This window comes from Cetorhinus maximus, unplaced genomic scaffold (genome assembly GCF_964194155.1).
Source record: "Cetorhinus maximus unplaced genomic scaffold, sCetMax3.hap1.1 HAP1_SCAFFOLD_453, whole genome shotgun sequence".
Classification (NCBI taxonomy): Eukaryota; Metazoa; Chordata; class Chondrichthyes; order Lamniformes; family Cetorhinidae; genus Cetorhinus; species Cetorhinus maximus.
In genome coordinates, this window is record NW_027596397.1 from 8,172 (window position 1) to 80,260 (window position 72,089).

Sequence of the window (72,089 nt, forward strand, 5' to 3'; positions counted from 1 at the left end):
CCAAGGAATACAGTCCCAACTTCTCCAACCTTACTTCATAACTCAACTTCCTCGCCCCTGGAACCGAACTCGTAAACCTCTTCTGCACTCTCTCCAATGCCTTCACTACCTTCCTAAAATGCAAGTCAAAATGCAATCCATCAGAGTCAGCATGGCTTTATGAAGACTAAATCGTGTTTGACTAATTTACTAGAGTTATTTGAAGATGTGACAAGCAAAGTGGATATTTGGGATCCTGTACATTTAGTATATCTGGACTTCCAGAAGGCATTTGATAAGGTGCCGCACAAACGAATGATACACAAGATAAGATCACACGGAGCTAAGGGTAATATATTTGCTTGGATAGAGCTTTGGCTAACCAACAGAAAGCAGAGAGTCAGGATAAATGGGTCTTTTGTGGATGGCAAGCTGTATCTAGTGGGGTGCCACAGGGTTCGATCCTTGGGCCTCAACTATTTACTTGGATTCAGGAGTAGAAGGTACCATAGCTAAATTTGCAGATAACACCAAAATAGGTGGGAAAGTAAGTTACAATGAAGAAATAAGAAATTTACAAATGGATATGCACAGGTTAGGTGAATGGGCCAAAATTTGGCACATGGAGTTTAACGTGGATAAGTGAGGTTATCCATTTTGGTCAGAAGAATAAAAAGGCGACCAATTATTTAAATGGAGAGAAATTTCAGAAATCCTTCAGCGCAGAGGGATCTGGGTGTCCTTGCACATGAATCGCTGAAAGCTAGTATGCAGGTACAGCAGGTAACAATGAAGGCAAATGGAATCGCTTCTCGGCCTTTTGGCTAAGATCAAGTGTAGTCGTAAAGTGATTGCTATAACCAGTCGAGCCCCATATGATGGGGTACGTAACACCGTTCGGGTGACGGTAAAGGACAGCGAAGGAGGAGCACCCTTGGATCGGGCCTTCTTCATTATGCGGATCCTGTTGAAGGCATGTGGATTTGAAGCGGAGGAGATCTACTCCCTACATGACTTCCCCAGCGCTGGATGATTCGATGTGACTTTCAAGCATGTGGCAGCTTGCGTCAAGTTCCTGAAGGTGTTCGAGGAGAACAGAGACCAGCCGGAGATGAAGATCGTGACGGTGGAGCCGTTCTTTGCTCTGCCTTTGCAACGGGACCGTGTGGTGACGGTGCGTCTCTCTAACCCCTACGACCCTGTCGCCGACGTGTTCACCTTCCTCACCAGATACGTCGACAAGGTTGGGAGCTCCAGCAAGGATAGAGACGCCTTAAGGATTTGGCATTGCAAACGCCAGGTTAAGGTCATGCTCAAGACCGACGGTAAGGGAACCATCTTCCACCCTCCTTCCAGCTTCGCTATCGGGAGAAGCCGTGGCTACTTTGTCTACGCAGGGCAATCCAAACTATGTCGCTCATGCGGCGAGTCTGATCATGTGGCGGCCAACTGCAGCGCCGCCCTCTGCAAGAACTGCAAACAGGAAGGGCACCAGACAAAGGACTGCAAACAGACTAAGTGCGGCAACCTATGTGGCGAGGCAGCTCACCTCTACAGGACCTGCCCCAAACGCTGCCTCAATTATGCACAGGCAGCCAAAGCCAACGAGGGGGAAGCAGAAGAAATGCTTCGTGTCACCACTACCAAGGACACTTGCAACACTCCAACCACCGTGGCCCCCAGTGAGAACAATGGGACAAAGGAGGACACAGAGAGAGACAAGGTGGAGGAAATTATTGAGGCAGCAGACAGCCGATCAACAGCACTGCCCCCTGAGCCTCCCACTCCTCAGGAGAGCGAATCAATGGAGGAGGAAGCAGCGGAAAATCAGCAGGGGGAGTGGCAGCTGGTGAAGAGAGCCAAAAGGAAGAAGGGGCTAAGAAGGGACCAAGCCACTTCCCAGACAATTGGCAAGAGGCGTCTCCCATCCGAAACAGATGACAAGGGCAGCTACTCTTCGGACGAAGAAGTACCTGGGCGACACCTGCAGAAGAAGTGGCAAAGCTCTAGGGAGTTGGAGGATGAGACACCCGAGCTCCAGAACATTGGCGACAATGAGGAGACCAGCGCACCCCAACTTTGCCCACAACCCGAAGGGGCCAGTGCATCCCAGCCCCAGGAATCTGGGTGCAGTGAGGCGCTCAGAGCACCCCAGCTCCGGGAAGCCGGGAGCAGCAACGCCCCTGAGGGGGAGAGGATTGGAGAAGCTTCTCCAACAGAGGACATTTCAAATCCCATTCTCTGCACGAACCCCCAGATACCACCTGAGCAGAACATTGCCAATGGGGAGGTTCAGGACAGTTTCCTCAGCCCATCCAAAGTGAGGCAATTATTAAACACTATGGGTATGCAGCAGCAGACCAAAGGCCTGAGACTCTCAGAGGCAACAGGGTTGGTAAGAGACTAAATGCTTTAAAATGAGTGTAAAGATGGTATCCATAAAGTGCATAGCATTAAATCTACTACGCGATGTGTGGCGAACTTGGACTACCTTGCCAAGGTCAAAGCTGACCTGTTGTTTCTGCAGGAGTGTGCGATACCGCACCTCAGCTACTACAGACAATGGTCACGGTGGTCATATGGGCCATCGATCTGGTCGGACGGAAACGACTCTCGTTCCTCCGGCCTTGGTATGCTGCTGCGGGGAGGCAACTTCACCGTCTCCGGGGTTGAGGAGGTGGTGGGCGGTGCCTCCTCGTAGCAAAAGTAATGTACAAGAATGCTCCACTCCGGTTAATTAACGTGTATGCCCCGGCACAAAAGACCGCCCGGCTGGCGGTTTTTCAGCAGCTCCCACTGCTGCTGGTGACGTCCAGGCTGGTCATTGTGGGCGGTGACTTCAACTGCATCATCAATGTGGCTGAACGATCTGTCAGGGCCGACAGCAGATTGGACGCTACGTCTAGATCCCTGATGGAAACAGTTAAGGATGCCAAGCTGCGTGACGTCTTCAGCATCCCTGCAGATGGAGCGCAGCGTAGATACACCTGGTCGCGGCCAGACGGGTCCATCCGTTCCAGGATAGACTTCCTGTTTGTGTCCTGCGCATTCGCAGTCAGATCCACTGACGACAAGCCGGTGTTCTTCTCTGACCACTGCTTCCTACTGGCTGACTGTCACTTAGAGGAAGACCAGATGGTGGGCAGGGGGGCATGGAAGCTATTCGTGCAACTGCTGACCCCAGAAAACATTGAGGAGCTCAAGAGGGATTACAAAGGTTGGAGAACCGTGAAACCCCTCTTTGAGTCCCTGACACACTGGTGGGAAGCGATCAAGGGAAACACCAAGAGGCTTTTCATCCTCAAAAGCATCCAGAAAGCTAGAAAGGGACAGAGGGAAATGTTCCGACTCCAGAAAAACATGCAGAATCTGCTCCGGCTGCAGTCGGTGGGGGTCGATGTCAGGGAAGAACTCCAAGAGGTGAAGAGCCAGCAAGCCTAGCCCTTTGCCTCCAAGAATATCTTCCATTCCAGAGCCCGCTCCGTAGAGCAGGATGAGACGTGCTCAAGTTTCTTCTTCGAAAAGGTACAAAGAGAGAGCTCTGTGATCAGCAGCCTGAATGAAGAAGACGGATCAGTAAAGTCAGCGCAGTCCGACATTTTGATGATCAGCAAATCCTTTTATGCCGGATTTTATGACGTGAAGCCGACGGACAGCACGGCCTCCCAGTCCTCCTTGTCCTCTATCACGGAGGTCTTAGGCGACAGTACACGGGAGAGGCTGGACAAACCGCGAACTCCTGACGATCTGACTTAGGCCCTTGAGTCCTTCGTGAAGAGTAAATCTCCCCAGAAGCGACAGCTTGCCGGTGGAGTTATATTCGCCTCTGTGGGACTGGATGGGCCCAGACCTACTAGAAGTGTACGAGAGTATGCTCCTGGCCGGCAGCATGTCAGAATCCATGAGGAAAGGCATCATCACCCTCATCTACAAGCACAAGGAAGAAAGGGAGGAAATTAGAAATTGGCGACCCATTTCACTGTTGAATGTGGACTATAAGGTTCTGTCCAAGGTCATCGCCAATCGGGTCAAATCCGCTCTGGAATTGGTGATACACCCTGACCAGACCTTCACTGTGCCGGGCAGGAAGATCTCTGAAAGCCTCGCGCTCCTCAGGGATACGATTGCCTATGTGCAGGACAGGGGTGTGGATACCTGCCTCATCAGCCTGGATTAGGAGAAAGCCTTTCACAGAATATCGCACACCTACATGGTGGATGTGCTCTCAAACTGGGGTTTGGGGAGGGAATTCGCAATTGGATCCAGTTGGATCCTACTCTACACTAACATCAGTATCGCAGTCTCAATCAATGGGTGGGAATCAGATAGCTTTCCGATTAAATCTGGAGTCAGGCAGAGCTGTCCTCTCTCGCCTGTTCTTTGCGGAGTCCATCAGGAAGGATCCGGGCATTAGAGGAGTTACGATCCCAGGCAGTGGAGGCACTCAGATCAAAGCCTCCCTGTACATGGATGATGTCGCCGTCTTCTGTTCTGATCCGCTGTCGGTGTGCAGACTGATCCACATCTGCGACCAGTTCGAACTGGACTCGGGAGCCAAGGTAAATCGTGGGAAGAGCGAGGTCATGTTCTTTGGGAACTGGGCTGACCGATTCTTTGTCCCCTTCACCGTCAGGGCTGACGGCCTGAAGGTGCTGGGGATATGGTTCAGAGGGACCGGGGTATGCGTTAGAAACTGGAAGGATCCAGTGTCTATGGTGAAAAGAAAACTGGGCATCTGGGAGCGACGCTTCCTCTCCATTGCGGGTAGGAACCTGGTCATCAGGTGTGAGGCACTCTCGCAGTTGCTGTACATGGCGCAGGTCTGGCCCATTCCAGAATGCTGCGCGATGGCGATCACCAGAGCCATCTTTCGCTTTATCTGGAGGTCGAAAATGGATCGTGCCTGCAGGGACGCGCTGTATAAGCCTCTAGATAAAGGGGGAATAAACGTGCCCAACATCGCCCTCATACTGACGGCCACCTTTGTGTGCGGCTGTATCAAGCTGTGCGTAGACCCTCGGTATGCAAACACCAGGTGTCACTACGTGCTGAGGTTCTACTTGTCACCGGTGTTGCGAAGGATGGGTCGGGCAACGCTGCCGCGGAAAAATCCAAGTAGTTGGACCGTGCCGTACCACCTGTCCCTCGTGGAAAAATTTATGCAGAAAAACACCTTTGAACACAAGTCCATCAGGCAGTGGTCAGCACGCAACGTCCTAGAGGCCCTGAGGGAAAAGGAGAGGGTGGACCCTGTGGGATGGTTCCCAGAGCAGACTGTCAAAGTTATTTGGCAGAATGCCTCATCGCCAGAACTTTCCAACAAGCACCAAGACGTAGCTTGGCTGGTGGTGAGAAAGGCCCTCCCCGTCAGATCTTTCCTACACGCCAGGGCTCTCACCCCCTCTGCACGTTGCCCTCGAGGTGGCTGTGGTGGGGAAGAGACCGTTGTTCACCTCCTTGTGGATTGTGCCTTTGCAAAGAAAGTCTGAAGAGAGATGCAGTGGTTGCTGTCGAGGTTCATCCCGAGCAGTTCTGTGACACAGGACTCTGTGCTCTACGGGCTGTTCCCAGGCACACACACCAAGACAAACATCAACTGCAGCTGGAGGATCATCAACTCGGTGAAAGAGGCGCTTTGGTCTGCCCGAAACTTGTTGGTCTTCCAGCACAAAGAGTTGTCCCCGACAGATTCTTGTGGACTGACACAATCCAAAGTCCAGGACTACGTGCTGAGGGACGCACTAAAGCTTGGGGTAGCTGCCGCAAAGGCGCAATGCGGTAGGGTCGCTGTCTAAGACCTTTCTGCCACAGCGCACCGAGAGACTGGGAACTGTTTAGAGCCCCTCGGGCTGTACAGCTCAAAATGAAAGGCTGTAAATGATTGTAATATTATTTGTACTGATGCACCTGGTGATACATTTTGTAAAAGTTTAACCTGGATTGTACCCTTGTAATAGTGTTTTTGAAATGGTTTGGAATGTGATTGAAGATATTTTATGAATAAAGTATATTTTTGCAAAAAAAAAAAAAAATCTGTTCTTATCAGTTTAATATCTGATACGTCCCTTATCTGGGGACCATATATTACATTGATTTTTGGAGCAGGGTGATGGAATAGGGGCTTTCTCCGTCCACTCCACGCATCGACCAGGTATTGCAGTATCTCTGGGAATGGTGCACCACCCCTTTCCAGGGGATTTTCAATGCTAAAAATAGTTTTCTTACAAACATCTGCTTGCTTTACTTTTCAACATGCACATGTTTCAAAACCCAACTTTCTTTCTTTCTCACTACCCGCACCAGCTACACACATAAATCACGCACGCTCACCCAACGCTCACAGACAGCACTCTCATCTCACAAACACTCTACCTCACACATACAAAAACATCTTTCACTTGCAAATACACCTCTCAAACACACTGTCAGCTGCACCTTTCGCCTCACAACATTTTCAAACAGCTCTCTGCTGCCGCTCCCGCCCGCTGCTGCTGCTGCTGCTACAGCAACACTCAAAACTCACACCTCAAAGCTCACACACTTTACACAGCTACTCGGAAACGTCTACATCCACATTCACACAATCCTTACACTGCACAAGGAGCCCATTCCGCCCGTCGTGACTGCACCAGCTCTCCCAATGAACATTTCACTTCGTGCCATTCTCCTGCCTTCTCCACGTGACCCAGCACATGCTTTCTTTTCAAATAATCATCTCATTCCCTCTTCAATTGAACCTGCCTCCGCCACGCTATCAGGCGGTGCATTCCAGACCCTGACCACTCGTTGCTCCTATCACTTTTGCTCCTTCTGCTACTTACTTTAAACCTCTGCCCGCTCCTTCTCGATCCTTTCATCGGTGCAAACAGTTTCTCCCTATCTACTCTCTCCAGATCCCTCATGATTTTCAATAGCTCTATCAAGTCTCCTCTCAGACTTCTTTTCCCCAAGGAATACAGTCCCAACTTCACCAATCTTAATTCATAACACAACTTCCTCGCCCCTGGAACCAAACTCGTAAACCTCTTCTGCACTCTCTCCAATGCCTTCACTACCTTCCTAAAATACAAGTCAAAATGAAATCCATCAGAGTCAGCATGGCTTTATGAAGACTAAATCGTGTTTGACTAAATTGCTAGAGTTCTTTGAAGATGTGACAAGCAAAGTGGATAATGGCGATCCTGTAGATGTAGTATGTAGGACTTCCAGAAGGCATTTGATAAGGTGCCGCACAAAAGATTAATACTCAAGATAAGATCACACGGAGCTAAGGGTAATATATTAGCTTGGATAGAGCTTTGGCTAACCAACAGAAAGCACAGAGTCAGGATAAATGGGTCTTTTGTGGATGGCAAGCTGTAACTAGTGGGGTGCCACAGGGTTCGGTCCTTGGGCCCCAACTATTTACTTGGATTCAGGAGTAGAAGGTACCATAGCTAAATTTGCAGATGACACCAAAATAGGTGGGAAAGTAAGTTGCAGTGAAGAAATGAGAAATTTACAAATGGATATGGACAGGTTAGGTGAATGGGCCAAAATTTGGCAGATGGAGTTTAACGTGGATAAGTGAGGTTATCCAGTTCAGCTCCAACAGGCAATGGTCACGATGGTGGTCCCATGGGCCATCGATCTGGTCGGGCGGAAATGACGCTCGTTCCTCCGGCCTGGGTATTCTGCTGCGGGGAGTCAACTTCACCATCTCCGAGGTTAAGGCGGTGGTGGGCAGGCGATTCCTCATAGATGACATAATGTACAAGAACGCTCCACTCCGGTTAATTAACGTGTATGGCCCGGCACAATGGGCTGAGCGGCTGGAGGTTTTTCAGCAGCTCCCACTGCTGCTGGCGACCTCCAGGCCGGTCATTCTGGGCGGTGACTTCAACTGCATCATCGATGCGGCTGGTCGATCCAGCAGGGCCGACTGCAGATTGGAGGCTATGTCCAGATCCCTGATGGAAACAGTTAAGGATGCCAAGCTGCAAGACGTCTTCAGCAACCCTGCAGACGGAGAGCAGCGTAGATACACCTGGTCGTGGCCAGACGGGTCCATTCGTTCCAGGATAGACTTCCTGTTTGAGTCCCGTGCATTCACAGTCAGATCCACCGACGTCAAACCGGTGTTCTTCTCTGACCACTGCCTCCTACTGGCAGACTGCCACTTGGAGAAGGACCTGAGGGTGGGCAGGGGGGCATGGAAGCTAAATGTGCAACTGCTGACCCCAGAGAACATTGAGGAGCTCAAGAGGGATTACAAAGGTTCGAGAACCGTGAAACCCCTCTTTGAGTCCCTGACACACGGGTGGGAAGCGATCAAGGGAAACATCAAGAGGTTTTTCATCCTCAAAGGCACCCGGAAAGCTAGAAAGGAACAGAGGGAAATTTCCCGACTCCAGAAAAACATGCAGAATCTGCTCCGGCTGCAGTCGATGGGGGTCGATGTGAAGGAGGAGCTCCAAGAGGTGAAGAGCCAGCAAGCCTCGCACTTTGCCTCGGAGGCCTCCAAGATCATCTTCCGTTCCAGAGTCCACTCCGAGGAGCAGGATGAGACGTGCTCACGTTCCTTCTTCCAAAAGGTACACAGAGAGAGCTCTGTGATCAGCAGCCTGAAGGAAGAAGATGCCTCAGTAAAGTCATCACGGTCCGACATTTTGAGGATCAGCAAATCCTTTTATGCCCTATTGTATGACGTGAAGCCCATGGACAGCACGGCCTCCCAGTCCTTCCTGTCCTCTATCACGGAGGTCTTAGACCACAGTACGCGGGAGAGCCTGGACATACCGCTAACTCCTGATGAACTGACTAAGGCCCTTGAGTCCTTCGAGAAGAGTAAAACTCCCGGAAGCGACGGCTTGCCGGCGGAGTTGTATTCGGCTCTGTGGGACTTGATCGGCCCAGACCTGCTAGGAGTGTACGAGAGTATGCTCCTGGCCGGTAGTATGTCAGAATCCATGAGGAAAGGCATCATCACCCTCATCTACAAGCACAAGGGGGCAAGGGAGGAAATTAGAAATTGGCGACCCATTTCACTGTTGGATGTTGACTATAAGATTCTGTCCATGGTCATCGCCAATCGGGTCAAATCCGCTCTGGAATTGGTGATTCACCCTGACCAGACCTGCACTGTGCCAGGCAGGAAGATCTCTGACAGCCTCGCGCTGCTCAGGGATACGATTGCCTATGTACAGGACAGGGGTGTGGATACCTGCCTCATCAGCTTGGATCAGGAGAAGGCCTTTGACAGAATATCGCACACCTACATGGTGGATGTGCTCTCCAAAATGGGGTTTGGGGAGGGAATTCGAAATTGGATCCAACTGCTCTACATTAACATCAGTAGCGGAGTCTCAATCAATGGGTGGGAAACAGATAGCTTTCCGATTAAATCTGGAGTCAGGCAGGGCTGTCCTCTCTCGCCTGTTCTTTTCGTGTGTTGCATAGAACCCTTTGCCGAGTCCATCAGGAAGGATCCGGGCATAAGAGGAGTGACGATCCCAGGCAGTGGAGGCACTCAGGTAAAAGTCTCCCTGTACATGGACGACGTCGCAGTCTTCTGCTCGGATCCGCTGTCGGTGCGCAGACTGATCCACATCTGCGACCAGTTCGATCTGGCCTCGGGAGCCAAGGTAAATCGTGGGAAGAGCGAGGCCATGTTCTTTGGGAACTGGGCGGACCGATCCTTTGTCCCCTTCACTGTCAGGGCTGACGGCCTGAAGGTGCTGGGGATATGGTTCGGAGGGACCAGGGCATGCGTTAGAAACTGGAAGGAGCGGTGGCTATGGTGAAAAGGAAACTGGGCATGTGGGAGCGACGCTCTCTCTCCATTGCGGGTAAGAACCTGGTCATCAGGTGTGAGGCACTCTCGCTGTTGCTGTACGTGGCGCAGGTCTGGCCCATTCCAGACTCCTGCGCGATGGCGATCACTCGAGCCATCTTCCGCTTTATCTGGAGGTCGAAAATGGATCGTGTCCGCAGGGACGCGATGTACAAGCCTCTAGGTAAAGGGGGAAAAAACGTGCCCAACATCGCCCACATACTGATGGCCACCTTTGTGTGTGGCTGCATCAAGCGGTGCGTAGACCCTCAGTACGCAAACACCAAATGTCACTGCGTGCTGAGGTTCTACCTGAACCCGGTGTTGCGAAGGATGGGTCTGGCCACGCTGCCGCGGAACGCTCCAAGTAGTTGGACTGTGCCGTACCACCTGTCCCTCGTGGAAAAATTTATGCAGAAAAACACCTTTGACCACAAGTCCATCAGGCAGTGGTCAGCACGTAACGTCCTAGAGGCCCTGAGGGAAAAGGAGAGGGTGGACCCTGTGGGATGGTTCCTCTAGCAGACTGTCAAAGTCATTTGGCAGAATGCCTCATCGCCAGAACTTTCCAACAAGCACCAAGACGTAGCTTGGCTGGTGGTGAGAAAGGCCCTCCCTGTCAGATCCTTCCTACACGCCAGGCCTCTCACCCCCTCTGCACGTTGCCCTCGAGGTGGCTGTGGTGGGGAAGAGACCGTTGTTCACCTCCTTGTGGATAGTGCCTTTGCAAAGAAAGTCTGGAGAGAGATGCAGTGGTTGCTGTCGAGGTTCATCCCGAGCAGTTCTGTGACACAGGACTCTGTGCTCTACGGGCTGTTCCCAGGGACACACACCGAGACAAACATCAACTGCAGCTGGAGGATCATCAACTCGGTGAAAGACGCGCTTTGGTCTGCCCGAAACTTGTTGGTCTTCCAGCACAAAGAGTTGTCCCCGACCGATTGTTGCGGACTGGCACAATCCAAAGACCAGGACTACGTGCTGAGGGACGCACTAAAGCTTGGGGCAGCTGCCGCAAAGGTGCAATGGGGAAGGGTCGCTGTCTAAGACCATTCTGCCACAGCGCACCGAGAGACTGGAAACTGTTTAGAGCCCCTCACGCTTTGCAGCTCAAAATTCAAGGCTGTAAATGATTGTAATATTGTTTGTACTGATGCACCTGGTGATACATTATGTAAAAGTTTAACCGGATTGTACCCTTGTAATGGTGTTTTTGAAATGGTTTGGAATGTAATTGAAGATATTTTATGAATAAAGTATATTTTTGCAAAAAAAAAAAAAAATCTGTTCTTATCAGTTTAATATCTGATACGTCCCTTATCTGGGGACCATATATTAAATTGATTTTTGGAGCAGGGAGATGGAATAGGGGCTTGCTCCGTCCACTCCACGCATCGACCCGGTATTGCAGTATATCTTGGAATGGTGCACCATCCCTTTCCAGGGGATTTTCAATGCTAAAAATAGTTTTCATACAAACATCTGCTTTCTTTACTTTTCAACATGCGCATGTTTCAAAACCCAACTTTCTTTCTTTCTCACTCACCCGCACCAGCTACACACAAAAAACACGCACGCTCACCCAACGCTCACAGACAGCACTCTCATTTCACAAACACTCTACCTCACTCATACAAAAACATCTTTCACTTGCAAAAACACCTCTCAAACACTCTCTCAGCTGCACCTTTCGCCTCACAAGATTTTCAACCAGCTCTCTGCTTCCGCTCCCGCCCGCTGCTGCTGCTGCTGATACAGCAACAATCAAAACTCACACCTCAAAGCTCACACACTTTACACAGCTACTCGGAAACGTCTACATCCACATTCACACAATCCTTACACTGCACAAGGAGCCCATTCCGCCCCTCGTGACTGCACCAGCTCTCCCAATGAACATATCACTTCGTGCCATGCTCCTGCCTTCTCCACGTGACCCAGCACATGCTTTCTTTTCAAAAAATCATCTCATTCCCTCTTCAATTGAACCTGCCTCCGCCACGCTATCAGGCGGTGCATTCCAGACCCTGACCACTCGTTGCTCCTATCACTTTTGCTCCTTCTGCTACTTACTTTAAACCTGTGCCCGCTCCTTCTCAATCCTTTCATCGGTGCAAACAGTTTCTCCCTATCTACTCTCTCCAGATCCCTCATGATTTTCAATAGCTCTATCAAGTCTCCTCTCAGACTTCTTTTCCCCAAGGAATACAGTCCCAACTTCACCAATCTTAATTCATAACTCAACTTCCTCGCCCCTGGAACCAAACTCGTAAACCTCTTCTGCACTCTCTCCAATGCCTTCACTACCTTCCTAAAATACAAGTCAAAATGAAATCCATCAGAGTCAGCATGGCTTTATGAAGACTAAATCGTGTTTGACTAAATTGCTAGAGTTCTTTGAAGATGTGACAAGCAAAGTGGATAATGGCGATCCTGTAGATGTAGTATGTAGGACTTCCAGAAGGCATTTGATAAGGTGCCGCACAAAAGATTAATACACAAGATAAGATCACACGGAGCTAAGGGTAATATATTTGCTTGGATAGAGCTTTGGCTAACCAACAGAAAGCAGAGAGTCAGGATAAATGGGTCTTTTGTGGATGGCAAGCTCTAACTAGTGGGGTGCCACAGGGTTCGGTCCTTGGGCCCCAACTATTTACTTGGATTCAGGAGTAGAAGGTACCATAGCTAAATTTGCAGATGACACCAAAATAGGTGGGAAAGTAAGTTGCAGTGAAGAAATGAGAAATTTACAAATGGATATGGACAGGTTAGGTGAATGGGCCAAAATTTGGCAGATGGAGTTTAACGTGGATAAGTGAGGTTATCCAGTTCAGCTCCAACAGGCAATGGTCACCATGGTGGTCCCATGGTCCATCGATCTGGTCGGGCGGAAATGACGCTCGTTCCTCCGGCCTGGGTATTCTGCTGCGGGGAGGCAACTTCACCATCTCCGAGGTTAAGGCGGTGGTGGGCAGGCGATTCCTCATAGATGACATAATGTACAAGAACGCTCCACTCCGGTTAATTAACGTGTATGGCCCGGCACAATGGGCTGAGCGGCTGGAGGTTTTTCAGCAGCTCCCACTGCCGCTGGCGACCTCCAGGCCGGTCATTCTGGGCGGTGACTTCAGCTGCATCATCGATGCGGCTGGTCGATCCAGCAGGGCCGACTGCAGATTGGAGGCTATGTCCAGATCCCTGATGGAAACAGTTAAGGATGCCAAGCTGCACGACGTCTTCAGCAACCCTGCAGACGGAGAGCAGCGTAGATACACCTGGTCGTGGCCAGACGGGTCCATTCGTTCCAGGATAGACTTCCTGTTTGAGTCCCGTGCATTCACAGTCAGATCCACCGACGTCAAGCCGGTGTTCTTCTCTGACCACTGCCTCCTACTGGCGGACTGCCACTTGGAGAAGGACCTGAGGGTGGGCAGGGGGGCATGGAAGCTAAATGTGCAACTGCTGACCCCAGAGAAGATTGAGGAGCTCAAGAGGGATTACAAAGGTTGGAAAACCGTGAAACCCCTCTTGGAGTCCCTGACACACTGGTGGGAAGCGATCAAGGGAAACATCAAGAGGTTTTTCATCCTCAAAGGCACCCGGAAAGCTAGAAAGGAACAGAGGGAAATTTACCGACTCCAGAAAAACATGCAGAATCTGCTCCGGCTGCAGTCGATGGGGGTCGATGTCAAGGAGGAGCTCCAAGAGGTGAAGAGCCAGCAAGCCTCGCTCTTTGCCTCGGAGGCCTCCAAGATCATCTTCCGTTCCAGAGTCCACTCCGAGGAGCAGGATGAGACGTGCTCACGTTCCTTCTTCCAAAAGGTACACAGAGAGAGCTCTGTGATCAGCAGCCTGAAGGAAGAAGATGCCTCAGTAAAGTCAGCACGGTCCGACATTTTGAGGATCAGCAAATCCTTTTATGCCCTATTGTATGACGTGAAGCCGATGGACAGCACGGCCTCCCAGTCCTTCCTGTCCTTTCTCACGGAGGTCTTAGACCACAGTACGCGGGAGAGCCTGGACATACCGCTAACTCCTGATGAACTGACTAAGGCCCTTGAGTCCTTCGAGAAGAGTAAAACTCGCGGAAGCGACGGCTTGCCGGCGGAGTTGTATTCGGCTCTGTGGGACTTGATCGGCCCTTCCTGCTAGGAGTGTACGAGAGTATGCTCCTGGCCGGTAGTATGTCAGAATCCATGAGGAAAGGCATCATCACCCTCATCTACAAGCACAAGGGGGCAAGGGAGGAAATTAGAAATTGGCGACCCATTTCACTGTTGGATGTTGACTATAAGATTCTGTCCATGGTCATCGCCAATCGGGTCAAATCCGCTGTGGAATTGGTGATTCACCCTGACCAGACCTGCACTGTGCCAGGCTGGAAGATCTCTGACAGCCTCGCGCTGCTCAGGGATACGATTGCCTATGTACAGGACAGGGGTGTGGATACCTGCCTCATCAGCTTGGATCAGGAGAAGGCCTTTGACAGAATATCGCACACCTACATGGTGGATGTGCTCTCAAAAATGGGGTTTGGGGAGGGAATTCTAAATTGGATCCAACTGCTCTACACTAAACAAAATAAAAACAGAATTACCTGGAAAAACTCAGCAAGTCTGGCAGCATCGGCGGAGAAGAAATCAGTCAACGTTTCGAGCCCTCATGGCCCTTCAGCAGAACTGAAGCATAGTTTCAACAAGGGAGAAATATAAATTGGTTTAAGGTGGGTGGGGGGGAAGAGACACATTGAGGGTGTGGTGTGAGCAGATAATCAAAAGATGTCAGAGACAAAAGGGTCAAAGAGGTGTTGAAGGTGGTGGTCTTTGTCTGAGAAAAGTGCTAATTAAGAATGCAAGACAGGATATTCAAAGTACAGCTCTAGTGGGGGTGGGGTGGAAAGACTAAAGGTTTTAGTTTTAGATTTAAAAATAATGGAAATAGGTGGGGAAAGAAGAATCTATATAGATTATTGAAAAAAAAAAAGGCGGGTGGGGGGGGGGAAAGAAACGGGGTGGGGATGGGGGGAGGGGGAGTTTAAGATCTAAAGTTGTTGAATTCAATATTCAGCCCAGAAGGCTGTAAAGTGCCTAGTCGGAAGATGAGGTGCTGTTCCTCCAGTTTGCGTTGGGCTTCACTGGAACAATGCAGCAAGCCAAGGACAGACATGTGGGCAAGAGAACAGGGTGGAGTGTTAAAATGGCAAGCGACAGGGAGGTTTGGGTCTTTCTTGCGGACAGACCGCAGGTGTTCCGCAAAACGGTCGCCCAGTTTGCGTTTGGTCTCTCCAATGTAGAGGAGACCGCATTGGGAGCAACGAATGCAGTAGACTAAGTTAGGGGAAATGCAAGTGAAATGCTGCTTCACTTGAAAGGAGTGTTTGGGCCCTTGGACGGTGAGGAGAGAGGAAGTGAAGGGGCAGGTGTTGCATCTTCTGCGTGGGCATGGGGAGGTGCCATAAGTGGGGGTTGAGGAGTAGGGGGTGATGGAGGAGTGGACCAGGGTGTCCCGGAGGGAACGATCCCTACGGAATGCTGTCAAGGGGGGTGAAGGGAAGATGTGTTTGGTGGTGGCATCATGCTGGAGTTGGCGGAAATGGCGGAGGATGATCCTTTGAATGCGGAGGCTGGTGGGGTGATAAGTGAGGACAAGGGGGACCCTATCATGTTTCTGGGAAGGAGGAGAAGGCGTGAGGGAGGATGCGCGGGATATGGGCCGGACACGGTTGAGGGCCCTGTCAACGACCGTGGATGGAAAACCTCGGTTAAGGAAGAAGGAGGACATGTCCGAGGAGCTGTTTTTGAAGGTAGCGTCATCAGAACAGATGCGACGGAGGCGAAGGAACTGAGAGAATGGGATGGAGTCTTTACAGGAAGCGGGGTGTGAGGAGCTGTAGTCGAGGTAGCTGTGGGAGTCGGTAGGCTTGTAATGGATATTGGTGGACAGTCTATCATCAGAAATTGAGACAGAGAGGTCAAGGAAGGGAAGAGAAGTGTCAGAGATGGACCATGTGAAGATGATGGAGGGGTGGAGATTGGAAGCAAAATTAATAAATTTTTCCAGGTCCCGACGAGAGCATGAAGCAGCACCGAAGTAATCATCGATGTACCGGAGAAAGAGTTGTGGGAGGGGGCCGGAGTAGGACTGGAACAAGGAATGTTCCACATACCCCATAAAGAGACAGGCATAGCTGGGGCCCATGCGGGTACCCATAGCCACACCTTTTATTTGGAGGAAGTGAGAGGAGTTAAAGGAGAAATTGTTCAGTGTGAGAACAAGTTCAGCCAGACGGAGGAGAGTAGTGGTGGATGGGGATTGTTGGGGCCTCTGTTCAAGGAAGAAGCTAAGGGCCCTCAGACCATCCTGGTGGGGGATGGAGGTGTAGAGGGATTGGACATCCATGGTGAAGAGGAAGCGGTTGGGGCCAGGGAACTGGAAATTGTTGATGTGACGTAAGGTGTCAGAGGAATCACGGATGTAGGTGGGAAGGGACTGGACAAGGGGAGAGAGAAGGGAGTCAAGATAATGAGAAATGAGTTCCGTGGGGCAGGAACAGGCTGACACGATCGGTCTGCCAGGACAGTTCTGTTTGTGGATTTTGGGTAGGAGGTAGAAGCGGGCCGTCCGAGGTTGGGCGACTATCAAGTTGGAAGCTGTGGGAGGAAGATCTCCAGAGGAGATGAGGTCAGTGACAGTCCTGGAAACAATGGCTTGATGTTCTGTGGTGGGGTCATGGTCCAGGGAGAGGTAGGAGGAAACGTCTGCGAGTTGACGCTCAGCCTCCGCGAGGTAGAGGTCAATGCGCCAGACAACAACAGTACCACCCTTGTCAGCGGGTTTGATGACAATGTTGGGGTTGGACCTGAGAGAACGGAGTGCAGTGAGTTCAGAGAGAGACAGATTAGAATGGGTGAGAGGAGCAGAGAAATTGAGACGGCTAATGTCACGCCGACAGTTCTCAATGAAAAGATCAAGAGAAGGTAAGAAACAGAGGGAGGGGTCCAAGTGGAGGGAGAATATTGGAGGTGGGTAAAAGGATCCGTTGAACGGGGAGAGGACTCCTGCCCAAAGAAGTGAGCACGGAGACGAAGACGGCGGAAGAAGAGTTCAGCATCATGCCGAGCCCGAAATTCATTGAGATGAGGGCGTAAGGGTATGAAACTAAGTCCTTTGCTGAGCACTGAACGTTCAGCATCGGAGAGGGGAAGGTCAGGGGGTATAGTGAATACGCGGCTGGGGCTGGGATTGGAAGATGGGGTGAGGACGGAGGGACAAGCAGGGGTGGAGGGTCCCCGATGGGTGTTGGAGTCGATGAGTTGTTGGAGCTTGCGTTCCTTAGCACTTGAGAGAAAGAGAAAAAGTTTCTTGTTGAGGCGACGGATGAGGCGAAGAATAAAATGAAACTGGGGGCACGCGCAGCTTTGAAAAAGGGTGCGGCGGTGCTGCTGGAGGGAGAGGTCAAGTGTGTTCATAGTGTGTTCAAGTGTCCGTCGCATTCTGAGATCCACACTCAGTGCCATGCGCCGCCATATGAACACACTTGACCTCTCCCTCCAGCAGCACCGCCGCACCCTTTTTCAAAGCTGCGCGTGCCCCCAGTTTCATTTTATTCTTCGCCTCATCCGTCGCCTCAACAAGAAACTTTTTCTCTTTCTCTCAAGTGCTAAGGAACGCAAGCTCCAACAACTCATCGACTCCAACACCCATCGGGGACCCTCCACCCCTGCTTGTCCCTCCGTCCTCACCCCATCTTCCAATCCCAGCCCCAGCCGCGTATTCACTATACCCCCTGACCTTCCCCTCTCCGATGCTGAACGTTCAGTGCTCAGCAAAGGACTTAGTTTCATACCCTTACGCCCTCATCTCAATGAATTTCGGGCTCGGCATGATGCTGAACTCTTCTTCCGCCGTCTTCGTCTCCGTGCTCACTTCTTTGGGCAGGAGTCCTCTCCCCGTTCAACGGATCCTTTTACCCACCTCCTATATTCTCCCTCCACTTGGACCCCTCCCTCTGGATTCTTACCTTCTCTTGATCTTTTCATTGAGAACTGTCGGCGTGACATTAGCCGTCTCAATTTCTCTGCTCCTCTCACCCATTCTAATCTGTCTCTCTCTGAACTCACTGCACTCCGTTCTCTCAGGTCCAACCCCAACATTGTCATCAAACCCGCTGACAAGGGTGGTACTGTTGTTGTCTGGCGCATTGACCTCTACCTCGCGGAGGCTGAGCGTCAACTCGCAGACGTTTCCTCCTACCTCTCCCTGGACCATGACCCCACCACAGAACATCAAGCCATTGTTTCCAGGACTGTCACTGACCTCATCTCCTCTGGAGATCTTCCTCCCACAGCTTCCAACTTGATAGTCGCCCAACCTCGGACGGCCTGCTTCTACCTCCTACCCAAAATCCACAAACAGAACTGTCCTGGCAGACCGATCGCGTCAGCCTGTTCCTGCCCCACGGAACTCATTTCTCATTATCTTGACTCCCTTCTCTCTCCCCTTGTCCAGTCCCTTCCCACCTACATCCGTGATTCCTCTGACACCTTACGTCACATCAACAATTTCCAGTTCCCTGGCCCCAACCGCTTCCTCTTCACCATGGATGTCCAATCCCTCTACACCTCCATCCCCCACCAGGATGGTCTGAGGGCCCTTAGCTTCTTCCTTGAACAGAGGCCCCAACAATCCCCATCCACCACTACTCTCCTCTGTCTGGCTGAACTTGTTCTCACACTGAACAATTTCTCCTTTAACTCCTCTCACTTCCTCCAAATAAAAGGTGTGGCTATGGGTACCCGCATGGGCCCCAGCTATGCCTGTCTCTTTATGGGGTATGTGGAACATTCCATGTTCCAGTCCTACTCCGGCCCCCTCCCACAACTCTTTCTCCGGTACATCGATGATTACTTCGGTGCTGCTTCATGCTCTCGTCGGGACCTGGAAAAATTTATTAATTTTGCTTCCAATCTCCACCCCTCCATCATCTTCACATGGTCCATCTCTGACACTTCTCTTCCCTTCCTTGACCTCTCTGTCTCAATTTCTGATGATAGACTGTCCACCAATATCCATTACAAGCCTACCGACTCCCACAGCTACCTCGACTACAGCTCCTCACACCCCGCTTCCTGTAAAGACTCCATCCCATTCTCTCAGTTCCTTCGCCTCCGTCGCATCTGTTCTGATGACGCTACCTTCAAAAACAGCTCCTCGGACATGTCCTCCTTCTTCCTTAACCGAGGTTTTCCATCCACGGTCGTTGACAGGGCCCTCAACCGTGTCCGGCCCATATCCCGCGCATCCTCCCTCACGCCTTCTCCTCCTTCCCAGAAACATGATAGGGTCCCCCTTGTCCTCACTTATCACCCCACCAGCCTCCGCATTCAAAGGATCATCCTCCGCCATTTCCGCCAACTCCAGCATGATGCCACCACCAAACACATCTTCCCTTCACCCCCCTTGACAGCATTCCGTAGGGATCGTTCCCTCCGGGACACCCTGGTCCACTCCTCCATCACCCCCTACTCCTCAACCCCCACTTATGGCACCTCCCCATGCCCACGCAGAAGATGCAACACCTGCCCCTTCACTTCCTCTCTCCTCACCGTCCAAGGGCCCAAACACTCCTTTCAAGTGAAGCAGCATTTCACTTGCATTTCCCCTAACTTAGTCTACTGCATTCGTTGCTCCCAATGCGGTCTCCTCTACATTGGAGAGACCAAACGCAAACTGGGCGACCGTTTTGCGGAACACCTGCGGTCTGTCCGCAAGAAAGACCCAAACCTCCCTGTCGCTTGCCATTTTAACACTCCACCCTGTTCTCTTGCCCACATGTCTGTCCTTGGCTTGCTGCATTGTTCCAGTGAAGCCCAACGCAAACTGGAGGAACAGCACCTCATCTTCCGACTAGGCACTTTACAGCCTTCTGGGCTGAATATTGAATTCAACAACTTTAGATCTTAAACTCCCCCTCCCCCCATCCCCACCCCGTTTCTTTCCCCCCCCCCACCCGCCTTTTTTTTTTTCAATAATCTATATAGATTCTTCTTTCCCCACCTATTTCCATTATTTTTAAATCTAAAACTAAAACCTTTAGTCTTTCCACCCCACCCCCACTAGAGCTGTACTTTGAATATCCTGTCTTGCATTCTTAATTAGCACTTTTCTCAGACAAAGACCACCACCTTCAACACCTCTTTGACCCTTTTGTCTCTGACATCTTTTGATTATCTGCTCACACCACACCCTCAATGTGTCTCTTCCCCCCCACCCACCTTAAACCAATTTATATTTCTCCCTTGTTGAAACTATGCTTCAGTTCTGCTGAAGGGCCATGAGGGCTCGAAACGTTGACTGATTTCTTCTCCGCCGATGCTGCCAGACTTGCTGAGTTTTTCCAGGTAATTCTGTTTTTATTTTGTTTTGGATTTCCAGCATCCGCAGTAGCTTTTAGCTTTTTGTTTTTATTTTTGCTCTACACTAACATCAGTAGCGCAGTCTCAATAAATGGGTGGGAAACAGATAGCTTTCCGATTAAATCTGGAGTCAGGGAGGGCTGTCCTCTCTCGCCTGTTCTTTTCGTGTGTTGCATAGAACCCTTTGCCGAGTCCATCAGGAAGGATCCGGGCATAAGAGGAGTGACGATCCCAGGCAGTGGAGGCACTCAGGTAAAAGTCTCCCTGTACATGGACGACGTCGCAGTCTTCTGCTCGGATCCGCTGTCGGTGCGCAGACTGATCCACATCTGCGACCAGTTCGAACTGGCCTCGGGAGCCAAGGTAAATCGTGGGAAGAGCGAGGCCATGTACTTTGGGAACTGGGCGGACCGATCCTTTGTCCCCTTCACTGTCAGGGCTGAGGGCCTGAAGGTGCTGGGGATATGGTTCGGAGGGACCAGGGCATGCGTTATAAACTGGAAGGAGCGGTGGCTATGGTGAAAAGGAAACTGGGCATGTGGGAGCGACGCTCTCTCTCCATTGCGGGTAAGAACCTGGTCATCAGGTGTGAGGCACTCTCGCTGTTGCTGTACGTGGCGCAGGTCTGGCCCATTCCAGACTCCTGCGCGATGGCGATCACTCGAGCCATCTTCCGCTTTATCTGGAGGTCGAAAATGGATCGTGTCCGCAGGGACGCGATGTACAAGCCTCTAGGTAAAGGGGGAAAAAACGTGCCCAACATCGCCCACATACTGATGGCCACCTTTGTGTGTGGCTGCATCAAGCGGTGCGTAGACCCTCAGTACGCAAACACCAAGTGTCACTGCGTGCTGAGGTTCTACCTGAACCCGGTGTTGCGAAGGATGGGTCTGGCCACGCTGCCGCGGAACGCTCCAAGTAGTTGGACCGTGCCGTACCACCTGTCCCTCGTGGAAAAATTTATGCAGAAAAACACCTTTGACCACAAGTCCTTCAGGCAGTGGTCAGCACGTAACGTCCTAGAGGCCCTGAGGGAAAAGGAGAGGGTGGACCCTGTGGGATGGTTCCTCTAGCAGACTGTCAAAGTCATTTGGCAGAATGCCTCATCGCCAGAACTTTCCAACAAGCACCAAGACGTAGCTTGGCTGGTGGTGAGAAAGGCCCTCCCCGTCAGATCCTTCCTACACGCCAGGCCTCTCACCCCCTCTGCACCTTGCCCTCAAGGTGGCTGTGGTGGGGAAGAGACCGTTGTTCACCTCCTTGTGGATAGTGCCTTTGCAAAGAATGTCTGGAGAGAGATGCAGTGGTTGCTGTCGAGGTTCATCCCGAGCAGTTCTGTGACACAGGACTCTGTGCTCTACGGGCTGTTCCCAGGGACACACACCGAGACAAACATCAACTGCAGCTGGAGGATCATCAACTCGGTGAAAGACGCGCTTTGGTCTGCCCGCAACTTGTTGGTCTTCCAGCACAAAGAGTTGTCCCCGACCGATTGTTGCGGACTGGCACAATCCAAAGACCAGGACTACGTGCTGAGGGACGCACTAAAGCTTGGGGCAGCTGCCGCAAAGGTGCAATGGGGAAGGGTCGCTGTCTAAGACCATTCTGCCACAGCGCACCGAGAGACTGGGAACTGTTTAGAGCCCCTCACGCTTTGCAGCTCAAAATTCAAGGCTGTAAATGATTGTAATATTGTTTGTACTGATGCACCTGGTGATACATTATGTAAAAGTTTAACCGGATTGTACCCTTGTAATGGTGTTTTTGAAATGGTTTGGAATGTAATTGAAGATATTTTATGAATAAAGTATATTTTTGCAAAAAAAAAAAAAAAAATCTGTTCTTATCAGTTTAATATCTGATACGTCCCTTATCTGGGGACCATATATTAAATTGATTTTTGGAGCAGGGAGATGGAATAGGGGCTTGCTCCGTCCACTCCACGCATCGACCCGGTATTGCAGTATATCTTGGAATGGTGCACCACCCCTTTCCAGGGGATTTTCAATGCTAAAAATAGTTTCTTACAAACATCTGCTTTCTTTACTTTTCAACATGCACATGTTTCAAATCCCAACTTTCTTTCTTTCTCACTCACCCGCACCAGCTACACACAAAAAACACGCACGCTCACCCAACGCTCACAGACAGCACTCTCATTTCACAAACACTCTACCTCACTCATACAAAAATATCTTTCACTTGCAAATACACCTCTCAAACACTCTCTCAGCTGCACCTTTCGCCTCACAAGATTTTCAACCAGCTCTCTGCTGCCGCTCCCGCCCGCTGCTGCTGCTGCTGATACAGCAACAATCAAAACTCACACCTCAAAGCTCACACACTTTACACAGCTACTCGGAAACGTCTACATCCACATTCACACAATCCTTACACTGCACAAGGAGCCCATTCCGCCCCTCGTGACTGCACCAGCTCTCCCAATGAACATATCACTTCGTGCCATTCTCCTGCCTTCTCCACGTAACCCAGCACATGCTTTCTTTTCAAATAATCATCTCATTCCCTCTTCAATTGAACCTGCCTCCGCCACGCTATCAGGCGGTGCATTCCAGACCCTGACCACTCGCTGCTCCTATCACTTTTACTTCTTCTGCTACTTACTTTAAACCTGTGCCCGCTCCTTCTCGATCCTTTCATCGGTGCAAACAGTTTCTCCCTATCTACTCTCTCCAGATCCCTCATGATTTTCAATAGCTCTATCAAGTCTCCTCTCAGACTTCTTTTCCCCAAGGAATACAGTCCCAACTTCTCCAATCTTACTTCACAACTCAACTTCCTCGCCCCTGGAACCAAACTCGTAAATATCTTCTGCAATCTCTCCAATGCCTTCACTACCTTCCTAAAATGCAATTCAAAATGCAATCCATCAGAGTCAGCATGACTTTATGAAGACTAAATCGTGTTTGACTAAATTGCTAGAGTTCTTTGATGATGTGACAAGCAAAGTGGATAATGGCGATCCTGTAGATGTAGTATGTCTGGACTTCCAGAAGGCATTTGATAAGGTGCCGCACAAAAGATTAATACTCAAGATAAGATCACACGGAGCTAAGGGTAGTATATTTGCTTGTATAGAGCTTTGGCTAACCAACAGAAAGCAGAGAGTCAGGATAAATGGGTCTTTTGTGGATGGCAAGCTGTAACTAGTGGGGTGCCACAGGGTTCGGTCCTTGCGCCCCAACTATTTACTTGGATTCAGGAGTAGAAGGTACCATAGCTAAATTTGCAGATGACACCAAAATAGGTGGGAAAGTAAGTTGCAGTGAAGAAATAAGAAGTTTACAAATGGATATGGACAGGTTAGGTGAATCGGCCAAAATTTGGCAGATGGAGTTTAACGTGGATAAGTGTGAGGTTATCCATTTTGGTCAGAAGAATATAAAGGCGACCTATTATTTAAATGCAGAGAAACTTCAGAAATGCTTCAGCGCAGAGAGATCTGGGTGTCCTCACGCATGAATCGTTGAAAGCTAGTATGCAGGTTGTCGTGGAAAACGGAGTGAACACTCAGACCCAGGAGGTTTGTCTCAGAAGTCTTTATTCAATCATGATATCACGGAGAGCCCAGCAGCATACAATGGAGCTAGCCGGCATTCTGAGGAAGCATCAGAGTACACACATAGTTATAGTGAAAGCGTACGTAATTTATAACATTGAAATTTTATCTTTGGCATGCATACAATTGTTCTGTCTTAGTTTATAATTACACAAAAACCTTGAGTAGTTATACAAAACCTTGAGTAGCCCATCTGGCGACTAGTCATCTGGACAGACAACAGATAGCGTGACTAGGCCCTGTCTCATGTACTGATAACAGACATCCTAACTTTGTTTCAAGGACTCTTGGTAGTTTGTTCATGATACTTGTTTTTCTTTCTTCACAATAGCTGACAGCGCAGGTTTGTCTGCTACTGGTGCCAGGAGACTTCGTTGTACTATTCCACTATGGTTTAACCACTTTGTTATCCTGTAGATGTATTTTATTCTCCCACAATCCCTCCTTGTTAATCTTCTAGATTAATACCAATGAGGAACAGTATCTTCATTATCATAAGGGGGTTCATAACCATAAGAAAAAGGCCGATCTCTGGCGGGGTAAACTTTCACTTCCTACCAGTGGGCCTCACTGGGACCAGAGCGCATCATTTCAGGGACAACTGGAGCTCCTCCTAATCCAGTAGAGACACTGTTAATAACCTGGAAACAGCAAATTCGTAGAGCAACCCATGCACAACACTCTATAACACATGCTATGACCAACCCAATTAAAACATACAGCAGCCAACTTCCCCAACCGGAGAACCACCCCATTACTGTAGCCCACCAGGAATCCTTGTTATAAAAATTACTCAATCTTTCCCCAACTTTCTTTATTTCTTGCACTTTTTCCATAACATGCTGTCCCAGGTTAGTAATGTTCTCATAAACATCAGGCACATAAGTGCAGCACTCTGAACCTATCATGGCACAAGTGCCACCTTTTTCAGCTAGGAGGAAATCAAGGGCCATTCTATTTTGTAAGGCGGTCAGGCGTAAGGCTGTCATTTCTGTAGCGGTAGCTGAAATGTGTTTATGTGTCTCAATCAAAGCATCAGCCGTTGAATTAGCAATTTTTTCAAGTGCAGCTGCCAGGTTGATAATCTCTCGGGAAATACGAGCAGCTCCATAAGAGGGGATAGCAATCATCCAGAATCGTTCAGATTCCGAGATGTCACGGCGATATAGACGCTGATGCGGGGAATATCTAATTTACTTATAAGCGAAGATAGGGATTCAAATATGCTAGGTAGCAGTAACCACTCCAGGTGGGAGCGGTAGCGCCCTTGCCCAAACTTCCGTTATCTTGATTAAAGAAGGAAGATAGTTGTGGCATCCCAGGCAGCCAGGAGTATGCTTTTTCCCCACAAACCCAGTACGTACCATTTAGAGGATTTTGAGGGTCATAACTGCCAGGGCTAGTAGATATGGTGTTTTTGCAACTACTGCTTCCTAGGTTATAGGTACCGGTTGCAAGGTTCGAACGCCAACAGGTGGCATTTATCGGCTCCTGAGGAGGCTTGATTCTTATCCCATGATCTGTATAGTTCCACCCATTAGCAGGTGGAGAGCGACGGAACCATCTCCTGAACATATTGGATTCTGCATCATCTGACTGGGTGTGGAAATTTGTGAGATCCTTCACTTCTTCCTCAGTTATTGGTTTTGCCTGATAGATGCTTGACTCATCCCCATGTTGGGGAGTCTGGGCACATATCCAACAGGAGCCCTGTCCTGCTTGTCTAGCATAGGCGCAGCATTAAGGCAAAAAGGTGTTGGGGTGAGAATCCTTTGGGTATACTTCACAGAATATAGCAAGAAGCAGTATCCAATACATAATACAAATTAGTTCACTGGTATCGACGGTTATAGGACTACCGGACAATGTTTTTTTTGCGAGTGGTGTGGACCCAGTCTTCCTTCCCTTTAACCTTCAAGGCCGTTCGAGTTGTTAGCAGCACAAGGTAGGGTACTTTCCACCCTCTCATGCAATTCAGCTGCTGTTTTGCATCGAGGAAAATGAGTACAAATCCAACATTTAGTCCAATTAACTTGCGAGGCTACCGCCTGCATTCGTTGAACCGCAGAATTGGTATTCCATGCCCCAGCAAGGACCACGCAGAACAGGATCCAAATCAGAGTCAGCATTCTGACGGCTCAGTTAAAGTTCTTGCACAAGCACTTCCGTCCGAGGTCAGCGTCCGCTTGACATGCGATGCGTGGATCCGCAAGGGCGTCCTTCAACCTTTACGGCCATATGGGTGGTGAGCAGGACTTGGAAACGCCCTTCCCATCGATGTTCCAAACAGTTCTTTCTCCTGAAGGTCTTTACTAGGACTAGGTCCCCTGGCTGGTATTGATGGCAGTCTTCAATGGTGGGCTTTTTCTGAGCTTCTACTACTTGTATATGCAAGCTCTTGAGAGAATTAGTGAGCACTATACAGTATATAATCAATCCCTCATCCATAACGTGGATGTCCATTTCCCTAGCAGACAAGGGTGGGGTCACTGGGAGGCGCATAGGACATCCCATTACAACTTCATAAGGAGAGAGGGAGGTGGTACGGTTAGGGTGAGAGTGCATAGCCATGAGTGCCAAGGGTAGAGCTTCAGGCCATTTCAACCCAGTTTCTTCACATAATTTAGGTTGTTTTTCAGAATACCATTTTGTCTTTCCACCGCCCCAGTAGACTGGGAGTGGTATGGGCAGGAAAGGTAATGGTTGCATTGTAAGGCCTTCGACAGTTCCTTTATCACTTTAGCAGTAAAATGAACAACAATTTTACAACAACAACAGCATCATTTCCTCGGGTGGGATACGCCTCCACCCATCGCGAGAACAAACATACTAGAAGTAAAACATAATTATATTCCATACATTTAGGCATTTGTATAAAGTCCATTTGTAGGTGTACAAATGGACACCATGGCTCGGGTCCCGTACCAGCAGTCACTGTGGGCGTCTTGCCTGGATTATGTCATTGACATAGGTATGACTGGTATTACTAATACAATGCCTATTATCATATTACTATTGACTCTACATTCAACATTCATTCTACATACAGGTGTTAAACCCCTGAGCTGGCAACCGGTCAAGTCATGATTCTTGTGTCGTGAGAGATTCAATAAATGCTCATTAGTTACCCATAAAGGGACTACTCCTTCTTTAGTCTGTCTTAAATTTTCTCGGGCTTGTTCCAGTGCCCAAGATCCATAGGCGTTGCATACAGCATTTCTGCTTGCTTCGTCTGAAATATTTTTCCCTATTTCAGTTAATTTATTGATAGTCCCCGCATGACTTTCGAGCACGGTAGCCAGACTTTGGATTAACCAATGATGTCCCTAATTTGAATATCATAGTGGCATCATTTATCAGGCTGCACTTAACGCGGTTCCCTCCCAAGCCTGATCGCACCTCGCCATTGAACTGAACTGCTTCAGTCATCAACTGGCGCGTCAGAGCCGTATAGAGTGCTTGGGTATGCGTTGAGCACCATTGGGGCAGGACGACACCGGATACATTCTAGACTATGGGTACCAGCTCATGGTGTACATTATCATACAAAACTTCTGATTAACCAGTACCAAACCATTCGCCGGTCCTGGATGCATAGTCGGACAAGATGGGTCAGTCAGTGTGGTTTGAGGGGCTTCAATTATCTCTACTCAGACTGTGAAAGTAGAGGTGGGAGTGGCTGGGTAGTGGAGGACCTCCCATGCTGGATCTGAAGCAAACCCTTACTACATTTTGAAAGCACTTGTTCTCCTACTGTTAATTTATCATTCCCCGTTGCGTGTCGCATTCGACACTGTCCGTGCTGTACCAAAGTTCCTCCTACGGTGCGAGATGAGCAGTGATGATCCCCGACCTTGTTGCCAGTACTGATAGGCCCACGGCCAGGATCGTAGATCTGTGAAGAAATTAACATCGGCTCCCGTTCTCTGGGTTACCGCTTGGTCAATTGCCATGTATCTTTAACTGTGTGTAATGCCTTCATTTACTTCCCTTTCATTGTCCTGTATTTTTCCTTTCTGTGGCCCTACACCTCCTACTATAATATCTTCAGGTAATTGCATGGCCCTTACCTGTTATCATTTCAAATGGGGGGAACCTGGCGGTCCTGCTTGGGGTAGCCCACGGCACATTAGAATTTTGGGTTGTTCCCTGTCTCTTGATTGATTTTTTTTTAAAAGTTCATCCTTTCCACCCTCCCTGGACTACTGGGGGTGGTAAGGACTATGGAATTTCTGTTTAATCTCCATAAGATTTCACACTTCTGTGCTGTAGTATTCCACTATGGTGCTAACGAGACAGGGAACTGTGCTGTAGTGTTCCACTATGGTGCTAACTGTTAAACCCTTAGTTGACCTGTAGATGTATTTTATTATTCCACACAAACCCCACGGCGCACACACTGCAGCTTCCAGCCAGCACGCCACACCCACAAGAGATGCTGGACCCTGGGAGCAGCCTCTCACCATAGACAACAAAAAGCAGATGTGGGCGAACCAGTAAACCACCTTCTCACCACAGGAACGCTCTTCCTCAGCCTCCGAGGCATCAAGACGGCCCACACAGAGAAAGAAGAAGAAAAAGCAGTGCGAAGGAGACAAATAAAATGTCCGTCCACACCTCAAGAAACCATCGAGAGTTTTGTTTTCTAGCATTTTCTGTTTTTATACCAGTTTTCCATCAGCTGCGGGATTTTGTTTTTATTTAATCATCAGCTTTACTTCCATTTTCTTTCTTCACTTCACCTTCCGTTCCCACCCGACTGCCTGGGACACGATCACTGTCCCGGAAAAGGGGGGAAGAGTGCATCACCTCTTAAACCGGTTCAGTAACAGTCAGGGAAGTGAAAGGCACATCCGGAGACTCCGGATATTTATAGAGAACAGACAGTCAGTCGGAATTTGGGAAGGGAAGGAAGAAGGCAACATCATTAATTCAACAATTTACTGACACACATCTCTCTGTCTCCCTTTTGCTTACTCGATCTGTTTCTGTCTGTTTCTGTTTTTCTCTCTCTTTGTCTCTCTCTGTCTCACACCCACTGTCACACTTCCTTTCTCAAAATCTTTGTCTCTCTCTCTGTCTTTTACTTTGAATCTGTCTACAGAACACTAAATCTTTCTCTGTCCCTGACAACCTCTCTCTCTATCCCTCTTTACCTCCATGTCTGTCTCTCTCCCTCTAAACCTGTCTCTATCCCTCATTAACCTCCATGTCTCTCTCTCTCTTTCTGTCTCTGTCCCTCTTTACCTCCATCTCTCTCTCTCTCTCTCTCTATTTCTCTATCTGAGCTAAATTTCTCTCTGGGTTTGGAGACATGTTTCAGTGTGTGAATGGCCACACTGCTTATTTTCAGAGGAAATCCGATTTTCCTCTGCATTCCCGAGCCCATGTCATTTTCCTCAGGTTTTTTTGTGGGTCAGGAATGCCGAGTGTGAAAAATACCGCCCCCCACCCCCCCCACCCCGGCTGAGGTCAGTTTCCCCATTTAAAATGGGGGTGAAATCGAATTTCCGCCCACACACCATTTCCATTCAGGGGGTTCGGGGGTTTTGGAAACACATTAAAAACACATCAGGTTTGAGAATTCGTGAAGAAAATGGAAAGCCTGCTGAGGAGTCTGGAACATTCTGAAAGGGAAGTATAAAGTCTTTTCACACTTTTAAATATCCCTGTTAGATGCTGTATTGTAATTTCGATGTGTTTTGGATGCAGTGATTCATCATAAGGATCTGTCTTTTAAAGGTAAGTTGAGCCTAACATTGACCAGCTTTGTGAATTTGTTCACGTGCATCATGGTGTTCTTCCAATGGAGAAAGTACCATAATCCAGTGAAACGTGTTACAAAATGTCCTGTCAGCATACGCTGTCATCTGTTCTACTGTGATTTTAATGGCTCTGGCTGATAAAAGAAAACATTGGTTTCAAACATTGAAAGAAAAACTACCCTTGAGAAATATTTAACCACCTGCCCCCTTACTTCCCAGAGAGCAGTCAATTCTTTGGACAGCTGTGGCCATTATCAATGCTTGACTCAGTTTCATTCACACACCAGGGGAAACCCCACAGTGTTGGGCATGGCATGAAATACATTCAAGTGTTTATAAAAACCGATAGAACACAACATGTGTATAACATTCCCCAATTGCTTTCTCAATACTAGTGGATTGTGAAGGGAGGGATGGGTCAGAAATCCTACTGATCCGCTTTGTACATCAAGTACAGATGAACTAAAATAAAGTTCAGTCTTTAACAGCGAGGTGCTATTGGGAGGTAACAAGGGGAGACTGTCTGATCCTGTTGTTGAATTTCATTTTGATCAAACATTTCTTCAACTCTCTGCTGTGGAATTCCAAGTTGGAGATTGCCTGTGAGATGTCAAATGGCCTCCTGCTTCCTTGCATCATTCTATAATTGTACGGACAAAATGTTGGTCCAATTCCCTCTGAGCTGGGAGAGGATCAAACCCAGATCCCGGTTATTATAAACACCACACCCCAACCAACTGAACAAGCCTGTTCTTTACTCTCTCTTTCTCACAGCCTCGGCTCCTCACTTTTTCTATGTTTCCAGCCTGTTCTATTCCTCTGACCTTCATTCCTAACCTTCTATTGACCACGGCCGACTCACTGTCCCTCTCACTCCCACCGTCTCTCCGCCCCTTCACCCACTTCCAAATCCCTTGGTTGAATAGCCCCTTACAGAGCTCAGTTGGGAGGGGGTTAGACTGAAAGTCGAAAGGTCCCGAGCTCATTGCGGACTTTTCTCCTTTCCTTGGTGTCACCATTTGGGTTCGATTCTCGAGCTGCCTGATTTACTCTGAAATTATTTCCCCAGCGCTGAAGATTGGACTGGAATAGAGAGACATTAAGGTTGGGAAATATTTCCATTTTCTCTATTTAACTGAGTCTCTATCTCCTTCTGTCCTTTTCTCTGGTATTTCCCTCTCTCGGGGTGGGTTGAATATTTGATTTGCTGCATTTGTCCTAAACGGAAACCTTTTCCACATCTCGGACGGTCAGACACACTGGGCGGAATTTAATACGCGAAGCCTGGGTCCCGTTGGTGGGGGTGGGAGTGAGGCCAATTCCGTTTGCGTGTCGAGAGACGGCGTGGACACCAGACCAATTAAAATGTAAAGACCCCGGGACTAACATGCCAGCTGCACAGCCGGGAGCAGCTCAACTGGGGGCAAAAATTTCAGAAAAGGAATTTTATTCTTTCAAGCGAAGAATTCACCCCCCATTTGGGGCTGTCACACTCTCCCCACCCCCACCCCCCCCGCAACCATTCAAACCCTCATAGTTTCATTTAATTCCCTTGGAAACCCCCTCACTCCCCTCCCCCACAGCCCAGTCAGCTCCTGGGACCCCCTAACTCCCCTCCCCCACAGCCCAGTCAGCTACTGGGACCCCCTCACTCCCCTCCCCCACAGCCCAGTCAGCTCCTGGGACCCCCTAACTCCCCTCCCCCACAGCCTAGTCAGCTCCTGGGACCCCCTCACTCCCCTCCCCCACAGCCCAGTCAGCTCCTGGGAACCCCTCACTTCCCTCCCCCACAGCCCAGTCAGCTCCTGGGAACCCCTCAATCCCCTCCCCCACAGCCCAGTCAGCTCCTGGGACCCCCTCACTCCCGTCCCCCACAGCCTAGTCAGCTCCTAGGACCCCCTCATTCCCCTCCCCGACAGTCCAATCACCTCCTGGGTCCCCCTCATTCCCCTCCCCCACAGTCCAATCACCTCCTGGGAACCCCTCCCTCCCACCCCTGCTCAGTCATATGTCTGAGGTGAGACAAAGAGTGGCTCCATGGTTTAGTGATGCCTCTCTGCAGGTTCTCCTCCAGGCCGTCCGGGAACGGCGGGAGTTGCTCCGGGTGGAGGGAGGGTTGAGGCTGGCAGAGATGTGTGACCATTCTGAGGCGGCAATGGTTTCCAGGTGATGGGGAGTGGCTCAGTTCGGTGCCTCATTCCTGCACAAGACGAGTCTCTGACATTCCTGGCATATCCCTCCATGGCCCTCACATCTTGGAAAGGTGCTGCAACATCCCTGGCATCTTCCTCAGAATCCTCTCCATCATCCTCACCTGAGTCGGAGAGCAGCTCCTCATGTCTTCACCTGACAATTCCTCTCCTCCCTGCAATGACACATTATGCAATGCGCAGCCCTCGACTCACCCTCAGACACCATTAACCTGCCCTCCCTCAAGCTGCACCTGCCCTCCATCAAGCTTCAACTGCCCTCTCTGAGTGTGGATCTTCCCTGTGGGGTACAACTGCCACCCAGGACACAATGACATCTGACAGGATGGACTCAACCCAGTATACCAGACATTTGCTCCCCTCCCAATTTTTCTCCCCTACCCACACTGCCCAACCCCCCAGTGTCTTTCTGTTGCGCCCATTGATACCCCGACCCCACCTGCACTACCCCCCTCTCCGTTCTTGCTGCTATTGGCAGTCCATGTCCGTGAACATTCTCCTGTTCTCCTCCTCTTTGCCTCAGAGTTCAGCAAAGAGAACCCATCAAAGAGAACCATGCTCATCTGGTGCATGCCACCTTTAACCAGCCCTAAATCAGGTGGCACAAGTTTCCCGTTCACCTCTGACTTAATCTTGATGGTCGGACTTAATGTGGAAAAGTTGTAATTTAATGAGTATTAGTGGGATGCTCATGTAGGGATAAGAAGTTCCCGTCATCGGACACTGTGAATGCCGACCCACCACTGAAACGTCGCCAACTCAACCCATTAAACTCTTTTTTTTCCTTCATTCATGGGATGTGGGCATCGCTGGCTGGGCCAGCATTTATTGCCCATTCCTAATTGCCTTTGTTCAGAAGGCATTAAGAGTCAGCCACGCTGCTGTGGGTCTGGAGTCACTTGTAGGCCAACCAGGTAAGGACAGCAGATTTTCTTCCCTGAAGGACATTAGTGAACCAGATGGGTTTTTACAATAATCGACAATGGTTTTGTTGTCATCATCAGACTTTTAATTCCAGATTTTTATTGAATTCAAATTTCACCATCTGCCATGGTGGGATTTGAACCTGGGTTCCCAGAGCATTACCCTGGGTCTCAGGGGTGCAAGTCCAGTGACAAATCCACGATGTCACCACCTTCTGCCATCGGATCGATGAGATTTCGGTTCCTGCCAGATTAAGTCACTCCGCCCACCACATTTCCACTCTCGATGGACCCATTAAATTCTGCCCAATGTAAGAGAGAATGTGCAAGGTGACCGGGATAAGGCAGGGGATTGGGACTAGGTGGAACGCTCTTTCAGATAGCCAGTACAGGCTCGATGGACCGAATGTCCTCCTTCTGCACTGTAAAGATATTGTGATACTGTGAAACATTTCAGTTCAATGACCCTTCAACTGTACAATTTTAATCCCGGTGATTCAGTTCATTTCATCATTGAATTAATTGAACAATTAGATTTAACGGATATTTCAGCACATTCTTCAACTGCTCTCTGAACTTAGTCTGGGTCACGGCATAAATACAAGTGTTTGTGCAGCAACTCAGAAGCTGCAGCATGAAGCCTAACTCCTGTACAGCTAAATGAATATGTACAGACCTATACCGTAACAACCACATCCGGTACCATACAGAACGAACCATTAACGTTGTCCATAACAGGATGAAATTGGCCGAGATAACAAACAGAAAAATGATGGATTTCCTTCGACTCTCCATCTCTGGGTCTCTGGGACTCTCCCCACTGCTGTCAGCCCGGAGTCTCCTGCGAGCTCTGCTGCTCACTAAAATGTGTCTGACAGTGAAAACATTGAGCAGCAAAATCACAACAAATGGGATAAACGGGGTTATAATCTGATGCAGGAACTCAATTGATACCCAGACTGTAGAAAAACGAACAGACTCTGGTACGAAACAAAAGAAGGGGGAGTTGAAGAGCAAATACCGACTTGTGTATATAAAATACCAGATAATATTCTTTAAACAGCTCAGAACAGTCACTGTTCCCAGAACCATAGCTGCCATTTTACTGGTGCAATATTTACTTTTCAGCTTCTGGCCACAAATGGCCACGAAGCGATCAAAGGTGAAAGTGACGGTGAACCAGACAGAACAGTCAGTGGCTGCATAAAGCAGGATGCCATGGATATTACATATTGGCATCAACTTCAGGAAAAGAAACTGTTCCCAATAAACAATTGGAATGTGTCTCAATATCAGGTCAATGATAATTACCAGTAGATCTGCTGCTGCCATGGCCACCAGGTAGCATGTCACACATTCAGAGAGACCACATTTTCCCTTAGACAGGATCGCAATCGTCACTGAGTTAGCTGTGAGGAAGGGGAATAAATAGGAAAATTATTCTTCAGGGTGGGAACAAAGCTTTAAGATTGATTCAGGAAATTGAGATTTTCAAAAGCGCTGTGTCCAAGGATCTATTGCAATGATTCTACCTGAAAGAACAAACAAGAAATTTTATGATGTGGTGAAGGCAGGAGAGATTAAATGGCAAAAGCAATGAAACTAAAATTAATAAACTAAATGTTGATCATGATCCTCCACTTCCTCCTTTCCCCCTCAAGACACTTCACAGGGGCAATATAAAACAAAATATGACACTGAGGCACATAAGGAGATATTAGGTCAAATGACTAAAAGCTTGGTCAAAGTGATAAGTTTTATGGAGTGACTTTCGGGGAGCAAGGTGAGATTGAGAGGTGGTGAGGTGTAGGGAGGGAATTCCAGATCTTGATGGCCAGGCAGCCAACAATAATGGAGTGATTGAAGTGGTGATTCCATAATCAAAGGGAGAGAGAGAAAACCGATGGGGCAGGCGAACATTCCTCCTCTCAGCCTGAGTGAGGCGATGGTTCTCCTTATCGTGGGACCAGCTGTGACAGAGCCTGTAGCATCCAGTGTCAGCGTGAGCATTTAGGGTGATGTTATGTTTCTGCCTTGACCCCTTCTTAACTCCCAGCTGCCCCTCATCCTGCTGTAAGGAATCATATCCAAGCTACAGATGGTGGGACCATGGACCTTGTGCTTTCCATCCCACCCCAATCCCTCTCCCCAACATCCCTTTAAGGCAGCTAAACACGGTTTATCGAATTAATAGCTGGAAACAGAGACTTACCAGGGACACCAACAATAGCGAGGATGGGGTAGTAACCTGCTTGAATAACCAGAAGTAGCCCATAAACTCGCCATGATAATGTCATATAATCAGAATTATTAGAAAGCCAGCCAAGCCCATCGGTTAAACTCCGATCCATTGTTCTCAGATTCCGATCCATTGTTGTAACATTCCAATCGATTGTTCTCAGATTCCGATCCATTGTTGTAACATTCCAATCCAATGTTCTCAGATTCCGATCCATTGTGTAACATTCCAATCCATTGTTCTCTGAATCAGATCCATCCTCTCCCTCTCTCTGGAGCCGCTGATCCCTGTCAGTGCCGGTGGTGATGTTCCCGCTGACATTATGGGATAACACATTGAACGGATTCCCTTATTAACAGAAGAGGGAAACCCACCAGTGACACAGTTAGGATCCATGGAGAGTGACATTAATTACAGTCACTGAACAAACAAGTTCAGTTAACACCTTCCAATCCAACACTTTTTATACCACAATAAAGTAAAACATTTACCTGGTCTGGATGGGATGTATGAGGGTCACTGAGGGAAGGAATGGTGGAAATATTGGGCTCACTGACCATAACCTTTCAACCCTCCTTGGATATGGGGGAATGGTGCCAAAGAACTGGAGGGTTGTAAATGTTCCACCCGGTTTAAAAAAGGAGAGGGGGATAAACCCTGTAACTACAAACCAGCCAGTCTCACATCAGTGAAACATTGGGGGAAACTTCTAACTTATAAAATCTGCAACAACTTAAAATGTGGCTTGGAAAACATGGGCTGAATTTTCACATCGGCGGGTGGGTGGAGCTGAAGCAATTGTGGGCAGCGCTGCCATTTTTCGCAGGGGGGCCAATTAAGGCCCACCCAGCACATTTCACACTCTCGTGGAGAGCGGGACTTTTAAAATTGCTGCGGGCGTGTCCAGACCGCTGGTTCCAATGGGGAACCGGCAGTCTGTATAGAATAAGACCAGGCAGCCTCCTTTAGGCTGATCACCATGGCCAGGTCCAGGTTGTACTGCAGGGGGTCTGCACAGCAGTCTGTGGTAGAGGGAAGGCCAGAGGAGGAGGGCAGGCTGCAGGGGGTGGGCCAGGAGCAGGGCAGGCTGCAGGGTGTGGGCCAGGAGCAGGGCAGGATGCAGGGTAGGCCAGCAGGGGGCCAATATGCCCCTCGCTTCTCTGATGACTGCCTTGCTGCCCTTGTTGAGGAGGTGGCAGCTCGGCGAGAGGTCCTGTTTCCCCAGTATGGGAGGAGGAGGGCCCCCCCCATGTGATGAAGCGGGCCTGGCAGGAGGTGGCGGAGGTGGTCACTTCCAGGGATGTTGTGCAGTGAACATGGATCCAGTGTCGCAAGCGCTTCAATGATTTGTTGCGCTCTTCAAGGGTGAGGACCATGTTGACCTTGGCCATTTAACCCAGCGGGTAGCCTTAGCCTTTGAGGCCAACCCCCCTTCATGTCTTAGTGTCGTTACTGCATTGGGAATTTGGCGTGAGCTGGATGGTCAAGCAGATAGTGACCATGCTTACATCAGGCTTAGTGGTTGATGAGAAGATGGGTTCTCCCTGCACCATGTTCCTGTTCTGCTACCTTAACGGGTCTGCCCAGCAAGGTCCCTGTAATCATCCTTACTTGCCACGGTCCTACCATTTCTCCTGTATTCCCGTACCTTGTTTGTCCTGCCCAAGTGCATAACCTCACACTTAGCCACATAACATTCTATGTGGCATTCCTTAGGCCATCTGACCAGCCTGTCTGTATGCACCTGTAATGTTTGGGCCTCCTCCTGACTACTTAACACCCCACCAATGTTCCTCTCCTTTGGTTCTTGAAGGTTGAGCACATTATGAGCCTGGGGGGAAAGGGATGAATTGTGTTACTGACTGAATGCTGACTGACCCACTGTCCTTGTTAATTTCAGCATCATCAGAGCATGGCCGCAATGAGGACGTCCAGATACCCCCTTCCACACCTGAGGGGTATCAATTGTCACAAGCGTCACACCATTTCAGTGAGGCAGGCATCAGTGCAGCGACTACCACATCAGTGGGGAATGTAACATCGGCTAGTGTCCCGTAGCACAGTGGAGAGGGCACTTCACAATCGCTGGAGGAGATCGCACAGACTGAGAGAGTCGATGGTGCCAGCAGCCAGAGGACTGCAGGGGACTAGGCACATGCTGAGTCTGGCAGTGTTGATGTGCCTCTGGAGATGTCCGCCATGCAGCAGCTGCAGGACAAGCGGCCGGGTGCGCGGGAGCATCTGGGAGTGTTGCATGAGAGTGTGCTTACTTGGTCTCTGTGGTGGAGGAATCCAGGCAGAGTGTCAGTGCTGGCATGAACCTCAAGTCAGAGCGTCAGGCTTCCTCCATGGAGAGATTGTCGACTCTCATCGAGAGGGGCCTCCAACAAATTGATCAGCTTCTGATGGTGTTACGCTCGGACCTGCAAGTCCTCACAGCGCTACTGGCCACAGGTGGTCATTGGCAATGTGGAACTTGTTCTGGGCACCAACTGTCCCAGCGTGGTGCCCATCCACCTGTGGTGAGCAGGGAGGTCCAAAGTGACCTCACATCAGCACAGCAGCTGCCTGTTGTCTGTGCGCGCTCCTCTCAGGGTGCTCCGGATGAGGGCAGCAGCTCTGCCCCTCTGCCAGTGACCGTTGCATCCATTGAGGCTGCGACAACTGGGGAGGTGCCAGCTGTGGAACTGGCCACTCCCTCCCAGGCTGTGCCAGCAGAGGCTCCACGGGCCAGAGGACGTCCGCCAAGGTCATCGAGGCCAACAGGACAGCAGAGTCAGCAGGCTGTCTCACAAGACACTCCGAGCGATGGGGCGGCACCAAGACGTAGCACCCACAAACGTAAGCATAAGGCATGTTAGGCCCACCACGGGTTTGTCACTGGTGCTTTTGTGTTGGCCCGAGATTAGGGAATTTCTATTTTTCAATGTTGGAGCAACATTTTGTTTTGATTTTTATGACACCATCTGATGGATGGAAATAAAGTCCACATGTGTTCCCACGGCTGAGGGTGGCTCCTTTGTGCTGTATTTGTATATTTCACAGACATATCATGAGTATTTGAGTGGACATTGATGTTTATGTAGGAAGCCCTTCGTTGCAGCTGATGAGGTGGAAGATGTAGCACCTAAGTGCCGCTTATGGATGCACCAGGCAATTCTGGTCCTGCAGATCCATTTGTGCGTAGCTAGCTGAAGGTTCGTTGGATTAAAGTCTCCCCGGTGTCCCTGCCTCCTTGGTGTAGTAGTGGGTTGGCGTGCTGCCCCTCATCATTGCCCTGTGCTTCCTCATCCTCTGAGGCACTGCTGGATTCATCGTGTGCAGCCTCATCCACTGCATCAAGGTCTTCATCGTCCACTGCATCCCCCATTTCCAGCGCAAGATTGTGGAGAGTGCAGCATGCAACCACTATCACCAAGACACGATCTGGGGGGTACTGGAGTGTGGCCCCTGAGCGGTCCAGGCATCGGAAGTGCATTTTGAGAAGACCGATGGCTCTCTTCACCACAGCCCTTGAGGAGGCGTTGCTCCTATTGTAGCGCTGCTCAGCTTCTGTTCTTGGATAGCGGAGAGGCTTCATGAGTCACCTTCTGAGGGGATAGCCCTTGTCGCCCAGCAGCCATCCATCCAGCCGAGTCGGAGCACTGAAGAGCCCCGGCACCTGGGAGTGTCTGAGGGTGTAGGCGTCGTGGGTGCTGCCTGGGTACCTTGCACAGACTTTCAGAATCAGCATCCTGTGATCATACACTATCTGCACGTTCATGGAGTGGAAGCCCTTCCTGTTGACAAAGGCACCGGGTTCACCTGCTGGCGCCTTGATGGCCACATGTATACAGTCTATAGCACCCTGGATGTGGGGGAAGCCAGCAATGGCCGCGAAGCCTCTTGTTAGCTGTGTCTGACTTGCCTGGTCACAGCGGAAGTGGATGAAGGTCAATGCCCATCTGAACAGAGCGTAACAGAGTGTAACCTGCTTGACATAAGTGTGGACAGCTGATTGGGAGACACCACAAAGATCACCCACTGAGCCCTGGAAGGAGCCAGAGGCATAGAAGTGGAGGGCAACTGTGACCTTCAGAACCGCTGGCATGGGGTGTCCGCCCACACAGTTAGGGGAGATCTCAGGGACAAGCATCTGACAGATGCTGTTGACTGTTTCCTTTGACAGTCGGAGCCTCCTTCAGCACTGCACCTCAGTCATATTGAGGTAGCTGCTTCGCCGCCTGTATATCCTGGCAGCGAGATAGTGTCGTCTTCTGTGGCCCCTTCCACCTTGGACTCCCTCTTGGCCCTGCCCCCCTTGTGCCTGTGCCTGGCCTCCCAAAGGTGGCTCCCCTGGATGCTGATTGTCCACTCCTGGCCTCCTCCTTATTCTATCCCTCCCTTCCTTCTCAGAGGAGCTGCCTCCAGTGGAGATGTCAGAACCCATACCCAGGCTAAATGGAGGCCTCTGGAAAGCTGCAGGCCCGATAAAGGTTCCTGACTGAAGAGTGCTGAGCTGAAGCATCAAAGTACAGAGAAAGCTGCTGGAATTCGTTCTGAGCTGCTACAGATCACACAGGCAAGTTTAAAAAACTTGCTGCAATAAATGCTTCACATAAAACACTGACAACCCCACTGAGCCCACATATCCCGCCTGTGGATGAGTTTCATTAAAAAGTCACTTACCCACCTGCCCGTTGTGGCCCTGCACAGAGCCGAAGATCGCACGGGCACTTCAAAATCGGCGTCGGTTGCCGAGTTAAGGGCTTTAACAAGCCCTTTAATTAATGGCAGGCGAGTGTCACACTTCATCGCGCGCCCGGCCAGCTAAATATCGCGATGGCGTGCGGTGACATCGGGACTCTCCCCCGGCGTCACCGACCGTCATTTTAAACGCTGATGTGTGGGACCGACCCCCCCACTCGTCACCCAGAAAATTCTGCCCCATGAGTTAATAAATGAGCAGCAGCACACGTATGTTCATGGGAAATCGTGTCTGACCAACTTGGAGTTCTTTGAGGAAGTAATGGAGAGGGTTGATGAGCTCAGTCTGGTTCATGTTATGTATATGGACTTTCAATTGTCACATGTTAGGAAAGTGAAACCCATAGATTAAAGGGGCAGTGACATTGTGGATATGACACTGGCTATGGGACAGAAAGCAGACAGAAGTGGCGAATGGTGGCAAGATCGGCTCCATGGTTAACAGTGAGGTCGAGTGTCTTGGGCTACAGGAAGATTTAGACAGGATGGTCAAATAGGCAGATAAGTGGCAGATGGAATTTAACCCTGAAAAGTATGAGGTGATACACGTTGGAAGGAGTAAGTTGACAAGGAAGTATTCAATGAATAGCATGACACTAGGAAGTTCTGAGGAACAAAGGGACCTTGGTGTGTGTGCCCATAGATCTCTGAAGGCCGAGGGGCAGGTTAGTGGGGTGGTGAAAACGGCATATGGGACACTTGCCTTTATCAATCGAGACAAAGATTACAAAAGTAGGGATTTCATGTTGGAATTGTATAGAACCTTGGTGAGGCCACAGCTGGAGTACTGTGTGCAGTTCTGATCGCCACATTAGAGGAAGGATGCGATTGCACTAGATTGGGTACAGAGGGATTCACCAGGATATTGCCTGGGATGAAACATTTAAGTTATGAATAGAGGTTGGATAGACTTGGGTTGTTTTTGTTGGAGCAGAGAAGACTGAGGGGTGACCTGAACGAGGTGTACAAGATTATGACGGGCATGGACAGGGTGGATAGGGAGCAGCTGTTCCCCATAGCGGAAAGGTCAGTCGTGAGGGAGAGGAGGTTTAGGGGGGATGTGAGGAAAAACATTTTTACCCAGAGGGTGGTGACGGTCTGGAATTTGCTGCCTGGGAGTGGGGTGGAGGCAGGTTGCCTCACATCCTTTAAAAAGTACCTGGATAGGCACTTTTATGGCTGTGACGGGGCCGAAATTTTCTGCCCATTGAGTTCAATCTTCAGCCTATTTGAGGCACCGTAAGAAGTTGTTTCGAACAACGGAGCCCAATATTCTGGAAAACCGTTCAAGGTGATGTGTCAAAAGTGGGGAGTTGACCATATTACCTCATCACCCACACTACCCCAGGCCCAATAGCATGGCGGAATGGATGGTCTGCACTGTAAAGTCTTTAATTATAAAATGTCAGCAAACTGTACAAGCTTTGCACATCGCAACAGGTACTATTTTAATATTAATCTGAGCTGTTACAGCTCTTTCTGAAATGCATTTTGAAATTTGAAATGTTTATTAATTAACTGTATAAATACCATACAAATTACTTGGTTTAGTTTAATCTAGTTTATTTTCAAAAATGGTTCCTATTAGCCGGTTGTCCATGTGCAGTGCAACCTGCAGAAACAGCTGCATTGTTTTCAGGAAAACGGATACAGCTCCACTGCCAATTCTGTTTTGTAGTGACTGAAATCACAAAATCTGCCAGTTTCTGAGTGAGATCAGGAAGCCCATAAGCTGGAGGCAGAGGGCAGTGTCTGGCAGCAGAAAGTCCACCAGCTGACACAACCAGGAAGGGGGCAAAATGAAGAATTCGGCCTCTTATTGAAAATGCTGCACCAATCCACACTCGATAATCAAATAATCTGCTGTGTTTCGCCATTAAAAATAAACCAACGAGCTCCTACAGAGGGAATGTGTCTAGGTTTAAAACTTAAACATGTACTTGATTCCCTGTTAATTTGATGGGATTGTTTCAGTTGGAAGCGTCTCTTATGATACAGACAGATTTGCTTTGTACAGGCAGTTTAAAACATTAACATCTCATAAAGTCCACCATTCACAAAAATACACAATCATGGTAAGCACTTACCCAATTTCTCAACGTGCACTTTGAGCAGATGTGACTCCTCTCTGGGAATGTTCATCAGTAAAATATGATTGTATATGTGAACAGAACTGCAGTGACTACACGTTGAGCAGGGTGATGTCGCACAGACTGTTTCACCACTCCTCCAACTACCTTCCACATGATCCATCCAGCACCGGTGTCCAGTGTCAGGAGTGTGTGACATCTGCAACATGCAGTGCTGCCAAACCCCTCGGCTTCCCTGTGAACCCACAGCCTCTACCACCGAGTAGACAAAGGCTTCAAATGTAGTGGAGAAACCACACAAACATCCTTCCCTGGAACATACACGGCATCTTGACATGTGGGGAATCGTCTTTAGTCAGTGTGTAACAGTCGCTTGTGGATGACTGCCTTCAACACAGCACTCATGGTTGAAGTGCACCTGAGAAACTCCATCTGATCTTTGAGTCTGATCATTGATGAACAAGAAATGCTGCAAGGAGCATCTCAATCCACAACCCTTGTTGTATTACAGTCCTATCTGAAGGTCTGGAGAAGGAAACAGCCTTCCACTGCCGGATATGCATGGGCACACCCTGGCTCCTGATGGTGTCAATGAGAGCTGGATTTCAGAATGCAGTCTTCAGTGCCAATGGTAAGGTCCGCGTTCACTCTGTTAACATTCTCACTGAGGGTGCAAAAACAGACCCAAACATTCTTTGCAATAGATATGTGTGTTTACAACTTGTGTAAGGGTGATGTTAATGAAGTGATTGAGGACAAGTTGCCTCAGAGGAGGTGGAGGAGGCTGCTCACCTCTCGTGCTGTACTGCATCGAGGAGCGTGGTGGCCTGTTACATCGAACACGGACCCGTTACCCATTGGGGACCCATTCAGACTGCGGCCTCTGCATTTCCGCAGGGGCAGCCATTGTCACTGCGACAAGTACCGCACATGAGTGCTCTGGTGGAGGGGCTGGGAGTTAGAAGATGAGGGTCTGAGGTGCTCTCAGAATCTTCCCCTTCCCCACGAACCTCCACAGCCCTAGGTTGTCCTTCAGGTGGGTTAGGTTGAGCTGGCTGCTGGGGCGCAGCAGTCGCCCATTCCAGCAACCATTGTGCCACCAGTGTGAACATCCTGAGGAGGTCTGTAATAAGGTAGACAGAGGGGTTTAGATGGAGAAAAGCAAAAATACAGCTGATGCTGGAAATCTGAAATAATAACAGAAAGTGCTGGAAAAGTGCTGGTGTGTATGGGTGTTAGAGATATGTAATTCCAGAGCAAACACATTACGGTGCCAAATGAAAGATTATTGGCAATAATAAGAGCAGATGGAATTGGAGGGAAGCTTTAGATGTGGGTTGGAAATTGGTTGTGAGGTAGGAAACAGAGAGTGGAGATACAGTGTCTGGTCTCAGATTGATGGGATGTGATAAGGGGTGTTTCATAGGAATCTGCACTGTGGTTCAACATTCACCATTTTTATAGTGAGTTGGATCAGGATAGAGTTGTGTGTTCAGCTTGTAAATGATACTGAATTAGGAGAATAGGAATTAGTGCAGATGGAGGCGGGGAGTGGTAAAGAGACATTGAAAGATGAAGTAAGGGAACAAAACCATGGCAGATGGAGTTTGATGCGGGTGAGAGTGAGGTCATCCATTTTGGAATTGAAAAAATAAATTTCAAAATGTTCCAAATGTTTAGAAACCAGGAACTGGAGAGGAACAAAGTGGTTTGAGATTCCAAGGACACAAATCATTAATAGCTGGTGGTCAGGTAAAGGTAGCGACAAAAAAACGCTGAGTAGAATGTTGACCCTTACCTCAAGGAAGCTGGATTGTAAAAGGAATGAATTTCTGCTTCAGTTGTATTGAACCTTGGTCAAACCCCATCTGGATATTATATTCAGTTCTGGGCACCCAGCTCAGGAAGTGCCGGGTAGATTAACCAGAATGAAAACGGTGCTTCGAGGGTTAAATTATGAGGAGAGGTTGTATAAGCCTGGCTTGTATTCCATTGAGTTTAGAAGATTGAGCAATGAACAGACTGAGGTGTTTAGAATGTTAAAAGGATTGATGAGGTCCATACGGAGAAACTATATCCTCTGTTGCGGGAATGAAGAATGAGGGAACATATTGAGCTCGGTCATTTAGGAGGGAAATCAAGAAATAACTTTTCACACAAAGAAAACGGGAATTTACCCCCAAAAGGCTGTGGATGCCGGGACAACTGCAGATAACAAGACTGAGATTGAGAGGTTTTTGGTGAGGAATGATTTCAAGGGATCTGGAGCTAAGGTGGGTTAATGGTGGTGAGGGACCAATCAGCTGTGATCTAACTGAATGGTGGGAGGGAAAACCACCTCCTCTTGTTCCAATGTTCCTAATCTTTATCAGTCCCTCCTCAGACAGGGGAAGCATTGCAGCAGAACGATGGTTAAACTTTGTTTTTCTATTAGTCAGCACTCATCAATTGACGTTAAATGTTTCTCGATCACCCTGATCTCCTGAGGTTATGTGGATAAGGACAGACCTTAAACACAAAATGAGGAAAAAGTTCAGAACTTCAAGTGGAAAAGGCTTCGGAGACCGATTTCCTTTACTTACAATTTAGTATACGGTATTCACTGCTCCCGATGTGGTCTCCTCTCCCGATGTGGTCTCCTCTACATTGGGGAGTTCAAATGCAGACTGGGTGACCGCTTTGCGGACACCTCCGTTCAGTCCACAAGTATCACCCTGAGCTTCCTGTTGCTGGTCATTTCAATTCTCCACCTTGCTCCCATTCTGACCTTTCTGTCCTTGACCTGCTACAGTTTTCCAATGAAGCTCAACACAAGCTCGAGGAACAGCACGTCATCTTTCGACTGGACACTCGACAGCCTTCTGGACTCAGCACTGAGACCAACACTTTTAGATCAGACCCTCTGTCTTCATTTTGTTTTTTTTTGCTGGTTTGTTTGGGTCTCGTTTCTTTCTTTATTTCTTCATGTTACATTCAGACTGTTGCTATGCAGCCATTCACACCTCATCTGGACACATCTTCTGTTTCTTTCCTTTCCCCATTACCAATGCCTTTGGCTTTTGTACCATGAAACCTTTTATCCTTTAATCTCTCCTGCCTTCCTCCCTATCACACACCTTCCCTCCTGTTCTTCCAAACCTCTCCCTGACCACTTGCTCAAAACCTATTACATTTCGAAACTTCCTGGGATTTATTACAAGTTGTTGTTGTTGTTGTAGCAGTGTGAGAGTCTCCATTTCCCATCGCACCATTTATCAGTCTGCACGCCAGGCTCCCTGGGTCAGTGTGGGCAGTGCCCACCAGTCATCCTCATGGATCAATGAACAAAACCATGTGAGATGATTGGATTAATGGTGCCTTCAACATGAGAACTTGTGGAGCTGAATTCAGGCAGGTGACACCAGAGCAACTCAGAGTGACTCCTATTGGTCCAAATAAAATAGGCCCTTTATAATTAAAGATTTTACATTGCATACCATCCATTCAGCCATCTTATTGTGCCTGGGGTAGTGTGGGTGATGAGGTAATATGTCAACTCCCCACTTTTTCGCACATCACCTTGAATGGTTTTCTAGAATATTGGGCTCCGTTGTCCGAAACCACTTCTTGATCAATCAGAGTCAAGCTGCCTGGTTTACATTTCAAACAATTCTTAGCAGTTAACCGTAAGTCACCATCACCTGGTGCATTCTCCATGGCAGCATCTCTACCATCAGAGTCTACTTGCTATCCAATCAGCACTCTCTGCTCACCCAGTATAAATTTGTTTTTTCCCTTATATGCCATTCTTGCAAATTGTCCTGACGAGTGCAAGATGAAAAGCTTTGACAAAAAAATGTCTCTTTTTTTCAGCAATACTCAAGTTCTGGACCATCAAATGTTTATTGCATATGTGGGTACCTTGTGAGGTAATAATGATTCTTCTGATGTTAGGACATGTTGACTTGGCATACCTCACATTCCGTCTGGCAGGATGTGAACAAGTGGAGACCCACAGGGGTCTGTGCTGAGGCCTCAACTTTTTACAATTTACATCAATGACTTCGATGAGGGGAGTGAAGGCTGGTAGCTCAATTTACAGATGACACAAAGATAGGTAGGAAAGTATTTTGTGAAGAAGACATAGCAGGTTCTTGATGGATATAGAAATGTTGAGTGAGTGGGCAAAGATCTGGCAAATGGAGTTTAATGTGGGATGTGTGAAGTTGTTCACTATGGCAGGAAGAACAAAAAAGCAGAGTATGACTTAAATGGAAAATGGCTGCATAACTCTGAGGTGCAGAGGGATCTAGATGTTCTTGTACATGTGCCACAAAAACTTAGTGTGCAGGTACTGCAAGTAATTAAGAAGGATGATGGAATGCTATCCTTTATTACGGGGTGAACTGAACATAAAAGTAAGAATGTTTTGCTTCAGTTATATAGGGCATTGGTGAGACTGCACCTCGAACGCTCTGCGCAGTTTTGGTCTCCTGATTTAAGGAAGGATGTAAATGCATTGGAGGCAGTTGACAGGAGGTTTACTAGGTTGATACCTGGAATGAGTGGGTTGTCCTTTGAGGAAAGGTTGGACAGGCTGGGCTTGTTTCCACTGGAGTTTAGAAGAGTGAGGGGGGTGATTTGATTGAATTATACAAGGTCCTGAACAGCCTTGACAAGGTGGACGTGGAAAGGATGTTTCCTCTTGTGGGAGAGTCCAGAACTAGGGGGCACTGTTTTAAAATTAGGGGTCACCTTTTTAGGATGGAGATGAGGAGAACTTTTTTCTCTCAGAGGGTTGTGCGACTTTGGGACTCTCTGCCTCAGAAGCTGGTGGAGTTGGGGTCATTGAATATTTTTAAGGCAGGGGTAGATAGATTCTTGTTAGGCTAGGGAATCAAAGGTTATCGGGAGTAGATGGGAATGTGGAAATCGAAACACAAGAAGATCAGCCATGATCTTATTGAATGCTGAGCAGGCTCGAGGGGCCGAATGGCCTACTCCTGTTCCTATTTCTTACGTTCTTATCATTCGATGTCTAGATTCATCCCTGATCACTATATTCTTCTCCAGTCTGTCTCCTGGTTCAATCTATCCACATATTCACTTGGTGCAATTGCTGGAGGATGTCAGGTCTAAGAGAACAAGGACTTGCTGGCCCTTGGGGAATCCCAAGCTCATCTCTGTGAGGCCAAAGTAGTCTTAGAGCCTCTGAAACATCCTGGAAGGACTCTGGCCACCCTCCAATCACGGTCTTCCATAACTGTTGCAATACAGGAACATTGGACATCTCTTGTTGCAGTTGCTGGCATCTATTCTTCCTGAAATTCAGCCGGTCGGTATGAAAGATGTCTTCAATTTCCATTTCGATGAAATCCACTTGCAGATCTAAGGAAATATCTGCATTTTTAGATCACATGTGAGCATGGAACAAGCCAGTTTGTAGCGTATGTCACAGTCGTAGCCTTGTATTTTGATGAGTAAGTGATGGAATCTGGATGGTGCACTAGTTAACAGCTAAATGTCAATTGTACACGTGAGGTGTGGACTCACTGGATTCTGTAATCACAGGTTCGGATAATCATACAGCCTGGATGAAAATCATTTGCTGCATTGTGTCTGTACCATCTTTGAAAGAGCGATTTTGCTTTGTCTGTCCTGCCTGCTCTTTCCTTATAACCCAGCAAATCCCCCCTATCGGTATTTATCCTGTTCCCTTTTGAAGCTTACTATTCAATCTGCTTCCAGCATGTCTTCAGACAGTACATTCCAGATTGGAACAACTCACTGGATAAAAGGAATTGTGTCAACTTCTGGGTGTTTCATATGAGAATGCATGTGAGGGTCTTGGAGGGAGTGCAGCAGATATTTACTGGAATGGTACCAGGGATGAGGAATTCAGTTATATGGAGAGATCAGAGAAGCTGGGATTGTTCTCCTTAGAGCACATAAAGTCAAGGGGAAATTGAATCGAGGTGTTCAAATTAATGTGGAGTATTGACAGAGTGAGGAGAATCTGTTTCCACTGGACCAACACTCATTTACAAGATTTCAAATAATTGTCAAAAGAACCAGAGGGGAGAGAAAGAGAACATTTTTATCCAGTGAGTTGTTCCAATCTAGAATGCACAAATCTTTGAAGGTGGCAGGAGAAGTTGATCAAATTGTTAAAAATCCCTCCAGGATATTTGGTTTAGACAGAGACAGAGGCCAGGATTTTCCAGCCCTGTCATGGTGGGACCTGCTGCGGGAGATTTGGTGGCCCAGCCAAAAGCCCATTGACTTTCGATGGGAGCAGACGATCCCGGTGGTGGTTGGGGCTGGAAATTCCCACCCATTGAGTGTAAAAGCCTTCGAGGATTTGTGTACATGTTCTCCACAGTCCCTGCACCTCATTTAAAATCACCTGATATTATTTATATCATCTGTCCTCATTCTTCCTCCCACATGAATCATTCACATTGCTCTGCATTAAATTTCATTTCTCAGGTATGTTTTATATTTTATATCTCACATTGATGTTGATTTTCTACGTGTCTAACAGATTTTATTCGCAGTGTTTTAAATGTCTGCTCCAGCTTCCAGCACTTTCTCCAGCTTTATTTACTTTTCTCTGAGTCCACACTCAGGCTTAATTAATCAAGCACCATGAGCATTGATCAGTCAACAGACAGACATAATCAAACGCAGAACAATTGAATCATTGGACACCACATATTCTCTCTCCATTTCACCAATCTATGTCCTCCTAAAGCCTATTCCTATTCTCCTCACTGTTTACATTCTGTATTCCTGTTATCTATAAACAACAAAATTCTATCCTTTATATAAAAGTCCAAGTCATTTAACGGTATCAGAAGGAGCAGTGGTCCTAATACTGACTCGTGGGGAACATCACTGTGTACTCCCCTCCATCCTGAATTGTTACCGTTGACCACTTCTGTCTGCTTTCTGTCCCATAGCCAGTGTCATATCCACAATGTCACTGCCCCTTTAATCTATGGGTTTCACTTTCCTAACATGTGACAATTGAAAGTCCATATACATAACATGAACCAGGCTGAGCTCATCAACCCTCTCCATTACTTCCTCAAAGAACTCCAAGTTGGTCAGACACGATTTCCCATGAACATACCTTTGCTGCTGCTCATTTATTAACTCATGTTTTCCAAACCACATTTTAAGTTGTTGTAGATTTTAGAAGTTAGAAGTTTCCCCCAATGTTTCACTGACGTGAGACTGGCTGGTTTGTAGTTACAGGGTTTATCCCCCTTTCCTTTTTTAAACCGGGTGGAACATTTACAACCGTGCAGTTCTCTGGCACCACCCCCATATCCAAGGAGGATTGGAAGGTTAGGGTCAGTGTGTCCACTATTTCCACCATTCCTTCCCTCAGTTACCCTCACAAATCACATCCAGACCGGGTAAATGTTCTACTTTATTATGGTATAAAAAGTGTTGGATTGGAAGGGATTAACTGAACTTGTTTGTTCAGTGACTGTAATTAATGTCACTCTCCGTGGATCCTAATTGTGTCAGTGGAGGGTTTCCCTCTTCTGTTAAAAGGGAATCCTTTCAATGTGTTATCACATAATGTCAGCGGGAACGTCACCACGAACACTGACAGTGATCAGCGGCCCCAGAGAGGGGGAGAGGATGGATCTTTCCCTTCAAGTGTTTATCCAAACCTCTTTGTAAAATCAGTTTCTTTCCTTCTCTTTCTCTCTTGGTCATGAATTTTGTCTCTCCAGCATCAACAGTGTTACAGAAGCCTTGATTCTTAGAATATTGTAAACTGCACAGCCAGCCACTCCCAGGATGGGGACTTAGACAGCTTGCGTGAGTGGGCAAATACATTGACATGGTTTCACTGTCTCCAGCTCCTTCTCTTGGACCACTCAATTCTTGTACAAGACCAGAAAGGACCTCCTCCCTCTCTTCCCAGAGTTCAGCTTTCAGCCTCACTCCATTCAGACAAAGTTTCACCTTTGTACTACATACTTCATGGGTCTGTTAAACCTCCTGTATTTATACCAGTTGGAATCCTAGTCAGCTGATTCAGCCAATTATGGCTAGGAAACTAGTTCTGACTAACTAACTAATTAACAAATTACAAACAAAGGCAAGTGGAGTGCAGCTGAGATAACTGAGTGAAGACTTGGAATTTGGTGGTTGGGCCGGCGGGGGTGTTAAAGTGTTAATTTTGTTCTTAAAATCTAATCTAGTCTGTAATTAGCAGTAACTGGAAAGTACTGTGCAGGCAGGCTAAGTTCTTTCATTCTGGCAGTTTAGACAAGGTAAACTCACTCTCAGCTGTAGGAGCTGAGTAGTTAACTAGCTAACTGCCTGAACCTGGTTACTGAAGCCGCAGTTCAGTCTACAATGGATTCAGGATTCTTTAGTGCAGCCAAGGCAAACGGAGTTCAGCTGAGCTAACTGAGTGGAGACTTGGAGATTGGTGAGAGGGGAAGTTCAGTGAAGCAGGGAAGGAGGTGTTTATTTCCTCTTTCTATCTTTCTCACCCCATAGGAATTGGTTCTTACTCCAGTCCAGGGAAAGGAGTGAGCAATTTGGTGAGCATCCGCCTAGTGAATAAGCTCCATTCTATCCCTAAGGCTTTAAAAGGTACACAAATTTGTGGTAAAGTTAATAAAATATACAAGGAAACGACATAGGTAAACGATTAATATAATTGAGTAATTATTTAAAACACGTTAAGGATGGCAGGGCAGGTGATGTGTCGAGGCTGCAGCATGTGGGAGCTCCTGGATAACATTGTGATTCAGGTCAAACACGTCTGCAGTAAGTGTTTGTAGCTTGAGAAGCTTTGGCTCAGAGTCATTGAGCTGGAGGCTGAACTGCAGACACTGCGGCACATCAGGGAGGGGGAAAGTTATCTGGATTCTTTAAACCAGGAGGCAATCACACCTCTTAAGACAGGGTCTTCTGATTTGGTCAGTGGCCAGGGACAGGAGGGTATGACTGCGAGTGAGGAAGATAAGGGGAACCAGAGGGCAGGAGTGCAGGAGTGTGAGCCTCAACAATTATTCAACAGGTTTGAGGTTCACTCAGCTTGTTTGGATGAGAGCAGAGACAGCAATGTGGATGAGCAAACAGACCACGGCACCGTAGTACAGGAAGTCTTTCAAATTGGGGGAGCAAAAGTGAACATAGTGGTAGTAGGGGACAGTATAGTGAGGGGGATTGACACTGTTCTCTGTAGCAAAGAGCGAGAGTGCAGATGGTTGTGTTGCCTGCCCGGTGCCAGGGTTCTGGCATCTGCTCAGGGTTGGAGAGGAACTTGCAGTGGGTATGGTGGTTCCAGTGGTCGTGGTCCATGTGGGTACCAAGAAATAGGCAGGATGAGGAAGGGGGCTCTGCATAGTCAGTACAAGGAACTAATCACCAAACTAAGAAGCAGAACCTTAAAGGTAATAATCTCTCTGTGGTAATTATAGTTTGGATAAACTTAGGACTGTAGCTTTAAGAATGATCCTATGTTGTAAGATCACATGGTTTGTGTAAATCAACATCTCAGCAGCGCAGGGAACTTCTAGGGGAGAGTTCTTCTTTAGTTATGGAGTATGATGCACATATGTAAGTTGCTGCTGCTGTCTTGTAAATAAAGTTCACTGTGTCCACTCAGAAAAGTTGTCTGGAAGATCAACTCTATAACAAACTGGCGATGAGGAAACATCAGATGCGCTGCTGTAACTTGCCCAGAGATTGTCGGTATCTAAGTTCATTAAAAAGAAAAGAAGATATTCTGATCTGAAATGCCACAGTTTGGCAGAACCAATCCCTTTGAACCAAGCACAAATGATTATTCTCAATATATAGATCAACTTGCGTTCTACTTTCAAGCCAACAAACTCACAGTGGTGGGAAGGAGGAGAGCGATTCTCTTGAGTATTTGTGGAGGCAAGACCGACAGTTTAATTTGAAGCTTGAAGGCCCCCAGTGCCCTGGATTCAAAGACTTTCAGTGAATTAGTAGATCTCATTCAGCGACATTTTCAACCCAAGCCCTCAGTCACAATGCAGAGATTCCGGTTTAATTGATGGAATGGAGTCCCAGGAGAGTCCATTGCTATCTACATGGTGAAATTAAAACAACTAACGGAATATTGTGAATTGGGTGAAACCCTGAATGACATGCTCAGAGATCATTTGTTATGTGGCGTGCAGGAGGATGCTATTCAGTGAAGATTGCTGGCTGAAGTGGATCTTGATTTTAAGAAAGCATTAGAAATAGCGCTGGTGATGGAAAGCTCCGGAAGGGATTCACAAGCAATTGAAGGGGCACAAAATAGCGCTGTCCTCCTAGTTGGGCGGGAACAGTCAGCAGAAAGTGGCGTGAAAAGCCGGAACTCTGCTACGAAGTGGGAAACAGCCCCTGCAAACCAAAAAATGCGAGGAAACCGCTCAGCAACAAAATCAGAAACGAATTTGTATCGACATGGAAACAATCATTCTTCTAGCGGTTGGCAATTTAAAAAAGTAGAGTGTTATTTTTGTCACAGGAGTGGACATATATTGAAACATTGCAAAGTGTGATTTAAACAGGCCTCCAAACAACAATCGAAGTTCAATGAAGTCTGTAGTGTAGGAGAGCCGGAAAGAACCAATTCTGACATTTATTCATTATTCAACATGAAAGTTGGAAAGACAGAGCCAATTATTGTCACAGTGCAAATGAATGGTAAACAATTAAAAATGGAAGGAGACACAGGTATTTCTCCCACTGTAATAGGAGAACACACTTTCAGATATTTAAATAAAGGTGATCAACAATTAAATTTGGAACAAACATCTGCCAAGTTGAAAACATATGCAGATGAAGAAATCCAGGTAATAGGTATCACTAGAGCAACTGTTCATTCTAGACACCAATCGGCACAGCTACCAGTGATGGTGGTAGGAGGTGAAGAACCAAGCCTTCTAGGGTGTAATTGGTTGAAAGAGATTAAATTAAACTGGTCCGAAATCTTCCAGTTGCGAGCAGGGACACCACTCGAGTTGCTAATAAAATATGACACTGTCTTCAAGGATGAACTGGGAAAAATCCAAGGCCTACAGGCCAGGATTTACGTGGGCCCAGAAGCAACCCCTCGCTTCTTGAAAGCAAGACCGGTGCCATACGCCCTGAGAGAGAAGTTTGATGCTGTGTTGAACCGGCTAGAGAGGCTGGGTATCATAAGATTGGTCCAGTTCACAGAGTGGGCAGCACCCAAGGCCCCTGTCCTTAAACCAAACCAGACCATCCGGACCTGCGGGGACTATAAACTAACAATCAACGGAGCAGCCAAACTGGACAGGTACCCCATTCACAAGATTGAAGACCTATAGCAGGAAGGACAACGTATATAAAGCTTGACATGAGTCATGCATATCAGCAACTGGAGTTGGAAGATGCCTCCCGGGAATTTGTGACCATAAATACCCACAAAGGGTATCAACATACATCGGTGTCTCCTCGGCCTGTGCCATTTTCCAAAGGACAATTGAGAGCTTACTACAGGGCCTACCTCAAGTAATGGTCTACCTGGACAATGTACAGATAACTGGGTTCACAGAAAAGGAACACTTGGCTAACCTGGAGGAAGTTTGGGAACGATTTATGGAAGCAGGAGTGTTCCTGAAGAAGGAAAAATGCACTTTTCAGGCAAACAAAGTCATTTATTTGGGCCTTTGGGTAGATGCCCAAGGGTTACACCCTGTTGTGGAGAAAGGTAAAGCAATAAGAGAGGCACCTGCAGCTAAGAACATCTCTGAACTTAAATCATTTTCAGGGATGGTAAATCATTATGGGCGGTTTCTACCAAATTATTCCACAGTTCTAGCCCCTCTACATTCTCTGCTAGGGAAAAAGCAGGGTTGGTTTTGGGAGTCACCCTAAGAAGAAGCCTTTGTGAAAGTAAAACAGCTTTAATACTCTTCAAATTTGTTAGTGCATTATGACCAGACAAAGGAATTGGTGCTAATCTGTGACGGGTCCCCCTATGGAGTGGGAGCGGTCCTACCTCACAAAATGGATGACAGCACCGAGAGGCCGTTAGGCTATGTATCCAGGACACTTATCACAGCTGAAAAACGATATTCTCAGCTCCAAGAGGAAAGTGTGTTCATTATTTTTGGCGTAAAAAAAATTCCACCAATACGTGCACAGGTGACATTTCACAATCGTATTTGACCACAAACCACTTTTGGGTCTTTAGTGAGGAAAAGGCTATACCACTCATAGCATCAGCATGAATATACAATGATGGGCCCTTATTTTGGCAGCATATGAATAACATTTGTACATAGACCAGGGATTCATATAGCAAATGCCAATGCCCTAAGTCGCCTTCCTTTACAAGAGAACAATGACCACATCCCAATTCCTCAAGCGCTCATATTAGTGATGAATTTCCGAGATTCCTCGCCAGTCTGTGCCAGGCAGATAAGAAACTGGACGAATTGTGATCCAGTCCTGTCTCGAGTGAGAGACTAAGTGTTACATGGCTGGTCCCAGAAATCAGTCTCTGATGAATTGAAGCCATTTTGCAACCGAAGATACGAGATGAGCAGTCAAGATGGTATTCTATTATGGGGTGTACGACTGGTAGTTCCTTCACAAGGAAGGGAGCCACTCTTAGTAGAGCTACACATGCCCATCCAGGAATCTCACGCATGAAGACGATAGCGCAAAGTTATCTTTGGTAGCCGGGGATGGACGGTGATATTGGACGGGAGGTAAAACACTGTGTGCAATGTCAACAGCTGCAAGAGTTACCAGTGGCAGTCCCGTTACACCCATGGGAGTGTCCTGGTAGACCTTGGGTGCGATTGCACAGAGATTACGTTGGTCCTTGCCTCGGAATCATCTTTCATTCCAAGCACTTAGACGTATTGTCGGAAAGGCAGATGAGCTTAGGGCGTGGATTGGCACGTGGGATTACGACATTATTGCTATTAGTGAGACTTGGTTGCAGGTGGGGCAGGACTGGCAGCTCAATGTTCCGGGGTTCCGTTGTTTCAGACGTGATAGAGGGGGAGGGATGAAAGTCGGAGGAGTGGCATTACTAGTCAGGGAAAATATCACAGCTGTGCATAAGCAGGACAGCCCAGAGGGCTCGTCTACAGAGGCCATATGGGTGGAGCTGAGGAATGGGAAAGGTGTGACCACACTAATAGGGTTGTATTATAGACTGCCCAATAGTCAGAGAGAATTAGAGGAGCAAATCTGTAGAGAGATGGCAGACCGATGTAAGAAACAGAAAGTTGTGATAGTAGGAGATTTTAACTTTCCACATATTGACTGCGACTCCCATACTGTAAAAGGGCTGGATGGCTTGGAGTTTGTCAAATGTGTTCAGGACAGTTTTCTAAATCAATATGTAGAGGTACCAACGAGAGAGAATGCAATACTTGATCTCCTATTAGGGAACCAGACAGGTCACGTGACAGAAGTATGTGTAGGCGAACATTTTGGGTCCAGTGACCACAATGTCATTAGTTTTAAGCTAATTATGGATAAGGATAGGTCTGGTCCTCGAGTTGAGATTCTAAATTGAAGAAAGGCCAATTTTGTGGAAATGAGAAAGGGTCTAGGAAGAGTGGATTGGCATAAGTTGTTTTCTGGCAAGGATGTGTTCAGTAAGTGGAAGGCATTCAAAGGCGAAATTTTGAGAGTGCAGAGTTTGCATGTTCCTTTCAGGATTAAAGGCAAAGTTAACAGGCATAGGGAACCTTGGTTTTCAAGGGATATTGGCGATATGGTTAAGAAGAAGAGAGAGGTGTATAGCAGGTATAGGCAACAAGAAGCAAATGAGGTACTTTTAGAGTATAGAAAATGTTAGAAAATACTAAAAAAGAAAATCAGGAAGGCAAAAAGAAGACATGAGGTTGCATTGGCAGATAATGTGAAGGTAAACCCAAAGGGTTTCTACAAGTATATTAAGAGAAAAAGTAAGTGACACAATTGGTCCCCTTGAAGATCAGAGTGGTCGTCTATGTGTGGAGCCTCACGAGATGGGGGAGATCTTAAACAGTTTTTTTGCATCAGTCTTTACTCAGGAAACTGGCATAGTGTATAAGGAAGGAAGGGAAACAAGCAGTAGTTTCATGGAACATATAGAGATTAAAGAGGAGGAGGTGCTTGCCGCCTAGCAGCGAATAAAGGTAGATAAATCCCCCGGGCCTATCATGATATTCCCTCGGACCTTGAGGGAGAATAGTGTAGAAATTGCAGGGGCCCTGGCAGAAATATTTAAAATGTCCTTAGCCACGGGTGAGGTGCCGGAGGATTGGAGGGTAGCTCATTTTATTCCGTTGTTTAAAAAAGGCTCCAAAAGTAAACCAGATAATTTCAGGCCAGTGAGCCTGACGTCAGTAGTAGGTAAATTATTGGAAGGTGTTCTGAGAAATCGGATATTTAATTATTTGGACAGCCAAGGGCTGATTAAGAATAGTGAGCATAGCTTTGTGCGTGGTAGGTCGTGTTTAACGAACCTTGTAGAGTTTTTTAAGGAGTTTACCAAGAAAGTAGATGAAGGAAAGGCTGTGGATGTTGTCTACATGGACTTTAGTAAGGCCTTTGACAAGGTCCCACATGGGAGGTTAGTTCAGAAGGTTCAGACACTTGGTATCCATGGAGAGGTTGTAAATTGGATTCGAAGTTGGCTGTGTGGGAGAAGACAGAGAGTGGTAGTGAATGATTGCTTCTCAGACTGGAGGTCTGTGACTAGTGGTGTGCCTCAGGGATCTGTACTGGGACCATTGTTGTTTGTTGTCTATATCAATGATTTGGATGATAATGTGGTGAATTGGATCAGCAAGTTTGCTGATGACACTAAGATTGGAGGCGTTGTGGACAGCGAGGAAGGCTTTCAAAGCTTGCAGAGAGATCTGGACCAACTGGAAAAATTGGCCAGAAAATGGCAGATGGAATTTAATGCGGAAAAGTGTGAGGTGTTACATTCTGGAAGGTCAAACCAAGGTAGGACATACACAGTAAATGGTAGGGCGCTGAGGAGTGCGGAGGAACAAAGGGATCTGGGAGTTCAGATACATAATTCCCTGAAAGTGGCGTCACAGGTAGACAAGGTTGTAAAGAAAGCTTTTGGCATACTGGCCTTCATAAATCAAAGTATTGAGTATAGGAGTTGGTATGGTGAGGTTGTATAAGACATTGGTGAGGCCAACTTTGGAGTATTGTGTGCAGTTCTGGTCGCCTAACTACAGGAAGGATATCAGTAAGATTGAGAGAGTGCAGAGAAGATTTACTAGGATGTTGCCGGGTCTTAAGGAGTTGAGCTACAGGGAGAGATTAAACAGGTTAGGACTTTATTCCTTGGAGCGTAGAAGAATGAGGGGAGATTTGATAGAAGTTTACAAAATTGTGAGGGGTATAGACAGAGTAAATGCGAGTAGGCTCTTTCCACTTAGATTAGGAGAAATAAACACGAGAGGACATGGCTTTAGGGTGAAAGGGGAAAGGTTTAGGGGGAACATTAGGGGGAACTTCTTCATCAGAGAGTGGTGAGAGTGTGGAACGAGCTACCATCTGATGTGGTAAGTGCGGGCTCACTCTTAAGTTTTAAGAATAAATTAGATAGATACATGGATGGGAGAGGTCTGGAGGGTTATGGACTAGGTGCAGGTCAATGGGACTAGCGGAATAATATTTCAGCACAAACTAGAAAGGCCGAATGGCCTGTTTTCTGTGCTGTAGTGTTCTATGGTTCTATGGTTTATGAGGTAAAATCACCAACGCCAGAACTTCGCCAACCATGGATTGCCAGAGGTAATTGTCTGAGATAATGGTACTGCGTTTATGAGCGCTGAATTTCAATGATTTATCAACATCAATGATATCAACCACGTGAAGACTGCACTGGACCATCCGTCATCTAACGGACTGGCAGAAAGGGCAGTACAAACTTTTAAAGCGGGAATGAAAAAGTTAAAGTGAATCACTGGAAACTAGACTTGCTCATTTCCTATTTCACGACAGAGCAACTCCCCCCCCCCCCCCACCCCCACAACACCCCCCCCGCCCGCCACCCCCCCTCCACTACAACAGGAGCAACACCTGAGAATTACTGATGAGGTGTTGTCTTCGAACAAGATTAAGCCTGATACTTCCCAATTTTGGAGGGGAGGGTGGAGAAAAGTCAAGGGATCCAAAAAGAGACTCATGATTGGCATAATCGTGAGCTACAATTTACTGTTGGGGAAGCAGTATATGTAAGGACTTTCGGTCGAGGACTGAAGTGGATAGCTGGTAGAGTGAGCTCCGTCACTGGGCCATTATTGTACCATGTGGAAGTGGAGGGCCAGATCACCAGTAAACATGTGGATCATTTAAGAAAAAGAGAGATACCCCAAAAAAAAATGTTCCACATGTAACCATTACTGAACCAGTGGTTCCTGTTGAAGTCGCTCAACCAAGGACAGACATGACCAATGCCTCTGTTAGAGTGGAAGACACTGAACTGCATGTGCCTAATGAGGTATCTGATGTTAATGCAGTTCCAGAGAATGTGTTTCCTGCAAAAGAATTGAAGTCGTGAAGCTATGGATCAGAAAACCACCTGAAAGACTGAACTTGTAATTTCATGACCTGTGTAAGTATTGTAAGTTGATGAGATAAATATTCTTGCAAATGCAATATGTACAGAAACGTTAAAGGGGGAGGAATGTAGTAATTATAGTTTGGATAAACATAGGACTGCAGCTTTAAGAATAATCCTGTTTTGTAAGATCACATGACCTCTGACCTGTGACAGATTACATGAACCAATGTGTGAGCAGCACGGGGAACCTCTAGTAGAGAGTTCTTCTTTAGTTATGGAGTTTGATACACATCTCTAAGTAGTTGCTGTTGTCTTATAAATAAAGTTAACTGTGTCCACAAAGAAAAGTTGTCTGGAAGATCAACTCTATTACACGCTGGATTATTACCTGAGCACATGCAAATTGGCCTAGGACAGGTAAGATTAGAGAAATGAATGTGTGGCACAAAGACTGGTGTGTGAGAAGTGGGTTCCGGTTTGTGGGGCACTGGCATCACTATTGGGGAAAGTGTGATCTGTACCATTGGGACGGTCAACAACTGAACTGTGCTGGGGCTGGTATCCTCACGAGCTACATAACTATGGAAGTAGAGAGGGTTTTAAACTGAATAGCGGGGTCAAGGGATCAAATCTGGGAAAATGTGGTAAACCAAAGAGTAGAGATAAGACAAGAGGGAAAGATATTAATGTGGGAAATGATAAACCGTCCATGACAGAAAGGGACAAAGAGTGCACTCTGAGAGTAAATCAGCAGATAAGGCTATACACTACAAAATTAATAAATGGACAAAACTAAAGTCTCTGTATCTAAATGCACGTAGCATTCAAAACAAAACGGATGAACTGATAGCGTAAATAGAAACAAATAAGTACGATCTGATAACAATTACAGAAACATGGCTACAGGATGATGTAAGATTGGGATCTGAATATTTAACAGTGTGTGACATTTTGGAAGGACAGGAAGTTAGGAAAAGCTAGAGGGGTGGATCTGTTAATTAATGATGATATTAGCACATTAGAGAGGGATGACCTAAATTCAGGAAACCAGGATGTTGATGCAGTTTGGATTGAGAAGAGGAATGATAAACGCGAGAAGTTACTTGTGGGAGTGGCTTGCAGTCCCCCACACAGTAGGACAGAGTACAAAGGAAGAGATAATGGTAGCTTGTCAGAAAGGTACGGCAATAATCATGAGGGATTTTAATCTACATATAGACAGGAAAAGTCAAATGGGCAAAGGTATCATAGATCAGGAGTTCATAGAATGTTCTCGGGATAGTTTCTTAAAACAGCACGTTCTGGAACTAACCAGAGAACAGGCTATACTAGACCTGGTATTGAGCAATGAGATAGGATTAATTGATAACCTCTTAGTGAAGGCACCCCCTGGGTAACAGTGATCATAATATGATTGAATTTTACATCCATATTGAGGGAGAAATGAGTACGTCCAAGACTAATATTTTAAACTTAAATAAAGGCAATTATTAGGCCATGAAAGCAGAGCTAGTTAATGAACTGGAAAATGAGGTTAAGGGATGGGCCAATAGAGGTTCAATGGCAGACATTTAAAGGGATATTTCAGAATACACAGAATATATACATTCCAATGAGAAAGAAAAATTCCAAGGGGAGTGCCCACCATCCGTGGTTAATTAATAAAGTTAAAGACAGTATCAAACTTAAAGAAAAAGCATATAATTACGCAAAGATGGGTGGCAGCTTGAAGATTGGAAAGAATATAAAGAACAGCAAAGAATGACAAAAAGATTAATAAGGATGGAAAAATTTGAGTATGAGAGAAAGCTAGCTAGTAACATAAAGACAGATAGTAAGAGCTTCAATAGGTATTTAAGTAAGAAAAGAGTTAACAAAGTGAGCATTGGTCCTATAGAAAGTGCGTCTGAGGAATTGCTAATGGAAAATAATGGATGGTGGATGAATTAAACAGGCATTTTGCTTCAGTCTTTACTGTAGATAAGACAAGTAACATCCCAGAAATAGCTGTGAATCAGGAAATAGAAGGGAGGGAGGAACTCGGGAAAATTACAATCACCAGAGAAGTGATATTAAGCAAATTGTTGGGATGCAGGATGACAAATCCACATGTCCAGATGGACTTCAGCCTAAGGTCTTGAACGAAGTGGCTAGTGAGATAATTGATACATTGGTTTTAATTTTCCAAAGTTCCCAAGATTTGGGGAAGGTTCCATTAGATTGGAAAATAACAAAGGTTATTTATTTATCTTATTCAAAAAGGGAGGGAGACAGAAGGCAGGAAACTATAGGCCAGTTAACATCTGTTATAGGGAAAATGTTAGAAGCTATTATTAAAGATGTTACAGCAGGGCACTTAGAAAAAAATCAAGGCAATCAGGCAGAGTCAACATGATTTTGTAAAAGAGAAATCATATTTCACCAACTTATTGCAGCACTTTGGAGGAGTCACATATGCAGTGAATAAAGGGTAGTCAGTGGATGAACTTTACTTAGATTTCCAGAAGGCATTTGATAAAGTGCCACATCAAATGTTATTGTGGAAAATAAAAGCTCATGGGGTTGGGGGTAACATATTGACATGGATAGAAGATTGGCTGACTAACAGGAAGCAGAGAGTTGGCATAAATGGGTCTTTTTCTGGTTGGCAGGATATGACGAGTGGTGTGCCAGCGATCAGTGCTGGGCCTCAACTTTTTACAATTTATATAAATGACTTGGATGAAAGGACCAAAGGAATGGTTGCTAAATTTACTGATGACACAAAGATAGGTAAGAAAGTAAATTATGAAGAGGACCTAAGGCTACAATGTGACATAGATCAGTTATGTGGATGGGAAAAGATCTGGCGAATGGGCTAGAATGTGAGCAAATGTGAAATTGTTCATTTTGGCAGGAAGAATAAAAAGGAAGCTTATTAACTAAATGGCGAGAGATTGCAGAGCTCTGAGATTCAGAGGGATCTGGGTGTCCTAGCACATGGATCACAAAAGGTTAGTGTGCAGGTACAGCAGGTAATTAGGAAAGCTAATACTATGTTATCATTTATTGTGAGGGAAATTGATCACTAAAGTAGGGAGGTTATGCATCAGTTGTACAGGGCATTGGAGGGACCACATCTGGAGCATTGTGTACGGTAGTGGTCTCCTTATCCAAAGAAAGATGTAAATGCATTAGGAGCAGTTCTGAGAAGGTTTACTAGATTAATACTGGGAATGGGTGCGTTGTCTTATGAGGAAAGGTTGGAATTTCGAAGAGTAAGAGACGATTTGATTGAAACCTTTAAGACCCGGATGGGTCTAGACAGGGTGGATGTGGAGATGGTGTTTCCTCATGTGGGAGAATCTAGAACTAGGAGTTACTGTTTGAAAATAAGAGGTCGGTCATTTAAGATAGAGATGAGGAGAATGTTTTTCTGTCAGAGGGTAGGGAGTCTTTGGAACGTTGTTCTTCAAAAGGCGGTGGAAGAAGAGTCTGAACATTTTTAAGGCAGAGCAAGCTGGATTCGTGATTAACAAGGGGTGAAAGGTTATCAGGTGTAAGGAGGAATGTGGGGTTGAGGTTAGAATCAGATCAGTCATGACCTTATTGAATGGTAGAGCAGGCTTGAGGGGCTCAGTGGCCTACTCCTGCTCCTAACTTGTATGTTCGTATGTACAACTACCTCTTAGTAGAGAGCTTGTAACATTCACTCCACACAAATGTCCACCATCTTCACCAAGAGAGAATCTAACCATCCCCCCTTGATATTCAATGGCATTACCATCACTGCAGCAAACCCCCCCACCAACCCCCCCACCCCGCCCCCCCCCCCCCCCCCCCACCCCCCCCCCCCCCCCCCCACCGCCCCCTCTATCAACATCATGGGTGGAATTTTCCCAGGTTGGCACTAAGTGCGGTAGCGGGTGGGTAAAATGATGTTTTACCCATGGGCCTCGATGTCGGGTTTTCACACTGTATCATCCCAAACCCGGCACATTATTTCTGCATTCCTGGGAAACCCACCATTTCCATGGCGAACGGGCTCCCATTCACCCGCCTGCCATCACCCAGCCACAGCATCTCGCCTGGTGCCATGTTTAAAGTCCAGCCACAAACACCTATCTCAGTTCATCCAGACCACCACTGCTGCATGGAAGACATGGCCCTGAAACTAAAGAGGACTGCAGCCCCAGATTCAGCCACACGTTCCTCGAGAACCTTTTGGATGCCGTAGAGACCTGTCAGGATGTCCTCTACGCCCGCTCTGGCCACAGGATGGGCAGCAACAGCAACAGGTGCTGAAGGCGGATAAAGGATCAGATACTTTAACAGTTTTATGGCTGCGTCTCTATGATATGACCCTGATCACAGAGAACAAGTGAGCTGCCCTCGGCCAGACAGGAGTCAGACATCCTCAGAGGCTGTGTAAAGATTTATGGAGTGTGCGCAGTGCATGGTCATCATCATCTTGCTGCAATTGAGTGACTATTAGGGCCTCCCCTGCGTCTCCATGACAGGAGCATTCTCACATTCTGCCATAAGCCAGACGGGAGTCAAACGTTGACAAGTGTGATGTGAGGGACTATGGTGTCTCCTCACTGCATGTCGTCATCATCCTCCACAAATCTAGCAACTATGAGGGCCTCCCGAGCGTGCCTGCCTTGTCTAGCCTGTGCGAGGTCCTCATCCACGTCATCGTCGCCTCCGAGGACCTCCTCAGCCTCATCCCCTTCAGCGTCCTCTTCATCAGAGGAGATCTACAGCTCCTCCAGCTCCTCCTCAGGCGGCTCGTCTCCCTGTTTGAGCGACAGGTTGTAAAGGGCACAGCAAACGATGACGATGTGTGACACCTTCTGTGGACTGTATTGCAGGGCTCCACCAGACCAGTCCAGGCACCGGAGCCTCATCTTCAGCATCCCGATGGTTACCTCCAGCAAGTTGCGAGCTGCAGCATGTGCCTCATTATACCGTCGCTCTGCTGCAGTCTGAGGCTGCCGCTCGGCATCATCAGACACGGACTCTGCGGGGAGCCCTTGTCGCCGAGGAGCCATCCCTGCAGCCTCTGTGGATCCTGGAAGACTCCAAGGATCTGTGACCGACTGAGGATGTAGGCATCGTGCACACTCCCTGGAAACCAAGCGCACACCTGCAGGATGCTTTTCTGGTGGTCGCACACCAGCTGCACATTCAGCGAATGGAGCCCCTTGCGGTTGATGTAGTCCACCGTGTGTTGTGACGGAGATCTGAGCGCCACGAGTGCAGTCGATCGCATTCTGCAACAGTGGGAAACCCGAGGTCTGGGCAAATCCATCGCTCTTGCATCCTGGCTATCCTGGTCCCGGGCAAAATGCACAAAGTTGTGTGCCCTCGAGAAGATGGCATCCGTGACCTCATGGATGCATTTATGGGTGGAGGCTTGTGATGTCCCACAGAGGTCACCTGTGTAGCTCTTAAAGGAGCCACTGGCATCGAAATTGAGCGCTGTGGTCACTTTCATGGCCACTGGCAGTGGATGCCCTCCATGTCCCTGTGGTGCCAAATCCTGCAGTAGCTGACAGATGTGACCAACCAGTTCCCTAGACATGCACAGTCTGCGGAGACACTGGTTCTTGGTCATCTGCAGGAATGAAAGGCGGCGTCTATAGACCCTGGGTGTCGCTAGGTGCCAACCAGCCAGGGCTCGCTCTGGCTCTTGGGCTGCGTGTGCGGGAGCCACAGCCCCACTTCTTCCTGAGGTTGCTGCTCCTGCCTCTGCGCAGCCAGGAGCCTCAGTCACTCTCTCCTCCGTCGTCTTCGCTCTCTGTAGGCCATCAGGCATACAGCTAGTTCGCCAGGCTCCATGATCCTAATGTACTCCTCCTGCTGGGTTAAAGAGAGAGACACCTGGTTAGCATGGGTGTACTAAGAACCTGTCTTGGTTAAGTGTGACGGCCCCTTAACATTTCCCGGAGGGAGCTGATACCCACTTGGATGGCCAGAGATTAGTGCGCTGCATGGCTGCCCTGTTAGCTTGAACCATGGGGGAGGCTGGGCCAAACCGGGATGCTTACATTGCAAGGGGCTGTGAACACCTCCAGCAGTGACTGCTCCATGGCCAGCTTTAGCGAGGAGATTGTACAACGTGTGCAGTCCAACTGCTCTGCAGTCCACTAAAGTGCTCCTGAATGTGCAGTCTGTGCTGGAGGGAGCTCTGGAGAGCTTGGTGGCTCTTTGATGCCTCTGCGTTGCTTGAGTGGGCAGATAAGTTAGGAGCCCGACCCCAATCATATCAATGTGGCTGTGCCTGAACTGTCTGAGTTTCAGAGGAATGGTCACTTTATACAGGTTTCCCTAATACGAGGTATTCAACTCCGAATTCCCCTCAAAGTGCAGCTGCCAAGTGCAAGTCGTTTCTGTGCTGTTGTGAAACACATCGGCGTGCTTTCCCACCGACCTGGACGCACAATCCAGTGGGAGAGGTGGTGGGGGGGGGGGAGGGTGATTCCGGCGGCTTGGCTGGAAAATGATGGGCTGATGAATGACAATGAGGTTCCCGATGTCCGATGGCAGGAAACACGGCCGCTGTCGGCAGGCTGAGCAGACGTTCGAGAACTGGTTTCCCGCCATCGTGGCCATATTGTCCGCTCATGCCACCGATCACGCCCAATGCCAGCGGGCATGGAAAATTCCACCCCATGGGGGCTGACCATTGACTAGAAATTGAACTGGACCAGCCAAAAACATACTGTGGCTACAAGAGCAGGTCAGGGGCTCGGAATTCTGCAGTGAGTTACTCATCACCTGATTCCCTAAAGCCTGTACCATCCACAAAGCACAAGTCCGGAGTGTAATGGAATACTCTGCACTTCCCGAGGTGAGTGCAGCTCCAACAACACTCAAGAAACAGCACACCATCCAGGACAAAGCTGCCGGCTTGATTGGTACCCCATTCACCACCATCAACATCCACTCCCCCCACCACCAACGCACAGTGCCCGCTGTGTGTACCATCTACAGGATGCACTGCACAAACTCACCAAGGCTCCTTCGACAGCACCTTCCAAACCCACAATCACTAACACCTTGATGGACAAGGGCAGTAGATGCATAGAAACACCACCATCTTCAAGTTCCCCTCTAAGCTACACACAATTCTGATTTGGAACTATTTTGCTGTTCCTTCACTATTGCTGGGTCAAAATCCTGGAACTCCCTTCCTTATAGTACAGTGGGTGAAGCTACACCACATGGACTGCAGCGGTTCAAGAAGGCAGCTCAACACCACCTTCTCAAGGACAATTAGGGAAGGGCAATAAATGGTGTTCCAGCCTGTGATGCCCACATCCCATGAAAGAATAAATGACTAACACTGAAATAAACTACAATTTACTGTTACACTTAAGATAAACATAAAATGCAAACTCAACTAGATTTTAGAAAGGAATCAATCCTTAAAATTCTTTCACTTCCCAAATTCCCGGAGCTAAGCACTTAAGCTCGGTGCACTCAGACAAAGGTTAATGCTGTGGACTCCTTTGGCTCCAGTGTCACCTTTTGTTTTATAATGCTCCTGTTAAGAGTCTTGGAATGTTTTAATACACTGAAAGTGCTGTGTAAACATGTTATTGTTGTTGAAATAGTCAGCATGGCTGGAAGAAACTATGCAGCGAGAAACAGAGCTAATGTTTCCGGTCCATGGATCTACATCATTACTGGGGGCGCTTGGGGAATTTCAATTATGTTAGCCAGACATTGAAAGGCTGGAGAGGAGCATTTGGATCAACACTGACATCATCAACAATTTCAGTATCATCCTTTTACCATTTAATCTGTCCTGCCTTCCATCATATCATAGAGCTTCCCTTTGAAAGAACATTTGTTCTTTCAGGTACAATCATTTCAATGAAATGACAGCAAAATGCTGCAGATGCTGGAAATCTGAAATAAAAACAAAAACTGCTGGAAAAGCTCCGCAGACCCGGCAGCACCTGTGGAGCAAGGAGCAGAGTTAACGTTTCGAGTCCGTGTGACTCTTCTTCAGAGCTGCTTTTTTTGTGAGGACTAAAGGAGGTGCTGATAGCGGCAGAATGTGTTAATAGCAGAACAAGGGTCAGCGCTCTGTGAAAGCACAACATAGAAACAAGTGACAGAAAGCCCTGTGGGAGCAGGGGTGGGGGGGAAAGGATTTTAAAAATCAATGAATAAATAAAAATAAATAAATAAAAATAAAAATGAAAATAAATAAGAAGAAAAATTTTAATTAAATTGAAATAAAGAAAGTGGGATTAATAAAGGATTAGAGATGGTTGAGAGAGTTTATGGTCTGAAGCTGTTGAACTCAATGTTCAGTCCGGAAGACTGTAAAGTGCCTAATCAGAAGATGAGGAAGATCTTCCTCCAGTTTGCGTTGACCTTCACTGGAACATTGCAGCAGGCTACGGAGAGACATGTGGGCATGAGAGCTGGATGGTGTGTTGAAATGGCAAGCGACAGGAAGGTCTGGGTCATAGAAACATAGAAACATTGAAAATAGGAGCAGGAGTAGGCCATTCGGCCCTTCGAGCCTGCTCCACCATTCATTATGATCATGGCTGATCATCCAACTCAATAGCCTGCTCCCGCTTTCTCCCCATATCCTTTGATACCTTTCTCCCCAAGAGATAGATCTAACTCCTTCTTGAAAACATACAATATTTTGGCCTGAACTACTTTCTGTAGTAGCAAATTTCACAGGCTCACCACTCTCTGGGTGAAGAAATTTCTCCTCGCCTCAGTCCTAAATGGTCCACCCCGTATCCTCAGACTGTGACCCCTGGTTCCGGACTCCCCCACCATCGGGAACATCCTTCCTGCATGCACCCTATCAAATCCTGTTAAAATTTTACAGGTTTCTATGAGATCCTCCCCCGTTCTTCTGAACTCCAGCGAATATAATCTGAATCGACTCAATCTCTCCTCATATGTTAGTCCCGCCATCCCAGGAATCAGTCTGGTAAACCTTCACTGCACTCCTTCTATAGCAAGAACATCCTTCCTCAGATAAAGAGACCAAAACCGCACACAATATTCCAGGTATGGTCTCACCGAGGCCCAGTATAATTGCAGCAAGACATCCCTGCTCCTGTATTCGAACCCTCTCACTATGAAGGCCAACATACCATTTGCCTTCTTTACCGCCTGCTGCACCTGCATGCTTACCTTCAGCGACTGGTGTACAAGGACACCCAGGTCTCGTTGCACATTCCCCTCTCAGAATAAATAAAATTTATTAACTCATTCAACAGATTTATCTTTAAATCTGTCGCTAGATTAACATCCTGGTAGGGGGAGGGAAAGAGGATCTGATTGTCCCACTCAAACAACCTCCTATCCACCAGTCCTCCAATAGCCCAGCGTCCATCATGCTCCTCATCCTCCAGTCAATTTATATCCATTCAGGTAATAATCTTCCTTCCTGTTTTTGCTACCAAAGTGGATAACCTCCCATTCATCCACATGATACTGCATCTGCCATGTATCTGCCCACTCACTCAGCTTGCCCAAATCACACTGAAGCATCTCTGCATCCTCCTCACAGCTCACCCTCCCACCCAGCTTTGTGTCACCTGCAAATCTGGAGATATTACATTTAATTCCCTCATCTAAATCATTAATATATATTGTGAATAGCTGGGGTCCCAGCACCGATCCCTGCGGTATCCCACTAGTCACTGCCTGCCATTCGGAAAAAGACGCGTTTATTCCTACTCTTTGTTTCTGTCAACCAGTTTTCTATCCATCTCAATACACTACTCCCAATCCCACGTGCTTTCATTTTTCACGCTAATCTCTTATGTGGGACTTTGTTGAAAGCCTTCTGAAAGCCCAAATAAACCACATCCACTGGCTTCCCCTCATCAGCTCTGCTAGTTACATCCTCGAAAAATTCCAGTAGATTTGTGAAGCATGATTTCCCTTTCGTAAATCCATGCTGACTCTGTCCGATGCTTGTGGACAGGCCGAAGGTGTTCCGCAAAGCGGTCACCCAGTCTGCGTTTGGTGTCCCCAGTGTAGAGGAGACCGCGTTAGCAGCAGCGAATGCAGTCGACCAAATTGAAGGAGGTGCAAGTGAAGCACTGTTTCACCTGAAAGGAGTGTTTGGGCCCTTGGACAGTGAGGAGGGAGGAGGTAAAAGGACAGGTGTTGCACCGTCTGTGATTACATGGGAAGGTGCCGTGGGAAGGGGATGGAGGAGTGGATCAGGGTGTAGGGAGGGAACGGTCCCTACGGAATGCTGATAGGGGGGGTGGGTGAGGGGAAGATATGTTTTGTGTTGGCATCATGTTGGAGTTGGCGGTAATGGTGGAGGATGATCCTTTATATGAAGCATTTACTACGGTATTTATTTCATAATTTATTCTAAATTACTCATTTTAAAACATTATTTTCTTAATTAATTTGGAATATTTCCCACGTATGCTACAGTACTGTGTTTATTACCCACCCACCAGTGTTCATCACCCACAATTACAACTAAAAGTTGTACATTCCTTAATTACACGGGTATGTGTTTTAAGCATTTATTTTAATTATTTTATTTTAGCTATTTTATTTTACTTATTTTGTTTTATATATATTTTTTATTTTAAAGTTTTACTTCTTGTTATTTACAAGACCTACTTTAAGTCCTGCATCCTAAGCTGGCTTTTAACACACTAACCCATACACCAAGCTCTTACCAGCCAATCAGCTTACTGGTTTCATGTGATGTCACAGTTGCTTTTACCACTCAGCTTCTTCAGAAGCTGAAATGCTCCTGGTTCCTGACCTGCATCTGCTCCGCTCCCATAGCCACACCTTTTAGTTGGAGGAATTGAGACAAGTTAAAGGAAAAGTTATTCAGTGAGAGAACAAGTTCAGCCAGACAGAGGAGAGTGGTGGTGGATGAGGATTGTTTGGACCTCGTTTCAATATATGACTGAATTCAATAACAAATGTTAAAACCTTAATAAGTTCTCAATCAAGCTGGCAACATTGCTCTCAACCTGATGTATTTTACCCCACTTTATTTTCCTTCTTCACAGTTAACTTAATGACGATTCGAATACTGTCTCAGCAAAAGTGCAGTCTCTCCAAATGTGTTACTTGCTACCTGGTGGCCATGGCAGTGGCAGATCTACTGGTCATTATCCTGGACCTGATATTAAAACACATATCAATTGTTTATGTGGAGAAGTTCCGGTTCCTGTTTTCCATTCCCGTGTGTAACATACACGCTGTTTTCCTTTATGCAGCCACTGACTGTTCTGTCTGGTTCACTGTCACTTTCACCATTGACCGATTTGTCGCCATTTGTGTCCAGAAGCTGAAAAGTAAATATTGCACTGAGAAAACAGCGACTGTGGTTCTGGGAACAGTGACTGTGCTGAGCTGTTTAAAGAACATTTTCTGGTATTTTATGTTCACAGGTGAATATTTGCTGTTGAATGTCCCCTGGTTTTGTGATGTAACAGGGGGTATTCAGTATTCTCAAGTCTGGGGATCAATCGAGTTCCTCCATAATATTCTAAACCCAGCGGTCCCATTTGTTCTGATTTTGCTGCTCAATGTTTTCACTGTCAGACACATTTTAGTGAGCAGCAGAGCCCACAGGAGACTCCGGGCTAACAGCAGTGGGGAGAGTCCCAGAGACCCAGAGATGGAGAGTCGAAGGAAATCCATCATTTTACTGTTTGTTATCTCGGCAAATTTCATCCTGTTATGGACGACGTTAATGGTTTATTCTGTGTGGTAGCGGTTGTGGGATTTGGGATATGGTTCTGTTTGGATTGATGAAGTTGTGCTGGAACTGGGCTTCATGCTGCAGCTCCTGAGTTGCTGCACAAACACTTGTATTTATGCCGTGACCCAGACTAAGTTTAGAGAACATCTGAAGGATATGCTGAAATATCCCTTCACCCAAATTGTTCGACTCATTCATTGATCAGAAAAACGGAATCACTGAGAGCTTCAAGCACCTTCTCATTTTATTTCACATTTCCAGCAGGGGCCATGTCCTGTTCCCCATGGTGATAGGGAATGGGTGTGGGTCCTGTTTCCCACAGTGACAGTGAAGTGAGGGTAGAGCCTGCGGCCAATAGTGATTGGAGACTGAGGGTGGGGCCTGTTCCATTGGTGAAAAAGCAATAGGGGAGAGGCCTGTTGCCAAGGTGATAGGGGATTGGGAATTGGGAGATTTCCACATGGTGACAGGACGTAGGGGAGGGTATTGGGTGATCTCTGGCACGGGATCAGCTCACTCAACACAGGTCCGGGATGGAGCCAGGGCCCATCCTGCTTCGTGTGGCTCGCTATCACACCAGGAGACTTCAGCTAACACAGCATAACCTGGAGCCTGGGCCTGTCTTGCTCTGGGGGCTCAGTAACAAACCCCATGAGATGAACTTTTAATAAACACTGCGGTGCATTTAACTCCTTGTCCAACACTGGGAGACAGTTTTCAGTGTTTATAAAGAGTGTAATTTATTGAGTGGTCTCTTGGATCAAACAGGGTAACAGAAGGGGGTCTGTGTACAGAGGATTTGGGGGTGAGCTCTGATTCCGAACCCTTTCTGGATTGTAAGGAATAAAGAATGAATGAGAGCGAGAGATGCAATGTGAGAGAAGGGATGATGGAAGAATTTGTCCAGGAACCTGATTAAAAGTGGCTCAAACACCAGATAATATTAAGATATCATGAGCGGAACATTAACATAATCTAAGCTCCAAGATCTGGTTGGGTCCCATTCCCCTGAAGTGAGGAACAAGCCGGTGGGGAAATTCCCCGGGAATTCTATCCCTTGTAAGAAGATTAGCTCACGGATTGAAGAACCATTGTTCACTCCCTGGTTTTGAGAGTTTTAATTTGGTTTCTTCTCCATTTTAATTAGAGAGAAACCCAGGAGAGATTTTCCACTCCTGACCCCGTGTCTCTCAGACTAATGGGAGTGAAACCACATCTGACACCGAGTCTGAACAGGGAGACCTGCTCTCCCCGTGTTTAAAGGGAATGAATCGGATCTTAAACTTGTCTTAATGGAACGTTGACTGTCTGGAAATGTCTGGTGGAGAATGTTTTCCTCTTATATTAATGGAGCGGACGAGAAGAAATGGGAGGCTGTTCAACCGAGAGATTTGGAAGTGGGTGAAGGGGCAGAGAGATGGTGGGAGTGAGAGGGAGAGTGAGTCGGCCATGGTCAATAGAACGTCAGGAATGAAGGTCAGAGGAACAGAACAGGCTGGAAAGACATAAAAAGTGAGGAGCAGAGGCTGTGAGAAAGAGAGAGTAAAGGACAGGCTTGTTCAGTTGGTTGGGGTGTGGTGTTTATAATAGCCGGGATCTGGGTTTGATCCTCTCCCAGCTCAGAGGGAATTGGACCAACATTCTGTCCGTACAATTATAGAATGATGCAAGGAAGCAGGAGGCCATTTGGCCCATCGTGTCTGTGCTGCCTTTTTGGTGAAACTATACAATCAGTCCTAATTCCTGCTTTTACCCTAAAGCCCTGGACAGTTTTCTATTCCAGTGTTGATCCAAATCTCTTTTGAAAGTTACTATTGAATCTGCTTCCAGCAGCTGATCAGACAGAACATTTCAGATCACAGGAACTCACTGTGTAAAAAATGTTTCCTCATGTCACCTCTGCTTCTGTTGTCAATCACCTTAAATCTGTGTCCTCTGGCTATCGACCCGTCTGCCATTGGAAACAGTTTCTCCCCATTGACCCGATCAAAACAGTTCAGGATTTTGAACGCCTCTATCAAATTGCCTCTTCTCTGCTCCAAGGAGAACAACCCCAGCTTCTCCAG

General features: G+C 47.5%; 3 pseudogenes; all 3 read left to right on the forward strand.

Annotated features, from left to right (window-relative positions):
- Positions 1–5,986: 5,986 nt before the first annotated feature.
- On the forward strand, positions 5,987–6,164 carry LOC144673724 (U2 spliceosomal RNA; annotated as a pseudogene).
- A 4,884-nt stretch (positions 6,165–11,048) lies between these two features.
- LOC144673722 (U2 spliceosomal RNA) lies at positions 11,049–11,226 on the forward strand (annotated as a pseudogene).
- Positions 11,227–22,017: 10,791 nt separating this feature from the next.
- On the forward strand, positions 22,018–22,197 carry LOC144673721 (U2 spliceosomal RNA; annotated as a pseudogene).
- Positions 22,198–72,089: the final 49,892 nt, after the last annotated feature.